At 34.5% G+C, this 60,948-nt stretch overlaps 2 protein-coding genes across 2 annotated transcripts; both read left to right on the top strand.

Annotated features, from left to right (window-relative positions):
- The first annotated feature begins 629 nt into the window (after window positions 1-629).
- Window positions 630-33,188, top strand: LOC131848796 (zinc finger protein 260-like). Its single transcript, XM_059198733.1, has 5 exons — window positions 630-1,101; window positions 1,825-2,730; window positions 3,595-3,798; window positions 4,096-4,231; window positions 33,050-33,188. The coding sequence occupies exons 1-5, from the start codon at window positions 630-632 to the stop codon at window positions 33,186-33,188; spliced, it is 1,857 nt and encodes a 618-aa protein (XP_059054716.1).
- A 4,333-nt stretch (window positions 33,189-37,521) lies between these two features.
- On the top strand, window positions 37,522-38,365 carry LOC131848780 (calexcitin-1-like). The gene has a single exon (XM_059198716.1). The coding sequence runs from the start codon at window positions 37,570-37,572 to the stop codon at window positions 38,119-38,121; it is 552 nt and encodes a 183-aa protein (XP_059054699.1). The 5' UTR covers window positions 37,522-37,569; the 3' UTR covers window positions 38,122-38,365.
- Window positions 38,366-60,948: the final 22,583 nt, after the last annotated feature.

The following is a 60,948-nucleotide window of genomic DNA, read 5'->3' as shown; positions in this document are numbered from 1 at the left end:
TCCAAACAAACTATGGAAAGCATACTAAACTTTAAGTAAACATGATTGTATTTATATAAAACTAATTATAATATTTCTGTGGTGAAATAGGTTGGTAACTCAAATGTATTTGTTTTTTATTATTATTTTCATTGTGTGGTGCCTCCTGGCACATGCATTTTTATGATTAAAGGGTCAACAACTATATAGAACTTAGTAATAATTGTGTTATCAATTTAAAGAATTTAGATTTTTTTAATTTGTATTCTTTTTAATTAGTTACAGATAGGCTAAGAGAACTCAATGTGGAGTTTGATGTATTGTAAATAAAAGTTAAGCTATAAATCCATGCTCAATGCAATATAAGTATAGTTGATCATCTAAAATAATTAAAATTGCTTTTAACATATTGTAAGTTTTTTTATTTTAACATATTAAACATTTTTCATCCTTGATGAGTAAAATTATTATAATAATTTTACATTATTTAATTTAATAATAACTATTTCGTCCCAATCTTAGATATATCTTTATCATACAATGAAATGTATGAAATACCTATATAATGTGCAGTATTATTGTATATTGTGATAGAAAATATTTTATTATAAATATTAATTTCTTTTCTAGAGAAATGAATATCATTGGAGATGAATTTTGAAACAGATGATCATAAAGTGACCATAAAACACAATGAATTTGACACACCTGACAAGCAGGAGTCTTTTGATTTACCATTATATATTGATCATAATAATAAACAAGGAAGTTTTGATGAAAATTCTATTAGTAAAGAACAGACAGTTTCGTTACATAAGAATTATATAGATTATAAAAGAGAAAGAAAAACCACAGACAAACAATTTAAGAAACAAGATATTGAACAGCAATCTGTAGACAGAGTTGGTGTGAAGAATGAGCATGTCAATATTTCCACAGATAAAACAAATATAACAAAAGAATCTATAAAGGAGGAAAATGATTCTTTTAAAAAGATATATGAGAATCATGAATGTAAGGAGGACTTGGTTGTAGGGCCCACAGACATACAAACAGACAGTGGAACCACTGAACACTTAGTACATAATAATACAAATGATTATAAAAAAGAGGAAACTGCAGGTGACTTGTTTATAGTGACATATGTCATTCTAACAAAATACTAATTTTATTTTGTAGAAATATATTATATGTATAGTATAGTACCAGAAATTTCATCATTATAAAAATAAAATAAATAAAAGCAGCCTAAAACTCCTTATAACATTAGCTATCTGCGAGTAAAAATCTCATCAATATTAGTCTAGCCGATTCAGAGATTAGCTAGAACAAACAGACAGACAGATTTATGTTTTTTTTTTATATTCCTTATATTATGTAACATTACTAAAAACCAATCAGGATGCAGGAATCGAACCCAGGGTCAAGTTAGGTAGGAGTTGGCCTTCAGCAGTTTCATTAGTTTTTCCGCAGGGTTCGAGTTCCCTTTGCACTCGACCCCATTACTAAACTCACAGCAATAAATACAAAAGTATGTATTGCAATATATAAAGTATGTATATGTTGACGACCTCGGTGGTCTAGCGGCCAAGCTCACCGTTTTACGACCGATGGTCGCGGGTTCGATTCCTCGCACGGCACAAACATTTGTATTCATGAGTATGATTGTTTGTATCGGTCTGGGTGTTTTCTATATATAATATGTATGTATTTACAAAAAAAAAATCTATGTATATGTATCAGTTATCTAGTACCCATAACACAAGCTCTAGCTAGCTTAACTTGGGTCTAGATGGCTCTGTGTGAATTGTCCTAAGATTATTATTATTATTATATTACTTTCAGATGCAGTTCACAAATGTACGCGCCAAATTAGAATAGTGATAACTGATAGAATACATATATGTGATGTATGCAAAGATGTATTTATGTCACTTGAGAAACTAGCGTCTCATATTATGACGGTACATACTAGCCGAAAACCACGTTCATATCATGTAAGTAAAAAAAAACGTGGAACAAATACACATCAGAAAGATGACGTGCATTTTGATAAGGGTAAAAGTTTATATATTTGTAATGTATGCAGAAGGTGTTACTCCACCCAAAGATGTTTGAATGTTCATAAAGTTATTCATACACATGAAAATATAAATAAGTGTGATGTATGTAAAAAATGTTTCAGTTCAATTTCGTATTTGAAATATCACATGCGTTTGCATACTGGTGAAAAGTTACACAGTTGTGACGTGTGTAAAAAATCTTTCCTTACACAGTCACATTTGAAAATTCACACGCAAATCCATTCTGGTACAAAGTCATACGAGTGTGATGTGTGCAATAAATGTTTTAGTGCAAAATCATTCTTAAATCAACACATCCGTAGTCATAGCGATGAGAAGCCATTTATTTGTGAAGTGTGTAAAAAATGTTTTAGCAAAAAAATATACTTGAAAAATCATATACACGTACACATGGAAAAAAAGCTGTATAGATGTCATTTGTGTAAAAAAAGATTCAGTAAGTATTCATATTTGAAAGGTCATATGCTTCTTCATGAAGCTAAAGATTTATATAAATGTGAAGTTTGCAATAAGTGTTATAGCTCAAGTGTATATTTGAAAACTCACATGCTCATTCATACCGGTGAAAAACCGTTTAGTTGTAAAATATGTGAAAAACGTTTTTATGTAACATCAGCTTTGAATAGGCACATGTATGTTCATACTCGGGCTCAGCCGTACAGTTGCGGTGTGTGTAAAAAAAGTTTTGATATTAAATATATGTTGAATACACACATGCGTGTTCATACTGGTGAAAAGATACACAGTTGTACTATTTGTAAAAAATATTTTTGTTCACAGTCATCTATGAAAAGACATATGTATATTCATGATAGTGAAAGGCCTATGTATATATGCGGCGTGTGTAATAAATATTACACTAGACGATCAGGTTTGAATTTGCATATGCGTATTCATACAGTAGATAAGCTATACAGTTGTGAGGTGTGTAAAAAAAGATTTACATCAGGACTACGTTTAAAACAACACATGTTTATACATACTAATGACCGGCCATATGTCTGTAATGTGTGTAAAAAGGCTTTTAATTTTAAAGCAAATTTGAAAATTCACATGTACATTCATAATGGGAATAAGCCGTATAATTGTGACCTGTGTACAAAATCCTTTAGCTCAAGTTATGGTTTAAAAAATCACAAGCTTACTCATACTAGTGAGAGACAGTATGGTTGCGATGTGTGTAAAAAAAGATTCTATACAACAAATGTTTTAAAAAAACACCTGCAATCACATACTGGTGTTAAGCCGTATGGTTGTGATGAGTGTAAAAAATATTATAGCACAAAAGCATTGTTGATAAGACACATACTGACTCATTCTGGTGTGAAGTACAGTTGTGATTTATGTAATAAATATTATTCTCGAAAAGAATGCTTGAAAATGCACATGCGTACTCATTCTGCTAACCCGTACAGTTGCGATGTGTGTAAAAAATGTTTCAATTCGCCTTCTTATTTGAAAATACATATGCGTATCCATACGGGTGAAAAACCATATAGCTGTGAAGTGTGCAAAAAGTTCTTTTTGACAGGACCAGCATTGAAGTTACACATGTCTAATCATAGCGATGATAAGCCGTACGCATGTGATCAGTGTAAAAGAAGGTTCGCTATAAAATCATTGTTAGAAAAACACATGCGTAGTCATACGGGCGAAAAGCCGTATAGTTGTGATGTGTGTAAAAAATATTTTTCGTGGCGATCAAGTTTAAGATTACACATGTTTGACCATACTGGTGAGAAGCCATTCGCTTGCGATGTGTGTAAAAAGCGCTTTACTATAAAACGATTGCTCATTACTCATATGCTAGGGCATACTAATGAAAAACCTTACTGTTGTGATGTGTGCAAAAAATGTTTTACATCAGGTAATACTTTGAGAATACACAAGCTAATTCATGCTGAAAACGGGTACAGTTGTGAGGTATGTAAAAAATCTTTCAGAACAAAAGCATATTGGAAATGCCACATGCGTGTACACACTGGCGAAAAGTTATACAGTTGTAATGTGTGTAACAAAGATTGTTTAACAGGTCAAGCTTTGAAACATCACTCGTTTGTTCATATCGATGACCAGAACAAGCCATATATTTGTGATATTTGTAAAAAGGGCTATGGTGAAAAATCTTTGTTGGAGACACACATGCGTATTCATACTGGTGAAAAGCCGTACGTTTGTGACGTGTGTAAAAAGTGTTATACGCTAAAATCCAGCTTGAGAACACATATGTCTAAACACAATGACTACAAGCCGTACGTTTGTCATATTTGCCAAAAATATTTTGGTGAAAAAAATGTATTTAATAAACATATACGCAATCACAGCCATAAGCCTTATTGTTGCGATGTGTGTAAAAAATGTTTTAGTTTAAAATCATCGTTGAACAAACATGCACGTTGCCATAAACGTAAAAAGTCGTATAGATGTGACGTGTGTAAAAAATATTTATCATCAGCAACTACATTGAAGACACATATGCTAATTCATACTGACCAGAACCGATACACGTGTGACGTGTGTAAAAAATGTTTCTGTGTAAAGTCGTATTTGAAAATTCACATGCGTCTTCATACTGGTCAAGAGCTGCATACATGTGAAGTGTGTCAGAAGAAATATTTGACCGAATATTCTATGAGACGGCACATCATGTTTAGTCATGCTGCTATATAATGTTTGTAAAACAGGTTTTGTATAAAAATAATTGTTGTATATTTTTTATTGTTATATACCTTTTCCTAAGTTGTTTGCGTGAACAGATTTGTCATATTACCTACCTTTACACTACACGTTCTGTTATGCAGCCCAGATGTCCGGTATCATTCAGCGATAATTAAAAATAATGAAAAAGTTACAAAAAAAATGGGTTTCTATTTTGCAGAGAATATAGAACTGTTGATTTTTAGTTTGTTATACTTTTTGGTTCAATTACGATTCTGTTGGTGTTCATTCAGAAAAGTTTAAAGGTACTTCTTGTAGTAGTTGTAAGAATTATTTCTATCATTAAGAGAATACGTAGTACCTAGGTTAATTTTATATTTATTGTTGTGTTTATTGATAAAAATATTAGTCAAGCTGCTTCTGGAATAAGTTTTTGTTTTTACAGCATTGTTAAATTTATTAGAATAATTGTATTTGGGTTAATTGAATTACATATATGAATGTTAGTTAAGGTTAATAAAAGTGCTGATGTTGCTTTTGCTGGACCAACTATAATAAGACTGAATAATAAAATAGTAGTATAGTTTATTACGAGGAATCTTTGTTGTAACTATTTTATTGTTAATATTTTTTTATGTTACTGATTTATATAAATGTTAATTAATGTTGTTAAAAATGTTGATGTATGGTAAACTATTGCTCACAAAAAAATCTCAAATCACAAAAAACATCCTGTTTTCTTTATTATGTGCAAATTTTGTTGTTAATATATTTCTAAGTTACGGAGTAATATATTTCTAAGTTACTATATGTATAAACGTTAATTAATACTATAGGTTGATTTATAGTTAACTATTGCTGGATTAGCAATAGTAAGCTGTTGTTTTGTATATATTATAAAAGTTTGTTATATTTTGTTAATTTTAATAAATTTATGAGTTACTGAGTTACCTAGATGTTGTTTAACTATTGATACTAGCGAATCGCGTGACTTTGACCTCACATAAGCGAACGAAAGCTCTCAAAAGGATATTTGGAAACTTTATTCGATTCCCAGCTTAACCGTACCTTTATGTCAGTATATAGATTGTATAATTTTCATCTATGGATCAATCATTAGCTATGCATATAAATTAAAATAATTTCTCAATTCGTTGTAGGTCCTGAGATTAGCCAGTTCAAACAAGCAAACACTCTTCAGTTTTATAATATTACTATCGGTGGGGGAATAGGATTATTTTTTTATTTTTTTTATTCTTTATTGCACTTTAAAAGAGTGTACAAGAGGCGAGCCTAATGCTATATGGCAATCTCTACCAGCTAACCTTTGGGTAGAATTGGTAGGATTGTTAATAATGTTATTGTTAACCTTATAGCTAATAACGTACCTTGTCAGGATGACCTCCAAACGGTTCTCCTTAAAAAACATTATCTATACATCTATACATATAAATAAAATTGGAGTGTCTGCTTGTAATATTGAAATAACCGTTTTTTACTACATGCATATGAATATAAATACGGTGCATATACCAAAATAACATTTCTGAAATCATCTGTCTGTCTATCTGTTTGTTCCGGCTAATCTCTGAAATGGATGGACTGATTTTGACGGGACTTCTTTTGGCAGGGAGCTGATGTAATAAGGAGTAACTTACGCTACTTTTACTTTCGAAAAATCCTCTAATTAACTTTTTTGTAAAATTCCACGCGGACGAAGTCGCGGGAACAGCTAGTGGGATATAAAATGCAAACTGGGATACAAAAGAAACGCTGTAATCAAGGTACATAAAGAAAGGTAGTGTAGGTATAAAAGTGATCGTTGAGAGTACGGATTGAGAGATTTAAGCATCATAATCGGAGTTTAAAACACGACAACGCACTTTAGTAATTATCAGAACGGCTTCCCGCCCGCTGAGTTCCACAGCCGTTATTATTACAGCCAGAAATGCACTATGACTGCATCTCGGAGCGGTAAACTGCATAAATATTATTGTCTTGTGCTGAAAAACAACGTTGCAGCGATACAGCAGCTGGAAATTCGTCCGCGTGGATATTTTTTCTAAAATAAAAGTAGCCTAAGTTACTACTTTTTACATCAGCTACCTGCCAAAAAAAGTCCCGTCAAAATCGGTCCCGCCATTTCAGAGATTAGCCGGAACGAACGGATAGACAGACAGACAATAATTGTATGAAATCTTATTTTGGTGTATGTACCGTATTTATATTCATATGCATGTAGTCAAAAACGGTTATTTCAATATTACAAACAGACAGTCCAATTTTATTTATAACACACTGTAAAACTATTGAATAAATTGGCCAGCGATTTAAAAGAAGAGCTTTATAAAAAAAAATTCAAAACAAAGCTTAAAAATATATTTATTATAAATTGCTTTTTTTCAATTTTTAATTACTGTAGCTCAATTCAGGATTTATGTGCATGTGCCAAATACTGTGTGTAATATTTTTATTTATTGATTTACTGTATTTTTAATGCATAAATTAAAAAAAATATATTGATATTCTGCAGTACACTTTATTTACTAGGTATTGTGCGAAATTTCATACTCTGGACAATTCACACATAGCACAATCTTATTAAAACAAGCTAGAGCTTGTGTTATGGGTACTAGACAACTGATGCAAATACCTAGATATTTTTTAAGTAATAATATGTCAGGAAAATTCACACCGCGCCAAGTCTCAAGCTAGTCAGAGCTTGTATTATGGGTACTAGACAGCTGATGCAAATACCTAGATATTTTTTAAGTAATAATATGTCAGGAAAATTCACACCGCGCCAAGTCTCAAGCTAGTCAGAGCTTGTGTTATGGGTACTAGACAGCTGATGCAAATACCTAGATATTTTTTAAGTAATAATATGTCAAGAAAATTCACACCGCGCCAAGTCTCAAGCTAGTCAGAGCTTGTGTTATGGGTACTAGACAACTGTGCAAATACCTAGATATTTTTTAAGTAATAATATGTCAGGAAAATTCACACCGCGCCAAGTCTCAAGCTAGTCAGAGCTTGTATTATGGGTACTAGACAGCTGATGCAAATACCTAGATATTTTTTAAGTAATAATATGTCAAGAAAATTCACACCGCGCCAAGTCTCAAGCTAGTCAGAGCTTGTGTTATGGGTACTAGACAGCTGATGCAAATACCTAGATATTTTTTAAGTAATAATATGTCAGGAAAATTCACACCGCGCCAAGTCTCAAGCTAGTCAGAGCTTGTATTATGGGTACTAGACAGCTGATGCAAATACCTGGATTTTTTTTTTAAGTAGTAATATCTCAGGAAAATTCACACCGAGCCAAGTCTCAAGCTAGTCAGAGCTTGTATTATGGGTACTAGACAGCTGATGCAAATACCTGGATTTTTTTTAAGTAGTAATATCTCAGGAAAATTCACACCGCGCCAAGTCTCAAGCTAGTCAGAGCTTGTATTATGGGTACTAGACAACTGATGCAAATACCTAGATATTTTTTAAGTAATAATATGTCAGGAAAATTCACACCGCGCCAAGTCTCAAGCTAGTCAGAGCTTGTGTTATGGGTACTAGACAGCTGATGCAAATACCTAGATATTTTTGTAAATAATAATATCTCAGAACAATTCACACAGCGCCATCTAGTCTCAAGGTAGCCAGAGCTTGTGTTATGTGTACTTGACAACTGTTTCAAATACCTGGATTTTTTTGTAAATAATAATCTCAGGACAATTCACACAGCGCCATCTAGTCTCAAGGTAGCCAGAGCTTGTGTTATGAGTACTTGACAACTGATATAAATACTTAGATATATTATGTAAATACATACAGCAATATCTCAGGACAATTCACACAGCGCCATCTAGTCTCAAGGTAGCCAGAGCTTGTGTTATGAGTACTAGACAACTGATGCAAATACCTAGATTTTTTTTAAGTAATAAATTCGCAGAACAATTCACACAGCGCCATCTAGTCTCAAGGTAGCCAGAGCTTGTGTTATGAGTACTAGACAACTGATGCAAATACCTAGATTTTTTTTAAGTAATAATATGTCAGGAAAATTCACACCGCGCCAAGTCTCAAGCTAGTCAGAGCTTGTGTTATGGGTACTAGACAACTGATGCAAATACCTGGATTTTTTTTAAAGTAATATCTCAGGAAAATTCACACCGCGCCATCTAGTCTCAAGGTAGCCAGAGCTTGTGTTATGGGTACTAGACAGCTGATGCAAATACCTAGATATTTTTGTAAATAATAATATCTCAGAACAATTCACACAGCGCCATCTAGTCTCAAGGTAGCCAGAGCTTGTGTTATGGGTACTAGACAGCTGATGCAAATACCTAGATATTTTTGTAAATAATAATATCTCAGGACAATTCACACAGCGCCATCTAGTCTCAAGGTAGCCAGAGCTTGTGTTATGGGTACTAGACACCTGATAGAATAATAACCATAGATCCAAAACTAATAAATAATAATATCTCAGGACAATTCACACAGCGCCATCTAGTCTCAAGGTAGCCAGAGCTTGTGTTATGGGTACTAGACAACTGATGCAAACACCTAGATTTTTTTTAAGTAATAAATTCGCAGAACAATTCACACAGCGCCATCTAGTCTCAAGGTAGCCAGAGCTTGTGTTATGAGTACTAGACAACTGATGCAAATACCTGGATTTTTTTGTAAATAATAATCTCAGGACAATTCACACAGCGCCATCTAGTCTCAAGGTAGCCAGAGCTTGTGTTATGGGTACTAGACAGCTGATGCAAATACCTAGATATTTTTTAAGTAATAATATGTCAGGAAAATTCACAACGCGCCAAGTCTCAAGCTAGTCAGAGCTTGTGTTATGGGTTAGACAACTGATGCAAATACCTGGATTTTTTTTAACTAGTAATATCTCAGGAAAATTCACACCGCGCCATCTAGTCTCAAGGTAGCCAGAGCTTGTGTTATGGGTACTAGACAGCTGATCCAAATACCTAGATATTTTTGTAAATAATAATCTCAGGACAATTCACACAGCGCCATCTAGTCTCAAGGTAGCCAGAGCTTGTGTTATGAGTACTAGACAACTGATGCAAATACCTGGATTTTTTTGTAAATAATAATCTCAGGACAATTCACACAGCGCCATCTAGTCTCAAGGTAGCCAGAGCTTGTGTTATGAGTACTTGACAACTGATGCAAATACCTGGATTTTTTTGTAAATAATAATCTCAGGACAATTCACACAGCGCCATCTAGTCTCAAGGTAGCCAGAGCTTGTGTTATGAGTACTAGACAACTGATGCAAATACCTGGATTTTTTTGTAAATAATAATCTCAGGACAATTCACACAGCATCTAGTCTCAAGGTAGCCAGAGCTTGTGTTATGGGTACTAGACAACTGATGCAAATACCTGGATTTTTTTGTAAATAATAATCTCAGGACAATTCACACAGCGCCATCTAGTCTCAAGGTAGCCAGAGCTTGTGTTATGGGTACTAGACAGCTGATGCAAATACCTAGATATTTTTTAAGTAATAATAGGTCAGGGAAATTCACACCACGCCATCTAGTCTCAAGGTAGCCAGAGCTTGTGTTATGAGTACTAACAGCTATCCAAATACAGATATTTTTGTAAATAATAATATCTCAGAACAATTCACACAGCGCCATCTAGTCTCAAGGTAGCCAGAGCTTGTGTTATGGGTACTAGACAGCTGATGCAAATACCTAGATATTTTTGTAAATAATAATCTCAGGACAATTCACACAGCGCCATCTAGTCTCAAGGTAGCCAGAGTGTTATGGGTACTAGACAGCTGATGCAAATACCTAGATATTTTTTAAGTAATAATATGTCAGGAAAATTCACACCGCGCCAAGTCTCAATAGTCAGAGCTTGTGTTATGGGTACTAGACAACTGATGCAAATACCTGGATTTTTTTTAAGTAGTAATATCTCAGGAAAATTCACACCGCGCCATCTAGTCTCAAGGTAGCCAGAGCTTGTGTTATGGGTACTAGACAGCTGATCCAAATACCTAGATATTTTTGTAAATACTAATATCTCAGGACAATTCACACAGCGCCATCTAGTCTCAAGGTAGCCATATATGTGTTATGGGTAAGACAACTGATCCAAATACCTAGATATTTTTGTAAATACTAATATCTCAGGACAATTCACACAGCGCCATCTAGTCTCAAGGTAGCCAGGGCTTGTGTTATGGGTACTAGACAACTGATGCAAAAAACTAGATATTTTTGTAAATGATAATATCTCAGTACAATACACAGCGCCATCTAGTCTCAAGGTAGCCAGGGCTTGTGTTATGGGTACTAGACAACTGATGCAAATACCTAGATATTTTTGTAAATGATAATATCTCAAGACAATTCACACAACGCCATCTAGACCCAAGCTAAGCTAGCTAAAGCTTGTGTTATGGGTACTAGACAACTGATCCAAATACCTAGATATTTTTGTAAATACTAATATCTCAGGACAATTCACACAGCGCCATCTAGTCTCAAGGTAGCCAGGGCTTGTGTTATGGGTACTAGACAACTGATGCAAAAAACTAGATATTTTTGTAAATGATAATATCTCAGTACAATACACAGCGCCATCTAGTCTCAAGGTAGCCAGGGCTTGTGTTATGGGTACTAGACAGCTGATGCAAATACCTAGATATTTTTGTAAATAATAATATCTCAGGACAATTCACACAGCGCCATCTAGTCTCAAGGTAGCCAGAGCTTGTGTTATGGGTACTAGACAACTGATGCAAATACCTGGATTTTTTTGTAAATAATAATCTCAGGACAATTCACACAGCGCCATCTAGTCTCAAGCTAGCCAGAGCTTGTGTTATGGGTAGTAGACAACTGATGCAAATACCTAGATATTTTTGTAAATAAATATCTCAGGACAATTCATACAGCGCCATCTAGTCCCAAGGTAGCCAGAGCTTGTGTTATGGGTTAGTACCCATAATCAAGGGCTACAAATACCTATTTTAAATAATAATTATCAAGACAATTTACACGGCGCCAATTTGTCCCAAGCTAAACACAACTTGTTTTGTATTACTAGACAACTGTACAAATACATAGATTTTTTTTTAAATACTTACATAATATACATAGGAAACACCCAGACCGATACAAACAATTACACTTTTTAATACAAATGTTTGAATCGTGGAATCGAATCCGGGACTATCAGAAGTAAGGCGGTGTGCTAAACTACTAAACCATCGAGACCGTAGTTTCTATTCATACGTTACCTATGATTATTTCGTACGCTTAAACGGAGTCTTATTTCGTGCAATTTGAATAATATCGCAGTTACAGAATATATAAGTCGCTGGGAGCACTCCTGAATACACAGCGTGGCATATTTCAATCTTTTGTTCGAACTTACACAATAGTATCAGAGTTAAGGCGAAGCGGGCGCACGAAAAACGTTTCCAAGTTCGAGTTTCGAGTCGAGAAATAATGAGGAATCGTTCAGTGCTCAATATAGAAGTTTTAGCTTCAATCGAGCTAAGGACTCTTTTGAATTTGTGTTTATTTTGTAGACAGACAGACAAATGGATTTTTACTGTATTTATCAATATCTGTTAGAATATATATAAAGGACATAAGACTTGTAATTGACGGACTCGGTGGTGTAACGGTTTAGCGCCTTACTTCCGATGCATGGTCTGGGATTCGATTCCTCGCCCAAACATTTCTATTCATGAATATGATTGTTTGTATCGATTTGGGCAATCTCTATGTACAATATGTGTGTATTTACGATAAATAAATGTAATTTATTTATTTGTATCAGTTATCTAGTACCCATAACACGCTTTAGCTAGCTTAACTTGGACCTAGATGGCGCTGTGGGAATTGTCCTGAGATTATAATTATAATTCCCCTGGTATTGCGGGTGCTAATGGGTGGCGATAATCACTTACCATCAGGCGAGCCGCAAGCTCGTTGTCCCAACAAACAAAGTTAGACGACATGTACAAAGAGAAGATTTAAGCACACCCAAATGATTTTTTAAAAATTCGTCAGTTACGAAGTCTACGTCGCAAAAAACTTTTAAACTACGCAACGGATTTTGATATGGTTTTCACCGTTGTGAAGGATGGAGACCAAGACGACGAGCAAATAAAACAGCACTGGTATAGTCGTAAAATATTTGTGTAATAATGACTTATCTTGTATATAAAATTCTCGTGTCACAGTTTTCGTTCCCATACTCCTCCGAAACGGCTTGACCGATTCTCATGAAATTTTGTGAGCGTATTGAGTAGGTCTGAGAATCGGCCAACATCTATTTTTCATTTCCCTAAATGTTAGGGGTAGTCCACCCCTAAATTTTTTTTTATTTTAAGGCAAAACAACGTTTGCCGGGACAGCTAGTCTTATATATAAAATTCTCGTGTCACAGTTTTCGTTCCCATACTCCTCCGAAACGACTTTTTGATAATAACTTCTATAAAAAGAAGGTGAAAATCGTATTATATAGTTATAATAATAATACCACTGGACAATTCACACAACGCCATCTAGTCCCAAGGTAAGTAGAGCTTGTATTATGGGTACTAGACTAGAGATATAAATACATAGAATTTAGTTTTTTAAATATATCATTTGTACAAAGTATAAAATAAAGTCGCTGTCGCTGTCTGTCTGTAGTATGTTTAAATCTTTAAAACTACGCAACCGAATTTGAAGCGGTTTTTTTTAAATAGATAAAGTGATTCTAGAGGAATGTTTATATGTATCATACATGTACACCCGGGCGAAGCCGGAGCGATTAGCTAGTACATATAGACGCCCAGACCGATACAAACGATCATACTATGAATATAAATGTTTTACCGTGCGAGGACTTGAACCCGCGACTATCGGACGTAAGCTATCAACTGTTGAAGTGGGAGTTTACATAAATATAATTACACATATTGAAGCGTATGTTTAGGGTGAACACCAATTATATTGAAATAACTAACTTTATTTTTCTAAATTAAATCATTTTTTTAAAATAAAAGTCGCCTAAGTTACTCCTTATTACATTAGCTACCTACCAAAAGAAAGTCTCGTCAAAATCGGTCCAGCCATTTCAAAGATTAGCCGGAACAAACAGACCGACCGACAGACAGACAAAAATTGTAAAAAATGTTATTTTGGTGTATAAATACGGTACGTATTTATATTCATATGCATGTAGTAAAAGACAGTTATTTCAATATTACAAACAGACACTCCAATTTTATTTATATGTATAGACAAAGATAGTTCACAGTGTTAATTATTACAATTACATATTGGACAATGACAATGGGCACGGAAAAAGAAAATTAATAACAATTATTGTCGATATCAAATCAATCAAAACACTGATTGAAATCTGAATTTCCAATATGTTTTTTACTTTTAATTACATACGTAGCATTATATATACATACATACGTAGTATACATTATATGGTATACCTTCACGGCTCTTATTCCAAATGGGTTTATCAAAGACATTGTTAAAGTATTAAGTGATGTGCTAAACGGCTAGACCGATATTGAGAATTATACTTCTCGTAAAAAAAATCCAAAATGATGGGTGATTTTCAACATGCTCTATTTCAATAAAAAATGAGACTCATTCATTGGCGTAGCTCAAAAAAAATTTTCCATGGCCATAGACTAAAAAACTAATTGTAAAAAAAAATATTAAAAAAATGTGCTTCTTCTCAGGATTGCATGAGAACTGGAGCTCTTAAAAATTTATATCCAAAAAATCTGAAAACTAGAATTTTCAAGCTTCAATAGTATTTTCTGTACGACCATTGTTCACTGAAATAGAGCGTGTTGAAAATCACCCATAATGTTCCCTTAATTGTTGCGGGAAGTTTATGTAATGCTATAATTACACATACATTGTACTTACACACGTGAGAAGCCGAAGTGGATCGCTTGTTTTGGTTTATACCAATATTTTATAATAACACTACACTTCGCCCCTTAACAGCATCGCTATTTGTGTGGTGTATGCCAGGTACGCGGGCCAATCGCGGAGTCGCGCGGTTTCTGTCGACTATAAAATGTTGTTGTACATTGTACTACGATAGTGAATAAATAAATAACTCACGGGAATACCTTTTACCATCGCACCGCTCGCCATCGACAGGGAATTCATCCCCACACGCTGGAACCTAAGTCTCGACAGTGAGGTTTCAGAGGAGCTTCCTCCCGCGTACATTTAGATTGTAGAATGAACTACCTGTCGAGGTTTTCTTGAGAGACTACAGCATGGGGTTTTTCAAGAAGGGTATATTAAGGTTTCTTAAGGGTCGGCAACGCGTATGTGACACCACGCGTGTTTCAGGCGTCCATAGGCTGCGGTAACCGTTTACCATCAAATGGGCCGTGTGCTTGTTTGCCACCTACGTGGTATAAAATAAAAAATCACACAGCGCCATCTAGTGGCAAACTATGCGTGCTTGTGAGACAAGAAGATATATATATCTGATTAGGTAACTCAGTGTCATATATTTCAACGACCTGCACGGCTGTCACGTGCCGTAGAGTTGCACTTACCATCAGGGGTAGGCCGTAAGCGTGTCATTCCATTTTCCTTATTGCCGGCCTATTACAGTACGCTTTAGACCTGTAGCCTTGCGACTTGTGAAGATCTAGGATTCTCGTCCTTTTTCAGAGTTCGCTATCTAGGCCAGTCAGGAACAAGTGTTAAAGGATGAAAGAGGATATTCTTAGGGGCGATGGTTTTTATGACAAGGTAGTGAGCTTTATCAATCCAGATATTAACAATTCCATTATTGCCGGATACAATCACCATGTTTTTTTGTTAAGATCTAGAGGTTCTCGTCCTTTTTCAGAGTTCGCTATCTGGCCAGTCATGATCATTGTTAATAATGAAAGATATTTTTAGGGGCGATGGTTTCATCATGATGTGCTTGCAAGAGATATTTCGATTCCATGAGTTTACAATCACCATGATGGGCTAACTGACCTGACCTCATTTTCATCTCATCACCCTCCACTGGTGCCCCACCAGCGTAAATCGTTAGCGCAGTCAAGTGCAAAAATCAATTATCATCCATTAAAAAAACATATTTCAAGATATAGGCCGTGTTAATGGAAACAAACCCATTTTCCGTCTCGGATTAGTGATATAAGTAGGTACAGGAGAGGTCGACTCTATAGTTATAACTACCGTCATTGTGTTTACAGATTAAAAATAATAGAAGCGTAGCACTGCTTACGACCGATACGACATATGTACTATATTATAATTATGCTATGATTTTTTTCTTCATATGTCTTCACCACTCGAAATTGTAATAATGTAGTCGGAGGCATAGAAATCTGCCTGACAGACTTGTAGGTTAGAGGTTTCGCCTTACTCCCGATAGTCGAGGGTTCGATTCCTCACGCGGTACAAAGACTTATATTCATTAGTATAACTGTTTGTATTGGTCTGGATGTTTCTATATATATATTATGTTATATTTATAAAAAAAATGTATCTACATATGTATTGATATCAGTTGTTTAGTACATATAAGACTAACTCTACTTAGTTTGGGGCTAGATGGCGCTGTGTGAATTGACCAGAGATATTATTATATAATAATAATCTCAGGACACAGCGCCATCTAGACCCAAGTTAAGTTAGCTAAAGCTTGTGTACCGTGGGTACTAGATAACTGATACAAGTATATAGACATATGTTGTTTCGTAAATACATACATATATACATAGAAAACACTCAGACCGATACAAACAATCTTGCTCATGAATACAAATGTTTGTGCCGTGCGAAGAATCGAATCCGCAACCATTAGATGTAAAACAGTGCGCTAAACCTCTAGACCACCGAGGCCGTCAGTAATTATTGTTGTTGTATAAGTAACCCTTGATATGCTGATATTTCGCTGAGCATATTTGAATTCAACATGTCGGAGGGAGAGCATGTCGCCATTTCTGGTAATTTCACCTCTTGTAATTCATTATATACTAATTAAATAATATCTGTATGACAGATAAGATAAAATTATAATGTATCTACATAATCATATCATGTTTAATATATATATGTTTAATATAACTAAATATGAGATGACGTAATATGTAGCTCTGTGTGTGCATATAGTGTTTGTACGGTACGTCACCGTACGACCATCAGCATTTTACACAGCTTATTAACATCAGAGTCCTTGTCAAGTGGTCTGTAATGTAAAACAAAAGAGATTACATGTGGCTAAAATATTTAATATAAAACAAACTCTAGAATATAAACACCTCTTTGGGCACTATGTTGATCACGCCACAACCCCAAAACTTGCTGATTCCACATTTTGCACTTTTTTTATGGCGTGATCAACAAAGTGCCCAAAGAGGTGTTTATATATATATAAACATATAACAATGTGTAAAGAATAATTAAAAGAAGATTATGAATAATAGTTCTTCTTTTGATTCTTTTTGTAATCCAATGAAGTGAAGTCAAAGCTTACTGCCACCTGTGGTATTTTCATGTTTTTAGATAACTATTGAATGCCCATCACTTTCTCTACGTCTGTATTTATTTGTTCAGCAAAAAGAAGTTTCATATGAGGCTTTTATAACTACTGCAGTTATATATTGGAGGACACTTCTGAATTTTTTTATAGCACAGAGGACAAATGAGCATGCGGCTCCTCTGATGGTAAGTGATTACCGCCGCCCATGAGCACCCGAATTGCAAGTGCGTTGGCGACCTTTTAAAAAGGTATAAGCTCTTGAAGGTTTCAATATCGTATCGGTTCGGTAATACCATTGCTGGAAGGTGATTCCACAATGTGGTTGTGCGTCACAATAATAATATAATAATAATATCTCAGGACAATTTACACAGCGCCATCTAGTCCCAAGCTAAGCAGAGCTTGTGTTATGGGTACTAGACAACTGATATAAATATATGGATACATTTTTTTTGTAAATAAATATATATTATATATAGAAAACACCCAGACCGATACAAACAATCATACTCATGAATACAAACGTTTGTGCCGTGCGAGGAATCGAACCCACGACCGTCGGATAGTAAAGCGGTGTGCTAAACCACTAGACCACCGAGGCTGTCACTGAACAAAAAGAAGACTTGAGACTTTTGTGTTATATATATACCAATAATAATGTTTTCTGCGGTTTGATATTAAAAATAATGAAAATTACAAGAGGATTATAGAACATATATAAAATAGCAGATATCTATATTCAAAATTAGCAAGCAAACGCTTTTAATTTAAACAAGACTCAGCAGTTTGAGTTTAGTTTTGTTCCCCATTGATCCTGGATTATGCATCATTAATTTTAATTAAATCCCTCGCAATACTGATACTCCGTGACGTCACGTCCTACGACGCACGACGTCGCGCGTCAATCAAATATAGATTAAGCCTGATTTCATACGGTCCTTCTTTGGAGCCCCATCTCACTAGTAACTTTGAGATGATAGCACAAAAGTTTTATATAAAATCGAGATATTTTGACGGACTCGATGGTTTAGACATCGTTTTTCGACTGTCGACTTCCGATGGTGCAAATATTTATCATGAATATGACTGTTTTTATCAGTCTGGGTGTTTTTATGTATATTACATATCATATAAAAAAAAATATAAGTAAAACTAAAGCCAATTTACTGCTCACCTGTATTACATTTATGTTTTATTCTGTATATATAGTATTTATTATAAAAAGTAGGCTTTAGTTAATCACATGCTTACTTTTGAGATAACCAAAATAATACAGAGTAGATTACTATAGTGTAGTATACACTTGATTACTCTATATTCGTTACACTATACATTATGTAATTACAAAAAAAAATGTATTTATATCAGCTGTCTAGTAACCATAACACAAGCTCTGCTTACCGTGGTACTAGATGGCGCTGTGTTAATTATCCAGGAAAAAAAAGAGACGCACTTGAGTTCTAAAATATTTAACTGGCCGCTAATAAATCGAGAATTCATTAAAAAAAAAGAATGAATTGTTGTAATAATAATAATAATACTTTATTTGCCAAATCTAGATAAACAATAAGGTGTTTACAATATGTTGTCGAGATCCGTACATTAACCTCATAAGAGGTGTGTAAAATTTCAATTTAGAGGTACAATTTATGTTTAATAAAATAAAATATAATAATGTTAATAACGTTAAAAAATATCATAAGAATTAGACAATGTACATCGCTTTTTCTGCATTAAATAATTATTTATACTCACACGCGTCATAGAACATTTCTCGAAAATTACTCCTAGACAAAGATACCCTTCTTAGTACTGTCCCTGCGTGGTCAGTCCTGAAGTTTTGAAGTAATGACCTGCCTCTATTCCCTGTACTTTCATCTTCAAAACCTAAATACATTAGTAATTTATAAACTTCTTTAATATACATTATTTATATTAAACGGGTGGTATAATTAAACGGGTCTTCTTACATTGACATCGCTGTTACTCCACTTAGCTCATGACCACGGCTAGTGCAACCTAGTCGAAACTTCGAGAGAACCTTTATTTTCCATAAAATTATTCGTGTTAAGACCCGGTTAATAATATTAATAATCTAAATATATTATATCATAGTTGTACTCGCGACTTCGTCCGTGTGGAATTGAACAAAAAAGTTAATTAGAGAATTTTTCTAAAATAAAATTAGTCTAAGTTACTCCTTATTACATCAGCTACCTGCCAATAAAAGTTCCGTCAAAATCGGTTCAGCCATTTCAGAGATTAGCCGGAACAAACAGACAGACAGACAAAAATTGTACAAAATGTTATTTTGGTGTATGTATCATATTTATATTCATATGCATGTAGTAAAGAACGTTTATTTCAATATTACAAACAGACACTCCAATTTTATTTATATGTATGTATAGACTACTAAACAATAAAATAAAGCTACTGTTAGCGACTGTACGCCACCGTCTTACGAACAGGCGGCCCTTCTAGCTCCCTTCAAAGGAGTTTTCTAATAAATCCCCTAATGATGCAACTGGATTTAGTCGCAGATGGTCCATCTGTGCGGGGATGACTGCTCATACACTGACTACTGTCCTGTCATACGAGAGTATTATTTAATTTCTTATGTTTTTGTTGATGTAGTTGATGTTGGAGAAGGATGGAAAGAATTAGCTGGAAGGATAAAGTAAGAAACGAAGAAGGGTAAAAGAAAAAAGGCAGATATTGAACACAATAGAAAATAGACGAGGAAAAATGTTAGGACACTTGATACGGAACGATGATCTCATGAAAATTATTATCGAGGGAAAAATAGAATGAAAGAGAGGGAGGGGAAGACTAAGACACAGCTACATCAAACAAATTAAGGAGAAAATGGGAGTCGTGACATATCAAGAGTTAAAGAGCATGATGGCAGATCGCGGAAAGTGGCAAGAGCTCCACCGACAAGAGCGTAGCTCTTAAATTATGAATTAATGAATTTAATACACCCATCCATCATGAACATTTTAATTATATTTTAGTTTTTTTTTATTATCATGTATATATTATTAGTTTAATATGTTGTTTAGTGAAAAGGATACTTTATTACATTTAGATGGCATTGGTGGTCTAGCGATTATTGGATGCTCGCAGGTTCGATCCTCGCACGGTACAAACATTTGTATTCATAATTGTGATTGCTTCTGTCGGTCTGGGTGTTTTCTATGTATATTATGTATGTATTTACAATTATATCGAAGTATATCTATCATTTGTCTAGTACTCATAACACTAGCTCTGCTAGGCTTGGAACGAGATAGATCTGTGTGGATTCTTCAAGATTACTATTGTTATATTTATTTGCTTTCTTTTCAATCCAAGGAAGAACAGCCTCCGTTCTCCGTATGTTGCTTACATCTACTTTAGACCTAAGACTTTATCTGAAATATTAGTGTGGGGGTCGGGGGGGGGGGGGGTTCTTAGTAAAGTGAACTGATAACCCCTTTGCAAGCAATGTACCATGTGAGATTAACCTCCAAGCAGCTCCCTAGAAACCATCTTGATAAATTCCTGTTGAATTTCTCACAATGGGCTAACTGACCTGACCTCATGCATATCTTATCACTCTCCACTAAAGCCAGCGCTAACTGTTAGTACAGGCGGGTGCACCATTCCATTATCATCCAAACAAAACTGAAAAAAAAAACATTTCAATTCCCAAATTTACTTGCGCGCGGTCGTAAAAACTGTGGCGCGCCATTAAACGCTCCGAGGCCGTAACTCACTGTTAAGAAATAAGCAAAACCGCGGTTATTATGTCGTTAAACAGTAGCGGAACAGTTCATTACGTGTATACGGACTTGATTAATGTTGCGGACGTACAATACGGCCGCTGTAAATTATGAAGAAAACGAATTTGCTATGTAAGTGTTCGGATCTACGGGATGGAAGTGGCAAATGGTTATTTATTGTAGGCGAATTGTATATTTACTAACGGTTGTTGAGATCCTGATGAGATAACAACCATAATAACTAAGAATATTCCATAAGGGAACAATCTAACGAGATCTCCGCAGGTCGCAGTGCTACTGGTCTAAGCATAGAGTTGTAGTCTAAACCCTATAGAGTTGTAGTTTATAAAAAATAAAAAACTACAAGGGAACAATATTCGTTAAATCTCCACAGGTCGTACTACAAGTCCAAGCACCGAGTAATAGCCCAACTCCTTACTAAAAAAAACACAAGTCCAGAAGGCTCGTTAGATCTCCGCTACTCTCAGTGCTATAGGTCCAAGTATAGAGTTATAGTTTAAACCCTTAATAAAAAAACCACAAGGCTACAAGCCTCTTTAGATTCCCGCAGATCGCAGTGCTACAGGTCTAAGCTCCGAGTAATAGCCCAAACACCTTATTAAAAAAAAACATGAGGGAACAATGGTCGTAAGATCTCCGCAGGTCGCATTTCTAATACAGGTCTACGAGCACAGAGTAATCGTTCAAACCCCTTAATAAAAAGAACAACAAGGCCACAAGGCTTGTTAAATCTCCGCAGATCACAGCACTGAGTAATAGCCCAAACACCCTCAATAAAAAAGAAACCACTAGTCCCCAAAGATCATATTAAAAAAGTTTATAAAACAATAGTCAACTTGCGTATACCAATAAATACAATGTTTAATGGTTTTTTGTACGCATCGAGATAAGTTCCATGATTCATGGCGTACATCCACCATGTTTGCGATCGGTGCGCTATCGCTAAATCAAAGCTTGTACACACCAGTTAACTTTTTGCCCCCATACAGCCGTCGAGTTAAATCTGCTGTGCAAATCCTTTGAAAAATTGCTATGTTCAGTCAATATACCTCTTCTGGCGGTATTATGATGCTTGTTTATTATTACAGTAATCGATTGAGTTTGAATTATTTATGGATCTGGAATGAACCACTTGATGGAAAGTGTTTACCACTATGTCACTATTGTAAAGCAAACATTTTCTACCTTTTTTTACCAAAATTTGCGCGGACGGAGTTTGCAATTTCACACTTATCTAAATATATATAACTCAAAGGTGACTGATATAGTGATCTATCAACGCTCAGCCCAAACCACTGGACGGATCGGGCGGAAATTTGGCATGCACGTAGATGTTATGACGTAGGCATCCCCTAAGAAAGGATTTTGATTAATTCCACCCCTAAGGGGCTAAATTACCGCGACCGAAAGCTGGTATATATATATATATATATATCAGTTGTCTAGTATCCATAGTTACAAACTCTGCACATTTATTTTTGTACCAAATTTGAATGTCATATATTTTATTCTCTTTTTTACATTATTGCTGTTCGTATTACATTACAAGTATTTCCCATTCTTTGTATTTATCACGTTCTCCGATTACTCTCACACATACATTCGTCCTATCCATAACACATGCTTTGCTTAGACGTTGTGTGAATTGTCCTGAGTCATACAAATTATTCTCCAAAACAAAAGCTTTATTTTTTACAACAAAACAAAAATAACGATCTAAAATTAAAGCCGGTGTAATGTTAGACACGAAAAGAAGAAACAATTTCCTTCTTGCCCGGGGCCTTTTAAGCCGTAAGACAAACACTGGTATGTGTATCTCTTTGTTTCTGGGAGTCCGCGTGATGTATTGCTACATGAGATGAGAGGACGGGTTGGATAAACGCATAGGTGCAGCTACCAACCATATTTACGTATACACTGCGGTTTTGCCTTCCCGCATCGTTTATTTTGATTAATTCTCTTTATCATACTGGGTTTCTTGTGAAGGTTAAAAATACCAGCTTACGTAACAATAACTAACGGATTTTATCTAAATCTCGTTTAACTAAAGTTAGTATGTACAGTGAAAGTCAGATACTGTCGAGAGTGAAGCTTCATGATATAATGACATGAAGACAATAGTTTGTACCGTGCTAGAAATCGAAGAAATCTACATACATGTGAATATAAATACGGTACATACACAAAAATAACATTTTTTACAATTTTTGTCTATCTATATGTGTGTTCCAGCTAATCTCGGAAATGGCTGTGCCGATTTTGACGGGACTTTTTTGGACAGGTAGCTGATGTAGTACGGAGTAACTAAGGTTACTTTTATTTTAGGAAAATAAAGTTAAATTCCACGCGGACAACGTCGCGGGTGCAGCTAGTAAAAATATATAATTAGAATGTAATTAATAACTTCGGTGTTTTATAATTTTTTTTAACGATTACATGTACGCACCTCCTTGAGATTAACGCATATGCAAAGCAATGACTTACTATCACTGCTTGGTTATAGAGCAATGTACGAGTAACTTTGCGATTACCCAATCTTGATAACAGCACTACGCTATTAAAAGAATTTGAGTCTGTACAAGTATCACTAACATTTCTGTTATCTCAGTCACCAGACGTAAAATAACACTATATTACGATATAAGTGCGTTATGTTGGTTATAACACACGAGGCGTAATAAAGCCGAGTATGTTAAATACGCACGTATATCGTACGACATTTTTCAACAACTTGTGAGGAAACAGAATAAAAATCATTTTTAATTATTGAAACAGTGAAAGGTGAAAGTTTTATAATTATTAATTTAATTGATGATCCGCATTTCTATAACTATCAGCCATTTTACTTTTTTAAATCAGCACGCTGCCTACTGGTCGAGCGCAGTGGTGTCGAGCTGGTCTGCTCTAATCACTATGATCGAAACTTTAAAAAAAAATAAAGCAAATATTGCAGTTACGGTACATAATTTCACTATTTGCGTTTATAACACGTAATAGCTAATTCTATATTTGTATATATATGTATATCTATAAATATATATATTTAACGATCCATTACTAAATCAAGGTAGAAATATAGTACAATTTTAAATAGCTGTAATTCAAAATTTCTAAAAGCAGAAAGAGAAACATTAGGTGTATATTTGCAATACATTTATTTGGGTTTTTGTAAATATATATATGGAGAAATAATCACATAAATAATAACACTTAAAATGTACTTAACTTCTCTTAATTCTTCAGACTTTCAATATATCAACAGCAGTAACAATAAAGTATATCTAGTGATCACGTGGTCCGCAGTCCTTATTATATATATATATTTATATATGAGTTTGCAGAGAGCTCTGCTCTAGTTGATAGTTAGATTAATAGTAAACCCCTCCACCAAATATCACTCTTTATATACCCTACACAGCCGATAACTAACAAACGAGTCGGCAAGATCACGTTTTATTACAGTTTTCTTACTTATTATTAATAATTACGATTACAATAACCTATTATGACATTAATACATTACATTTTTAGGTATTATATAATGTACTTATTAATATAATTATATACCTTACAATATTTACTGATTTTAGTATAAATTAGAATTAAGAAACACATTTTGACTCAACACATTTATAAAGAAAACTAGTACAATTTCATAATTATCTATCACACGCGTATTTTTGAGATGCTTTATATATCTAAAGCCGAGGAAATTATATCACACGTATATCGTACGACATTTTTCAACACACTTCTGAGAAAACGGAATAAAAAATCATGATGTTATATTTTGTTTATTTTTAATTATTGAAACAGTCAAAGTAATATTATTAAAGTGATACGCATTTCCCGCCATTTTACTTTTTTAAATCAGCGCACTGCGCGGTTGTTCGTAATTTGAAAAAAAAAACATTATAAATTTAACCTGTTTGCGTTTATATTACACACATGTTTTATGATATTGAAAATTCATATTCTACTATATATCGTAAACCGGTAAAAATATATCCAATTTACAAACGAGTGTGTTAGAAAGAAGTTAAGTCTGTATAAGTATCAGTTATCTGTTATCTCAATCACCAGACGTACAATAAACGTAATTATCACACATTCATCGTCGCTGGCGGCCATAAAACGCATTATTCACTGCACACGAGTGTGATACAAAAAATTCTATAATCCCGGTCAATTTGGCAAATGAGTGACGTCCCGTCCTTATGTCCCAGGGCGACCCTCCCCAGGGCTGGCAGCTGGCTCGCTTTAATTCAATTTATTGTCTCGAATTACGGAAAACTGACATTTTGCGTATACACTGTCGTTATTTGTTTTACCTGGACGAAGATTGATATGAAATTACATGAATATACAGGTTTTTTAAAAAGGATTTCTATTTATATAATGATATGAATTGAATTTGCTTGACATGTTAACAATACAGGGTGACCTTCACACAGTTTCCCATGGTAATATATTCCTGGAGAATCCGTCATTATGGGCTGACTGATTTGACCTCATGCTCATCCTGTCATTCCCCACTGGTGCCCCGCCAGCGTATAATGTTAGCGCAGTTGGGTGCATTCCATTAACATCCATTATAAAAACTGCTATATCGGAGGAAAAAAATACAAAATATATATAAAAACAATTTACAACATAACAAGTCAATAATAAAATAGTATTATAGCTTTCATGCCTCGCTATTCCTGAGGACTCCGTCATGCCTCCACATAGTAATCTGACCTGGTTTCATAAATTAATTTTCTGCTGTCAAGACTGATCACCTTATGTTATTTTACTTGGAGTCATCACTTACGAAATTCTGAATTGACATTTGTGTAAATGACATCAGATCAAATCAAATGGAAAAAACTTTATTTCTGTAGGACATTTAAGCCACTTTTCGTAATTTTTTTAAGTTTTTAAATTATTATTTTTTTACCCTACCGTATGCGATCTTTTCTTAGTACCACTTTTTTTATGATCTCCGTTCAATACAGCAGTTGTTCTCTCGGTATACGTTCACTAGTATTAGGAGTGAAACACGTTTTATTAATTTTATTACATGTTTGGTAATTTAACTCTCGTGCTATGGGCCTGTAGTGAGTAGGAATGATGATTATATCTTAAGGAAGGTGTTACATATGAATGTGGATGGTTATAAGGGCAGAGGAAACGGAAAAGAGATGGATGAGTTGTGTGAAAGATAATATGGTAAGAAAGGAAGTAAATAACTGTGAACACTGTGATGACTGTGAACAGGGATGAATAGAAGAGAAAAATTACGCCGACCACAAATAAATGGGTTAAGGAAGTAGTAGATGATGTTAGTCTATAAGGTATTTATAATATGGGCCATGTAGCCTGAATTAAATAAATAAATAATTATTATTGTTATTTAACAATAATAATAATCTCACGACAATTCACAGAGCGTCATCTAGACCCAAGTAAAGCTAGCTAAAGCTTGTGTTATGGGTAAGAGAAACATATTACGCCGATCCCAAATAAATGGGATAAGGAAGAAGCAGATGATGATGATGATGATGATGTTTGCTCATTTAACTGAAGCCGACGGCTAGCAATTCAATTATACTTTGTTTGTATAACAGTACTACCAACCACCGGCTATCAGTCATTCAAAGTTGGTTTATGGCTTAGTACCACTATAAGTCTAAATCGTATCCGTCAGGCAGGAGCTGGCCTTCAGCCGCTCCATAAGTCCTTCCACGGGTTTGGAGTACCATCTGCACTCGCCCCCTAACGTCCGCTGAAGCTGTAAAGGCCAGCAGCGGCCAACAGCATTAGAGTAGTCCAAAAAAAATATAAGTCAAAATATAATTAATATACATAAGTTGCTATTTTAATCTGAATTTTATCCAAGTTATTGATATTCCTCTTCTTCTTAATAGTGCCCTCACTGCTGAGGATCGCGACTCTACATTATCTTGACGACCAGCTGTCGCCATCGGTTGCGCTATACGCCTGACAGTAATGGTTAGCTGACGATACCTGGTCTGACCATCGAGTGGAACTTCGGCCTCGAAGTCTTGCCTGTTACTATTAGTCTCTCCTAGAGATGTGTCAACTTGAGTTAACTCGAGTTGCGCTGAATTCGAGTTAACTCGAGTTAAATTCTGTCAAATCGAGTTGGAAGAATTCAACTGGTAAATGTACGGATCAAGTGAAAGATCGCTCTTTCACTGAGGGTATGACTCTGTCATCAAACCGACAATGACATAAAATTTTCCGATCATTTCATATTTCACTCTTCACAAATATTTCAATATTGATTTGAAGTTGTTATCTTTTTTTTCGCATATTCGTCCGGTTATGTGATCATTAAAATGATTATGAGTTCCATAAGTCCTTCAGCGACTTTAAAGTGCCATTTCTACTCGCCCCCTATAGTTGGTGAAGCTTTCAAGGCTAGCTGCGCCCAAAAACATTAAAATTGTTCGAAAAATAAAAAAAAAACTGTTTATTCCAGGTAACTCGAGTCAACTCGAATTAACTCGAGTTATGTTTATTACGAGTTAGCACATCGTCTCTCCATATTGTCCACAACATGTACGCAACATGTCCGAAGTATTAGATATTAGTAAATTAACAAAATGGGCATGTGTAGCAGCCCTGTCGTGGATGGCGCGTCCCCCAGCTATTAGATGTGTCTTTATCGCATTAGTCGACGCATCGGATGTACGAAAGAGGAGAGAGAAGGATCTCTAAATACTGGGATTAAAAATGATTTTCATTTGACTTTATATTTCTCTATTCATTGTAACTATGCGCGTGTGTATCAAATATATGGTGGTGCGTGTAATGTTTTTTAATTGATTTAATATAGTTTTAAGCATAATTAAAAGACTATGTATATTTATTATATCCTTTACTATATAAACTATAAATGCGACAATTCATACTGCCCTGTCAGCGTAATTTTCGTAAAAAGGGGTACAAAGTTTTTTGCTTCCTGTATTAATAAAGATAAAGATGTAAAAATAATTTTTAGAAACATACAAAATCTTACAATTTTGTGTCTCGTAGACTGCTCAATTTTCCGAATTACAAAACTATAAGATTTATATTGTGTACTAAGGGTAATATTGTGTTTACTCACATTTTGCTATTTAAAATTGATGTAGAAAGTACAGTATTTACAAAGCGTCATTATCATTACATAGTATAAAACAAAGTCGCTGTCGCTGTCTGTCCCTATATATGCTTAAATCTTTAAAACTACGCAACGTATTTGAAGGGGTATTTTTAATAGATAGAGTGATTCAAGAGGAAGATTTATATATACATATAAATACATCTACACCCGGGCGAAGATGCGGCGGGTAGCTAGTACAAAATATAAAGAAACTATACTAACAACTATTATAAAAACAACAACTATAAAGAACTGGTGTTATGAGAATAATATTAGTTGGTAATATTTTTTCGAGGAGAAAACTGCTGTTATTCGATATTATTGGTATGATGGTATCTAAATTAAATAATCCTGAAACATAATGAACACTAAAAATTATCGCGTAGTAGTTGAAAATAAAAACAATGCTGAAAACATTGTTTTATTATATATTAAATTTTTGTCATGTATTTAGTATTACAAGAATATTAACCTTAGATTCTACTGTTTTCATTGCCATAAGCCTCGCTCAACAATAAATTATAATTATAATATCAACTTATTTAGATAGTGATTTTTTATCATTTATTTATATAGAACTAGCTTTTGCCCGCGGCTTCGCTCGCGTTAATTTATCCACTTAGGGTGGAATTTATCAAAATCCATTCTTAAGGGATGCCTATGTCATAGTAGCTTTATACATGCAAAGTCTCAGCCCGATTGTTTTAAAATTGACAAAGTTTCATATAAACTTTCATCCCTTATTGTATCCCTTTTGGGGTAGAATTAATCAAAATCCTTTCTTAGCGGATGCCTACGTCATAACATCTACCTGCATGTCAAATTTCAGCCCGATCCGTCCAGTGGTTTGGGCTGTGCGTTGATAGATCACTATGTCAGTCACCTTTGAGTTATATATATTTAGATTTAATTTATTTCATCAGAATGTGCATGAAGATATAAAAAGCATACGCCTATTACCGTTTATATGGAAATTTAGGATAAGTTTTTTATTTGCAATATCAGAGATATTTGCTTGCTTGTATTCGAGGGAGAGCAAACAGCATCCTAACAACTATTGCAAATATCTGATTGTCCGCTCCAGAGGCACTGGATATGCATTGCATTGCGGACCCAGTGCTTCCGGACGTGGGCACAGATATATAAACTTAGTGTATATATCTCTGTATCTGTATATTATAAGTTACTAACATAGTTTTATATGTTTGCTAACAAAATATGGATGTAATCCTCATTAAAAAAATAAATATTTTTTTAAAATTTTATTCGTTTTATAGAGTTGCCGATATTTCGACACCGTTTCAAGCGCCACTATCACGGTTAGCTGATGTTCAGCTTAATTATGGAAGCTGAGTAAGAATGACCTTCTTTCTTCATCCTCGCCTCTTCCCGTTACTCGGGGTCGGCTTTTCTAATCCTGGGGCGCCATACATTTCGCTGGTAAGCATCGTCATTTGACAGGCCCAACTCCTTCATGTCCCTATGGACATTTGTCAACCAGGTAGTTGGTGGCCTGCCTCGTCCTCTTTTTGTTGTAGCCATGGAAAGGCACTTTCTCACAATGTGGTTTTCAGGTTTACGCAGAAAGAATGACCTGAGAAAGAATGACCGAGTCAAATATAAGAACATCTTATTTTTATTATATATATTTTTATCTATACATATAATTAAAATTGGAGTGTCTGTTTGTAATATCGAAATAACCGTACATTCATACGAATATAAATACTGTACATACACCAAAACAATATTTTTTACAAGTTTCAAGTCTGTTTGTTCCGTTTAATCTCAGAAATCGCTGGACCGATTTTGACGGGACTTTTTCTGGCAGATAGCTGATGTAATAAAGAGTAACTTAGGCTGCTTTTATTTTAGAAAACTAAAGTTAAATTCTACGCGGACGAAGTCGCGGGAACAGCTAGTATTTTTTTTTCTTTCCATGTTCTTATTATGTTAATCTTTTACATTTCTGTTTAACTTAAATTGATTTATTTTGGTCAGGCCCCATATAACAATTTTATGGATGTCAATATAATATAAAAATAAAAGAATAATAAAAATTTACCAAAGTTAAATAGAAATATGTCAAGTCAGAATTGAATAACTAGAATAGCTAGTATACAATATTTTTTTACGGCTCGGTGGTCTAGCGATTTAGCGCACCGCTTTACTTCCGATGCTCACGGGTTCAAATCGTAAGGTGCAAACATTTGTATTCATGAGTATAATTGTATCTGTCGGTCTGGATGTTTTCTATGTATGTATTTACAAGAGAAAATATTAGATAATATATAATATTAATAAATAAATAACGTATAATGTAGTTTATTATTAGTTAAAGTATTATGTGTTGTATTTTTTTTTTTTTATAATTATTTACTATTCTTATGTGTTATTTGAATTTTATATATATATCTTTGTTATCGGGATACGAATAAAGATTTTTATCTATCTATCTATCTAATACATGTACACCAATGGATTTTGAAGCCGTTTTAAATAAAACATATATCTTATATATAAAATTCTCGTGTCACAGTTTTCGTTCCCATACTCCTCCGAAACGGCTTGACCGATTCTCATGAAATTTTGTGAGCGTATTGAGTAGGTCTGAGAATTTGCCAACATCTATTTTTTTTTATCCCCCAAATGTAGTGGGTTCCACCCTTAATTTTTTTATTCTAAGGCAAAACAACGTTTGCCGGAACAGCTAGTATATATATATAAAATACACTCAGACCGATACAAACATAATAAGTATATCAGTTGTCTAGTACCCATAATACAAACTGTGTTTTTCTTGGGACTAGATGACGTTGAATAAATTGTACTTTATTATTATGATTATTATTTATTTTAACTAAAGATATAAACAATGCGCTCTATATTATTAGGGGTGTCCAGAAATAAGATTTTTTTTTTTTTTAAGAAGTAAAAATAATCGTATATATTTCCGTGAGTTAAGGTGTGCTTATATATAAAATTAGTCGTGTCATCATTTTATCGTTAAATGAAACACTATTATGATAATCATAGAAATTTTGTGAGTTATTGAGCACTCACAGAATCATTAAAAAATTTTTTTGTTTATTATATAGGCAAAACAACGTTTGCTGCATATTTAGATATTGTATATATATATAAAATACACTCAGACCGATACAAACATAATAAGTATATCAGAGAGAGAGAGAGAGAGAGAGAGAGAGAGAGAGAGAGAGAGAGAGAGAGAATAAATTGTACTTTATTATTATGATTATTATTTATTTTAACTAAAGATATAAACAATGCGCTCTATATTATTAGGTATTGTCCAGAGATAAGAATGTATAGTATTTTTTAATTATAGAAGTAAAAATAATCGCTATATATTTCTTGTGAGTTAAGGTGTGCGAGATTAGTCAGTTAATACGCTAATCAGTCGAGATATCATTTTATGAGTGTAAATGAAACACTATTATGATAATCATAGACCAATTACCAAGTTATTGACGCACTCACAATATCATTAAAAAAATTACAATGTCAACTTATATAGGTACAGTTGGCTGCATATTTAGATATTGTTATACTTACTTGTAGTCGCCACTAAAGTGCAAGAAAGAAAGAAAGAAAGAAAGAAAGGAAGAAAGAAAGAAAGAAAGAAAGAAAGAAAGAAAGAAAGAAAGAAAGAAAAAAAAATTATTATTCAGCAAATAATAGTATTCTATCAACGGTTCGGTTGTCTAGCAGTTTAGCATACCGCCTTACTTCCGATGATCGCCGGTTCGATTCCTCGCATGACATTCATGATTGTTTGTATTGGTCTGGGTGTTTTCTATATATAATATGTAATATATAATATTTACGAAATTAAATTTCTATGTATTTATCAGTTATCTAGTACACATAACACAAGCTATAGGTAGCCTAACTTAGTACTAGAGGGGGGAAAGGAGATTGTTAGTAATGTGGACTGATGATCTTATTGCTAACAATGATCATGTCAGGTTGATCTCCACGCGGTTCCCCCTGGAAACCATCGTGATAAATTCTTGGTGAATATGTCACGATGGGCTAACTGACCTGACCTCATGCTCATCTTATCATCCTCCACTGATGCCCCGCCAGCGTAAACCGTTAGCGCAGGCGGGTGCACAATTCCATTATCATCCATAAAAAAAACTTGGTACTAGATGGCGCTATGTAAATATTTAGATGTTTGGTTGACACTTTTGAATGTTCTAGATAAAACAATGCTCCAAACAAAGAAAAGCAATAAAACATATCACTTAAGGGTCAAAATATTTTTAAAATGAATTTCTAGAAGTTTTTTTTTATAAATAGGACTAGCTATCTACCGCGTTGTTGTCCGCATGGGCACGACTAGCAAGAATAGAACAGAATAGAATACATATTTATTGCTAACTGTGTGGGTACATTTTTTTTTGTAGGTGGTATAACAATATATATAAGGGAATAGCTTATGTAAGCTCATATTGATGATGCTTGCTTTTTCAGCTATTGAAAGCATATACAACAAAAGTCATATTTAAATTTATATTATTACAGTTGGTTTTATATTTATACTTGCTTGCATCTTTCCATAGACTACAGTAACCGCATGCCTCTTACTTGTTATACTGTAATTATATGTATATATATATAAAAAACATCTATTAAAAAGAGCAACACACAAGTTTCTTGCTCATTCTTCTTGTAATGAATCTGCGTTCCGAATGAGTGGTAGAATCAAAATATGACTATTCAAAAGTGCTTGTAATGAGTTTATTTGAATAAAGATTATTTCTATTTCTATTTCTATTTCTATTTCTGCTTTTATTTCTGTTTCTATTTCTGTTTCTATGTAGTTCTGCGTCTGCGTCTGCGTCTGCGTCTGCGTCTGCGTCTGCGTCTGCGTCTGCGTCTGCGTCTGCGTCTGCGTCTGCGTCTGCGTCTGCGTCTGCGTCTGCGTCTGCGTCTGCAATGATGAGACAGCATTCCGAATGAGCGGTAGATTAAAAAAAAAATGTTATGACTATTCAAAAGTGCTTCAATGTAAGTTTATTTGAATAAATGATTTTCTAAATATATATATATATAACCTCTCCTACTTCTAAAGCTTTTAATGTAGTTATAAGTCGAATCAATCAATACTCTTAATTGTAATTAGAATCTAAATATATATATATATATAACTCAAAGGTGACTGACGTAGTGATCTATCAACGCACTATTTTCTATTTCTAACTTCCAAAGACAAAACTCTACCACAATGTCACATCCAAAGCTTTATGAGACGGGGATTTGGTGATCGTAGGACGCGTGTGGAAGACCGTGACATATGCGTGCTATCTGTCAGCCGGCATGGCTCGTAAGGGGCGGAGTAAGGACACTAGTGTTGCCAACGATTTCTGAGGAAATCCACATGCTTGACCTTTTAAACCCATCAAAAACCCACTAAAGTTTTAACGTACATTAAATAATACCAATTATAATAATCTCAGAACAATTCACACAGCGCCATCTAGACCCAAGTTAAGCTAGCTAAAGCTTCTCAGTTATCTAGTACCCAAAACACAAGTTTTGGGTACTAGATAACTGATATATATACATAGATATATTTTTTTTGTAAATACATACATATTATATATAGACAACACCCAGACTGATACAAACAATCGTACTCATGAAAACAAATGATTGTGCCGTGCGAGGAATCGAACCCGCGATCAACGGTGGTAAAGCGGTGTACTAGACCGCTAGACCACCGAGGTCGTCAAAATAATAAATAATATGTAAGTGTAATTTATCAATCAATTTTCTAATATGTTGTTTAATATGATATTTAGTACTAGTCACTTGAGACAAATTTTGCTAAAGGAAGTCAAATCCACCAGTTCTAGTGGTAATAACATCGAGGTGGCAACACTGTGGGGACCTCTAAGTTGGCAGTAAGCACAACTACTTAGTAGATAGTGGTCTCCACTAGATAACTCAACTCACATTATTCAACTGAATATAGCTGTAGGTATATGAACAATTCCTTAGTTGTTCTGTCAAATTATAGAGTACTAGCTTTTGCTCGCAGCTTCGCTCGTGTTAATTTATCCCTTTAGGGGTGAAATTTGTCAAAATCCTTTCTTAGCTTTATGCAAGCCAAGTCTCAGCCGGATCGGTTTAAAATTGACGAAGTTTCATACAAACTTTCATCCCCTATTTTATCCCCTTGGGGGTAGAATTGATCAAAATCCTTCCTTAGCGGATGCCTACATCATAATAGCTACCTGCATGCCAAATTTCAGCCCGATCCGTCCCGTGGATTGGGCTGTGCCTGACTGACTGACATAGATCACTATGTCAGTCAGTCAGTCACCTGTGAGTTATATATATTTAGACTATGTACATAAAGATAGTAAATATTTGTATTATTCTATACTTGCTGCGAATAACCTATTCCCGGGCACATATATATATGGTCTAGCGGTCCAGTCTACCGCTTTACGACCGATGGTCGCGGGTTCGATTGCTCGCACGGCACAAACATTTGTATTCATGAGTATGATTGTTTGTATCGGTCTGGGTATTTTCTATGTATAATATGTATGTATTTACGAAAAAAAAAATATCTATGTATTTGTATCAGTTGTCTAGGACCCATAACACAAGCTTTAGCTAGCTTAACTTGGGCACATATATATATTATTATTATAGTTTACATTATTCCTGACAGATTTCACTATGAGAGACGCTATCCTAAATGTAACCGTTTTAGAAATATATGAATTTAATTATTTTTTACAAAAAATTCCCGATTTTCGGCTGTAGCTTAGATATTTTAAAATGTGTAAGTCTTGTTTGATTTTTACATGTAATGAAATGCAATATGCATAATAAATTGTATATGATTAAATCTGAAAAGAAAAAAATAATAGGTTAATTTTTTTAAATAGATATCAGGGAAAAAATGTTTACATTTACATTTTTTTGTAACTGGTGCAATAAAGTGTATAAATAAAGAAATAAAAAAAATTGGTCCTGTGTCATAATATATATAATTTGAACTGAAGAAATAATGGACCAACATTCCGCTGAGTGTACCTAAAAATTTCAATTCACTGTAACAGTGATAACGGGCTGCAATGCGTCGCATTGTAGTACATAGATTATATCATTTATTTACCGAGTACACTCCGCTGTCTATTTATAGATAATATTAGTCAAATACTGAAATGCCGTGATACAAGTATTGTAGATTATAATCAATTATGACGCCAGATTACTTATGAGATAAGCAGTGAGAAATTAGTGCCGTTGAAGACTTTTTTTATCTGCATGGTATGGTAAATAAACGAACGGATGGTAAGTGGTAACTCATAGTGGTAACTAATCAAGTACCTCTGTTACACCTATTTCAATCGCCAAACAGGTAGCTCTACTTTTATTTCCAAAAAACAGCAATATTCATAATATTAATACTAGATTTAAAGACAAACTTGCTGTCCCCAAGTATCGTTTAGAAAAAGTTAATGGATCTTTTATGGGAATAGGTATAAAAATTTACAATAACACCAAAGAATATATTGGAATTACCCTTAAATCAATTCAAAACATCTGTTAAATCAAATTTACTGAGCAAAGCCTGCTCACTTAACGATTACTTGAATGACGAGCGTGTATGGCAATAGTTTTCATGTTATGATATAGACACCTATATAAATATACATTGTAAATAAACAATTGGATCTATATAATTCAACTGCACACCGTCCAGTTCGGTATATAGAATAAAAAATAATATATATAAAAAAATTCTAATGTAAAAACTTGACGTTCATAAGCGGCTAAAATGTCCTACATGAATAAACTATTTTTGAATTTGAATTTGAATTTGACATATGTCCATAATTTTCTATTCTAATAAATTAACTTATGTAAATACACGTATCTTATAGGATGGTTAGCAATGTGGACTCATGACCCAATTACTAGCAATGTACTATGTCAGGTTGACCTCCACGCGGTTCCCCCTGGAAACCAACGAGATAAATTTGTCACGATGGACTAACTGACCTGACCTCATGTTCATCTTATCATCCTCCACTGGTGCCCCGCCAGCGTAAACCGTTAGCACCCGCCTGCGCTCTATTCTATTATCATCCATAAAAAAAACTGTGATTGTTATAACCTATGCTGTAAATATTATAAATTCCGTAGCGCAGTAATTTGAAACAGTGATGCTCGCTATAAAGTTCAAACTTGTAGCGGAGTGGTGGGCCGGGTCAATGTGCTTCCTCTAATATAGTTGAGTGCAAGGATGGCTGGCTCATCCGTCATACTCGTGACCTGATGCTGCTTGAGGAGACTGGTCTGTTCTGGCTACAGCTACTGATTACAATATTTCCTTTTGACAAAATCGCAATAGCATATGCTCGTGGTTACTTTATTCTCCCTAATTTTGAATTTAAAACTGAATCTGCATTTTTGTTAACATGGACAAGCACATTTTAAAATAATAAGAACAGAGTTTCTTGTCTCTTACTCTTAGCCCGTATTCTCTTCTAATTGACGATAGTTTTTGACATAAGAGTCTGTAATAGACTTACACATGAATAAAGATATTTTAATTTTGATGACGTATTATGTATAGTGCTGCAAGTAAATAGTAATAATAATAATAATAAGCGGAAGGGGATTGTTAGTGATATGGACCAATAACCCCATTGCAAACAATGTATCTTGTCAGGTTTGCCTCCACACGGTTCCCCCTGGAACCCATGCGAAAACATCTTGTGAAATAACCAGACCTCATTCTCATCTTATCATCCTCCACTGGTGCCTCGTCACTAAACCCGCTCAGGCGGATGTACCATTCCATTATAATAAATTTAAAAAAATAAAATATGAATCCTGAAATATTCATGTAGCGCCATCTAGTCTCAAGCTAAGCAGAACTTCGAGTGTTATGGTCACTAGACTACTAATAGAATACTTAGAATTTTTTTTTTGTAAATACATACATGATGTACCTAATTTTGGGCCCGAAAACTCCGAGACTGATGCAAACAATCATACTCATGAACACAAATGTTTGCATCATGCGAGGAATCGAATCCGCGACGATCGGAGGTAAGCGAACTAAACCGCTAGACCACCGAGTTCGTGGCAACGGTAGCCATTCACCTTCAGGTGAGACGTCAGCTTGTTTGCAATTACAAGTAAAATACCAACAAATCTGCAATGCGTGTATAATTATTACGTCAAATGATAACATTCAAGTACTGTGTACACACAATCTAAGTCTATATAAACTACCAGCAAGTCACTCAACAGTCACATTAGTTTGTATTGTAACGATTGTGAATACAAGCACTTGCGTACATTCAACAAAATGGTGTCCGATTTCCGAAAGAAGAAACTCCTGCATGTATTCACAGTTTTCTTCGATACAAATCGAAGTGGAAACATTGATAGTAAAGACTTCGAGTTAGCAATTGCAAATATTACAAAATCAAGAGGATGGAACGCTGGAGACGCGCAATACAATGAAGTTAGAGACACCTTGCTGAGGGTTTGGGATGGACTGCAAGGTAGGGCAGATGCCAATAAAGATGGAGAAGTCTCCTTTGATGAATGGGTCTCAACCTGGGAGGAGTATACGAAGAATCCTTCAGCAGCGCCGCAATGGCTGACAGATTATTCTAAATTCATATTCCAACTAGAAGATGCTAGTAATGACGGATCAATTGATAGTGAAGAGTTCTCTTCTGTTTACGCTTCGTTTGGACTCAACAAGGCAGAAGCAGCGACGGCCTTCCAAAAGATGTCTCAAGGAAAGAGCAGCGTGTCCTGGGCTGAGTTCCAGGAACTTTGGAAGGAGTATTTCACATCTGAAGATGCGAACGCTCCCGGTAATTTTATCTTTGGTAAAACAGATTTTTAATTAAAAATTGTTTGTTACATTCTAACCCCAAATAAATGGGATAAGGAAGAAGCAGATGATGATGATGTTAGATTCTGTGAAAGTGATTCAAAATTGTGATAATTTTATTTTAGTGAAATTTTTGATTGTATTATCTTCTTAAATGATTATTGTGTATTCTTCTTCTTACTTTACTTACTTCTTAAGTGGGTATTATGTTATAAAAAATATAGTTAACAAATTATAATAAATTGATTTAAAATAATATTTTTGTTGTTTTGTTCATACAATAACAAATAGTACGTATTTATCTAACTTGCCACCCGGGCTGCCTCCCCATCAAAGATGGGGAGCGATCTAATAATAATATTATAATTTATACTATAAAAGCAAACTCGATAAGCAACATTGCAAACTCTACCTGTGGAATATTACATTTAACTACAACTGTATTTTAAAAAGTTGACTAATAATAATCAAAACTATTGGTCGCCCGATGCTCGATATTTGACCATAATGAATTGAAATTATAAATTCAATTATTACATTCAGAAGAATCAGTATGACTAGAGAAATAATATTAATGTTTTCCATTTGACCAGAAACTTTAACAATGAACAAAAGAGTATAGATGCGTATGTATGTGAAGTATATAATAGTGTATGGAATGTTTTTTAGCATAAGTTAAAAAAATATTAGCATTCTGCACTCCCTCTAAATATATATATATATATATATTATATATACACGTTGTTAGGTACTACGTTGTACGTAGTACCTATATATAAGTACATAGTTCTTGATTTACTTATTGTGAAGGATGGAGACCAAGACGACGAGCAAAGAAATCGGTACAGGTATAGTCATAAAAAATTGTGTAATTGACTTGTGTCATATAAAAACAATTATTATAAAAAACATAAATAATAAAAAAAGTTATAAAAAATAGTCCGCAACACCTATTAATATAATAATAATGGTAAATGCAGGTAACGTTTCCATATTGTGCTGGATATATTAGAGTCTGGTAGCTTGCAGCCGTCAATGCTATAATTTGATTTGTTATTGGTGAAATATAAACTGGTACTAACTAAAATAATATAGTATCATATAGATATAGTATAGCCACAAGAATCCTTAAAATGTACAATTGGAAAACAGAGTACTCTACTTTGACAAGAGCATTAGTGTAATAGAGATTCGAATACAGGACTTTGCTTACGCTGAACAGTTTGCTAACATATTTTTTATTATTTTACTGCAATATTAAAAAAGCAGTTCATCTGATGGTAAGTGGTAACCGTCGCCTATATAAATCAACAGCACGTCAATCGCCGTCGTGTGACGGCACTGGTATCCCTCAAGCGTTAATTCAGAGGATTATTATATCTTTGCAATTTCACTGCCATATCTCAACCAAATAGCTGAAATAGGCGGGACTATAGAACGGAAACGATTTTGTACAAAGACTACCTCGGTTTGGCCGTAGATTCCTGTGAAGGTTGTTAAATTCTACTTTTTTTTGGTCGTACAATTTTGACAGAGTGGTCGTGGCTTGGTTCTTCGTTGTCCTCTTTGACTGCAGTGGCTTTAATGATGGTATCTCTTCGTTCTCCTGGTGACAGAGATCCGCGCATTTGCCTGCGACCTACTCTCCATCGGGTGATCGCATCACTTACGTGACGTGGCGGCGTTGAGCCGGCTCGGCGAGCGACATTATGAATGCCGTCACACGATGCCCACAGTCCGCTGCTGAAAAGTAGCCGGCTTCGAGCCTGCCAGCAGGCCCGCCGGTAAACGAGCGACGTTGGAGTGGTTCACCCCAGCAGAATGCCCGGGCAAGGAGCGTACGCTTGAGCCCCGTACCCAGCGGTCCACAACGGACCAGCGGACGACTCGGTAAGTAAGTAAGCAATTTGCCTTCATCTGGTACGGTTCTTAGCTGTACGAGCTCATTGTACAATTAACTGCCGTGTAGCTGTTCTCGTAAAGTCGAGTTTTCATCGGCTCGTTAATTTATGATAAGCTAATAAGACTAAGATCACTAACATAAGGGTTAAAATGTAAAAATCCGCAAAACAAAGGAGCGGGCGAGAGAGATCGTTGTTAAGATTAAACGGCGGGGTTATAAATAAAAAATAATTTAGGAGAGCACAAAATAAAAGCGGACATTTTTGTTGGAATACGACGAGTGCTAATTACGGGTTGAATTATCGTTGAGCCAGGAATGGGTAGGTGACAGATGGTCTAAGTCATAAGAGGTTTTATACAAAGGACCAACAAGGTGTTGCACGCACAAATTTGTATAAAAAGTATTCTACACTAAAAAATTTTGTGTGTTTGACGTTTTACGGCTCTGGATACAAGTCCTTTTTAATCTAACTTAAAATTTTACAATATAAATTACAAAAATTAAAGTCAATGTCCAATGTCAAATAATAATAAATGTCACATGTTGTTTCTCTGTTCTAACGAACCTATTAAAAAAAAGAAAACTTAAAAACAATCACGATTTCTTCACAGTGTTGGAAATAAATTTATATGAAGTCTTGAATAGTATAGGCCTTGCTAAGATCACTTCAAGAGACTTCGGTACTTCATTACTATACTCTCTAATATGTGCTGGAGTAGTGCCCGCGCAAATTCAGATAAAAAAGTATCCTAAGTTTTTTTTAAATTTATTTGTACATATTCACATTTCAAATCATCCTCAACAAATTAAATAAATGTAGATAAAATGAATAAATAACTCAACGCTTGTGTCCCAGGAATCAGATATCTTTAAGTACAGAAACTAGCTTAATACAGGCACCAGTTAAACTGTGTACAATGATAATTATAATACATTTAGAGTTTCATCTTTTTGTGTACAACATTTCATTTCCGTCCAATAGTTTCTGTAGAAAGAGTAGCAAATATGATACTATGATAATATACACTTTAGGGAAGGACTATTCCTTCCCTAAAGTGTATATTATCATAGTATTCGTTTTACATATAATATAGTATTAGTATTTATTATTTTTCTTTCACTGGCAACACCAACGACAGTTGTCATTTTCAGATGGCCGTAATAATAAATATATTTTATTAGTTTATCACAAAAATATTATATTTTCGATTCGTGGTTAGTGATGTAATAGTGCAATAAGTGTCGATTATTGTTTTGTGTACAATATAGTGGTGTATTATTTGCAAAAATTGATGTAAAAATAATGTACCGGCCATCTGTCAAACTTCTTTCGTTGGTGAGCATGTAAGTTAATATATGAAATTATTTTGAAACTGTTGGAAGTATTCAAAGAAACTTCATAATTAATGCAATATTTGTACGAAATATTCATTGAATTCATTATCAAATATTCATATATCAAGTTAAATTGATATAAATAATAGACAAGTTCAGTTGTTGCTAACTTTGTTACGCGACCTCGTTTAATTTTTTTTGGTATTTAGGTAAACATTTGTATTCATAAGTATGATTGTTTGTATCGGTCTGGGTGTTTTCTATGTATAATATGTATGTATTTACAAAAAAATATATCTATGTATATGTATCAGTTATCTAGTACCCATAGCACAAGCTTTAGCTAGCTTAACTTGGGTCTAGACGGCGCAGTGCGAATGTCCTGAGATTATTATTATTTATAAGAGACAAAATAGCCTTCATACAGTTTTCTAAGTCTAATCGTTTAAATTACCGCATCCATTTTGCTTTCGTTGGTGAGCATGTAAGTTAATATCTGAAATTATTTTGTAACTGTTGGAATTATTCAAATAAACTTCATAATTAATACAATTTTTGTACGAAATATTAGTCGAATTCATTCAAATATTCAAATATCATTCATTCAAATATTCATATATCAAGTTAAATTGATATAAATAATAGTCAAGTTCAGTTGTTGCTAACTTTGATCCGCGACCTCGTTTATTTTTTTTAGGTATTTAGATAAAAGATAGCATACGCACGTCTTCATAGTACTAAATAAATTCAAGAGACATTTTCGCATAGATATTAATATCTTTTACCCGAGACTTTGTGTGCTGTTTTGTATATACAAGATATATACTATTAAATAATCTGGGTAAGTGCGCTACATCCTTGGTCCTGCCATCATTTACCATCAGATGAGGTAAGCGCTATCCCATTATTAATAAAAAAAAATGTTTGCCCTTGTAATATCTCTATCTATTTTTAGTCATGAAAGATAACAAATAGATATATGTACTTTCGGTTTTATATCACTTAGTATAGTAGTTATTTTTCTACCAATTCTTCCATATACAGACAGCAACAAGTCTTACTTTTTAATTATGTTTATAGATGACATAATTGTACGTTTCGATCGCTATAAGCTCATGACTTGATCCCCGCCTATTCGAGTGGCTACCTGGAGTGGCTTCGCGATATTTATTACGGCGTTATTACGCGTAATCGCTGTTCAAATCTCCTCGCTTTATTATATGATCTCGGAACAATTTTTTGTATAAAGGAAAACTCGCTCTGCTCTCATTCGTGTTTTAGAGGTATCTTATCCTTTGGTTAGTTGTAAAGTGTATTATACTTGTGAACATTATTAAGATTTTATTGTCAACTAGCTATCCACTCCGGCTTCGCATGGGTGTACATTCATAGTTTGTGTACATAAAATACTTTTTATTAAAAATAAACATGTGAGCGAAGCCGCAGTAAAAACTAGTAATATTATAAAAGCGAAAGTTTGTAAGTATGGATATTTGTTACTCTTGCACGCAAAAACTACTGAACTGATTTTGATGATACTTTACAGTAATACAGCTTATGTATCAGAATAACACATAGACTATATTTTTTTACGAAATTTAACGTTAAACCGCGGGCACAGCTAGTAGTTTATAAAGAGAAGAAATGCCCAATGATATTTTTTTATTATTCACTATCTACTCGCCCCGGTTTCGCACGGGTGTACATGTATAATATATATATATATATATATAAACCTTCCTCTTGAATCACTCTATTTATTAAAAAACCGCTACAAATCCGTCGCGTACTTTTAAAGATTTAAGCATACATAGTGACGGACAGACTGCGACAGCGACTTTGTTTTATACTATGTAATGATTAAGGATTAAGATAAATGTCCAAAATTTCTTGCTCCTCCTTCTTTTGGTGGATAGAAACGGATGGAAGTATGATTTGCAAAAATTAATGCATACACTAATTTATGTCGACCAGATTCGACCTCACTATCCTTGTAATGTACAGCCAGTTTCGTACTCCACTAAGCCGCGACGCAATCTTGTTAATATAATACATTATACTCTACTAGTAATATAGTTATTTTAGTTTAGTACTTGATATAATACGTTCACGTCACGGGCACACGCGCCGCACCCGATTGTACCTGGCTACAGAACTGCATTGGTGCTACGATCTCAGAAACTAAATATGAAGGTTGGATGCGGCACTTACAATTACAATTTAGACGGCCGTTGGCCGAGCGGTTCGGTATATCACTTTACTTTCGATGGGGTGGTATTCCTCCTGGCTACAGAATTGCTTTGGTGCTACGATCTCAGAAACTAAATATGAGGGTTGGATACGGCACTTATAATTACAATATAGACGGCCGGTTGGCCGAGCGGTTCGGTATATCACTTTACTTTCGATGGGGTTTGATTCCTCGCACGGTACAAACATTTGTATTCATGAGTATGATTGTATTTTTCTGGGTCTGGGTCTCAATTCATTACTTACATTCTGTTCAAGTTCTGATTTCGCCTTCTAACACACGTTTCTTGCTCATTCTTCGTGTGATGATTCTGCGGTCCGAAGGAGTGCTAGAATTAAAAATATGATTATTATGTGCTTGTATTGAGTTTATTTGAATAAAGATTATTTACTATTTTTTAACGATTATGACGACCTCGGTGGTCTAGCGGTCTAGCACACCGCTTTACGACCGATGGTAGCCGGTTTGATTCCTCGCGGATTCGAATTTCTCGGCACAAACATTTGTATTCAAGAGTATGATTGTTTGTATCGGTCTGGGTGTTTTCTATGTATAATTTAGTATTTACAAAAAAAATATCTATGTATATGTATCAGTTATCTAGTACCCATAGCACAAGCTTTAGCTAGCTTAACTTGGGTCCAGATAGCGCTGTGCGAATGTCCTGAGATTAGTATTATTTTTAAGAGACAAAATAGCTTCCTACCTCCTCGCTTCATACGATTAATTCTCTAAGTCTAATCGTTTGAGTTACCGCATCCATTTTGCAATAACGCTCAGCACATAGTACATGAATGGCACTGCGGGTGATTTTCAGCAGGACCGACTTCAGTTCTACAGTGGTTACACGAACAATTCGTATTGTGGAGATGTTTAGAAGACTAATGGAATGGGATGAACTGTGGGAATCAGTTGTGGCACTGACCGATTTATATACTGCGGCAAATGCTATCAAGGTGCAGTTAGAGAGAGCGCATCGTGAATCTATATAGATAGATAGATAATAGTTTTGATTTGTATCTTAGTACACACATATAGGCTTAATTATAACATCCAATAACAAGTACCTACAATATAACAATTCAATAAGGGTAAACCTGCACGTGAGTGCTACAGCAATACAAAATTGGTACATAGCTCAGTGTGGAGAATCACTCAAGGAGCAAAACACTGATTTTCAGCTACGTCCTCGAGGGTGAATAATGTACTTTGTATATATTTTTTTCAATAAACTAAAATGAACTGAACGAAATAATGTGAAATAAATAAGTAATAAAAGAACTTGGAAAGTAGGAATTACTGTTAGAGTACCAGAACTTTATGAATACCGAGATACCATAATTTAATTTAATATATATGAATACTTAAAAAAAAAAATTCAAAATATCTTTATTCTTGTAGGTCTATTACAGACTCTTATGATATGTCAAATCTACCGTCAGTTCAGAATGATTTCGAGATGAGAAGAACTGACAAGAAACTCAGCTCGTATTTTTTTTTAATGTTGTACATATTTACAATAATACTATTTCATTTAAATTCAAATTTGGGAGAATAGAGTGACCACCAGCATATGCTATATAAAAAAAAAATAAAAAAATCTAATCAGTGTTCGCAACCTGAACAGACCAGTCCCCACAAGCAGCACGTTCACGAGTATGACGGATGAGCCAGCCATCATTGCACTCAACCATATTAGAGGGAGCACATCGACCCGACCCACCACGCCGCCACAAGTTTGAACTTTATAGCGAGCATGACTGTTTCAAGTTACTCCACTACGTCATTCATATTATTTACAGCATAAACTGTACCAATCACAGTTTTCACCCATTACAATATTTAATTTACATTATTTAAATTACAATATGTCATTACTGGATCGCTGGAAGGCATTGGATGCGAGCAGCGCAGGACCGATCGTCGTGGAGACCTTTGGGGGAGGCCTATGTCCAGCAGTGGACGTCTTCCGGGCTGCGATGATGATGATGATGATGATGTCATTACTAAATTTGGAATAAGTTTCTTTAGTGTTTATTACATTATCTATGTCAATGAGAAAGTTATATACCTCATAACTATGAATAGTAATATAATAAATGTGTAAAAAAATTAAATAATAATAATTATAGCCATGAAGGAGTGAAAAATGTCTTAATGGAAATTTATTTATAAATTAGAATGTTACTGCGCTCTGTCACCAGAACAACTTAGTTTTTGTTGCTGTAATAGGTGTGTTTTTATATGTTTCTTAAATGTATATTGAGATATAAGCATTCGTATTCTTCAATAAGACGTGATTGTGTCAGAGGAAGACGGGAGATTAACATTATAGCGGAGTGTAGACAACTATATAGCTTATCTTATTTATATAATTCTCGTGTCACAGTTTTCGTTCCCATACTCCTCCGAAACGGCTTGACCGATTCTCATGAAATTTTGTGAGCTTATTGAGTAGGTCTGAGAATCGGCCAACATCTATTTTTCATCCCCCTAAATGTTGGGGGTAGTCCACCCCTAAATTTGGTATTTTTATTTTAGGGCAAAACAACGTTTGATTGAACAGCTAGTCTTATATATAAAATTCTCGTGTCACAGTTTTCGTTCCCTTACTCCTCCGAAACGGCTTGACCGATTCTCATTAAATTTTGTGAGCGTATTGAGTAGGTCTGAGAATCGGCCAACATCTATTTTTCATCCCCCTAAATGTTAGGAGTAGCCCACCCCTAATTTTTTTTTTATTTATGCTAAAACAACGTTTGCCGGGACAGTTAGATATATATATATATATATATATATTATATATAACATAGCTTTAGCGATCTGTAGTGACCATAGATTATATTTGTTATTAGCTGTACCCGCGACTTCATCCGCGTGGAATTTAACTTTATTTTTCTAAAATAAAAGTAGCCTAAGTTACTCCATATTACATTAGCTTCCTGCCAAAACTGTCCCGTCAAAATCGGTGCAGTCATTTCATAGATTAGCCGAAACAAACCGACAGACAGACAAAAATTGTATAAAATGTTATTTACTATATGCATGTAATAAAAAACGGTTATTTCTATATTACAAACAGATACTCCAGTTTTATTTATATGTATAGATATAATCGCAAGTTGCCGACTAAGTGATTAGTAGCGCATTATACAAAATGAAGTAATTATACAAGTTAACTTGGGTCTAGATGGCGCTGTGTAGACTGTGCTAGCTAAAGCTTGTATTACAGGTACACATATATGTTTTCGTAAATACATATATATTATTATCGTTCTTTACTATATGCATATGAATATAATACGGTATATACACCAAAATAACATGTTTTACCATTTTTGTCTGTCTGTCTGTTTGTTCCGGCTAATCTCTGATATGGCTGGACCGATTTTAACGGGAAATTTTTTTGGCAGGTAGCTGATCTAATAAGGACTAACTTAGGCTACTTTTATTTTAGAAAAATAAAGTTAAATTCCACACGGACGAAGTCGCGAGTACAGCTAGTTGTTTATAAAATATTCATTCTCTCAGGTTATATATTATGAATATTGCTTGTCTCGCCGGGGACTTTCCAATTACTGTCAATTTTCTGTCAATTCTTAACAAATAAACTGACAATTGAAATGTCATGTAAAAAATGTAATTTACATCTCAAGTTTTTTATTTTACATCTCTTGAACTGAGCCGAAGAATTTTATTTCAGATCTCCTAAACTGAGAATTCAAAAATCAAAAATTATTTATTCATGTAGGACATTTTGGCCGCTCATGAACGTCCAGTTTTTACATTATATTTTTTGCCCCACTGTCCAGTTCGGTATATAGATCCAATTGAGAAGAACTGGCAAGAAACTCAATTGAATTACTTTTTTTTTAAATCCAGTTTATTTACAATGTATATTTATTTATATAGCGAGATAAAACAGTTTTACTATATTAATTTAGATAAGGGTAGTCCTAGATATTTTTTGTATGTAGGATACATTTTTGAGGATTCTCTTTATTAATTGTTTTATTTTTCTACTGGCTTTTCCCTCGGTTTTACTCGCATGAAATTTGTAGCATAACATGTATATGCTAGGTAAGCTTTCTTTACTGGGGTGTCCAGGGTTAAGATTTAATAATCTCACCCAAAAACGTCATAAAAAACGTTTTAGTGTCCTAGATACAAACTAACATCCCCTATTTTAATTTACCCCTTTAAAGGTAAACTGGTGTATCTAGGCGGTTTATTATCACCACTGTAGCGTTATATATGCTGTGATGTGATAAGGTGTCGCTACTTAATATATTATTTATTGTAGTAGTGAGTAAACCGGTAAATATTTATTAAATCTAGTATTTATTGGTATTGGTAATGTGCTATAATATTTGTTCAAAATCTACCCTGTACCATCGTAAGCACAGATTATTATATTAGAGCCCGTTAGTTTCTGTTCCCGCGCTTTGCCTTCCCCTCCCTTACCCAGTACTGAACTGACCGTACAGCGGCCTTGACGCGCGCGCGCCTTTGTTGTGAATTAAAATAAATTAGAACTGTGTTAAACCTACTGTGAAACTGGAAAGCTAGCGAAGATATCTTCGAGACCCTGAAGCCCAAGAAATCCGCAGAACCATACAGGTACGTGACAGACGCTTCCACACATAATTTTCACTATGTATATACATAGTAAATTCCCTAACATTTTGGTAGCAGAGAGTATTTTCCCTAACAATATTTATTAGAGACGCGAGTACTCAACGCGGAGTCGTAATGCAGACTGTTTTACACTTAACTTAAATCTATGTTTGTATAGACGTAAACTATTGGAAGGGTCTCAAGTGTTGACCGAAATATTACAAGTATAGGCACATCATTACCCTCCTTTTTAAAAAAAAATTAAAATATTACATAGAAAAGGTTATATACTAATATAAAAATTGTATACTGGTAAGCAATGAATGTACGGCTATCTAGTTGAAAGGTAAAATTGAAGTACGTATATTTAATGACAAAGCGAAGTTGCGAAGTTGGTTTTAGCTTTGTAGAAGAGTTTCCTGTACAGGCAGTGTCCGCTTGAACGCTGCATTTGGTAATGGATGGATTAAGCGGTTAAAGTAGAGTTACCAGCCGTCCTGTTTTCCCAGGACCTGTCCTAGTTTATGAAGTCCTGGGAAGTCCTGAATAATTATTTGTGAGGGTTTGGTAATGGATGGATTAAGCGGTTAAAGTAGAGTTACCATCCTGTTTTCCCAGGACCTGTCCTAGTTTATGAAGTCCTGGGAAGTCCTGAATAATTATTTGTGAGGGTTTGGTAATGGATGGATTAAGCGGTTAAAGTAGAGTTACCAACCGTCCTGTTCTCCCAGGACATGTCCTAGTTTATGAAGTCCTGGGAAGTCCTGAATAATTATTTGTGAGCGTTTGGTAATGGATGGATTAAGCGGTTAAAGTAGAGTTACCAACCGTCCTGTTTTCCCAGGACATGTCCTAGTTTATGAAGTCCTGGGAAGTCCTGAATAATTATTTGTGAGCGTCCTAGGTTTTTAAAATATGCGCGCCTCTTAATTACTTATTTTAATATTAACAGTATAATTATATTGTTAAAACAGTAGTAGCAAATCTGCTGTGAGTAGTATAATGCTCAAAGTCACAGGCGCCATCCTCAACCACCACTGGTCGACGTCAAACCTAGCGTCGATGACGGCATCAGTCAATCGACCAGTGAGAAGCACCGCTCATCACGCGACACATATGAGCACCAATAAAAAGGGTGGAACACCCTTATGTAATTTAAAAAACGTTAAGTTGTTGCAATAAACGCTTCATGAGAAGAGGTCACAGTTTCATTTAAAAACACTCTTCCTTACCAAAAAACAAATTAACAATATAAAATACTTTTTTTAAGCCTAGGGGGAGGCCTATGTCCAGCAGTGGACGTCTTCCGGGCTACGATGGTGATGATGATGATGATGACTTTTTTTAAAAACCTGTTTATATTAATTACTTGAATTTTACTACATATTAATATAATTATTGCAACACAATCAAATCCTCGGAACGGTGAGGTCGCTCCGTGAAGCCTGCGAAGACGCCAAGAGACTTCTGCGCTTCTGGTAGGAGCCTGGCTCTACACGCACAACGGCCCGAATGAGAGGCCAATTGCGGAAAATGGAGTCCAACCTACACTACACACAATTATTGCAACACTCTTGCGTTCTGTTTTTAAACTGGAAACTTTTTTGAACTGTCAATCCTGGTTTTTTGAAATTGGGCTTGGCAACCCTAGGTTAACGCGATGGCTGAGCGAGATGTCTGCATTCACATCGAATGAACGGACCAGAGATTCTAATGGATACTTGTAATTTTGTTGATTGCTTAATACTAAATGAAATATGTTTGTAATGTTGTATTTCTTGGTAGTTCTCAAGTGGAACTGTTAGTTGAACTGAATAGATTAAAAAATACACAAATTAAGTTATACTATTGTTTATTCATTCCATTATACGCCATCCACCACCTTCTGTCTATTCTCCTCTACCCAAAGGTTGTCTGGAAAAGATAGGTTAGGCATTATATTTATGTTATGTATTTTTTTAAAGGTTCAGAGATGTAAATAATAAAATCTAAATATATATAACTCAAAGGTGACTGACTGACTGATAGTGATCTATCAACGCACAGCCCAAACCACTGGACGGATCGGGCTGAAATTTGGCATGCAGGTAGATGTTATGACGTAAGCATCCGCCAAGAAAGAATTTTTATTAATTCTACACCCAAGGGGATAAAATAGGGTTGAAAGTTTGTATGAAACTTTGTCAATTTTAAACCGATCGGGCTGAGACTTTGCATGCATAAAGCTACTATGACGTAGGCATCCTCTAAGAAAGGATTTTGATAAATGCCACCGCTAATGGGATAAATTAATGCGAGCGAAGCCGCGGGCAAAAGCTAGTATATAATATTCTTAGACAATTCAGACAGCTCCATCTAGTCCCAAGCTAAGATGAACTTGTGTTATGGGTACTAGACAACTAATAGATATACATAGATATATATATATTTTGTAAATATAACATACTTCAATAATATACATACAAAACATCCAAATCAATACAAACTTGCTTCTCAATACATTTATGAAAATATCATGTATGCCAGGAAGAATATAGACAGTTTCAAAAGAGTTAGTGATTGCACTAATAAAAGCTTACGTAACAATAACAAACTGATTTTACCTAAATGTCGTTTGGTTAAAGTTAGTAATTCGTTTTATGGCAATTGCGTAAGGTTTTACAATAAAATACCAGAGTCTGTTATAAATCTGCCAGAAAAAAGATTTAAATGTCAAATCTTTTTTCTGGCAGAAAAAAACAGTTCCTTTGTGAAATAGCTTATTATAAAATTGAAGAATTCGTTAACGATAATAATTTATAGAAAAACTTTAAATCCATAGCACTGACAATATTATCTGATTACACTAATAATGAGTGCGTAGCGATTTCTATGTTGAGTATCGTATGCCTCTTACTTGTTATACTGTAATTATTTATATAAAAAAACATCTATTAAAAAGAGCAACACACAAGTTTCTTGCTCATTTTTCTTGTAATGAATCTGCATTCCTAATGAGTGGTAGAATCAAAATATGACTATTCAAAAGTGCTTGTAATGAGTTTATTTGAATAAAGATTATTTCTATTTCTATTTCAAATGATCATATTATTGAAAATAAATATTTGTACGGTGTAAGTGCAAACAAATGTTCCGCCACCATCGGATGTAAAGCGTTGTGCTAAACCGGTAGGACACAGAGGCCATTCATATCCATTTGAATATCTGTCATACAATACTTTCTTACAAGACTCCTTTAAACTCATCTCTGTCCCCTCTCGCTTATGTCGAGTTAACCAAACGACAGAATGCGGTGAATACAAATGTGACTGTCGCACCCCTGTCAAAGGAAGCGTGATGTTTAAAAATGCAGTGGCAAATCGGGTGCATAATTATATATAAATTCTTATTATGGAAGCAACAGAATTGTCGTTCAGTTTATTCTGTCTCAAATTGTTTATTATTAAGAGTAATTTCCTTATACTAAAAGTAGCTACTCGCCCTGGCTTCGCACGGGTGTACATGTATTATATATATAAACTGCCTCACCTAAAAGAGCAACACACAAGTTTCTTGCTTATTCTTCGTGTGATGAGACAGCTTTCCGAATGAGCGGTAGATTTAAAAAAATGTTGACTATTCAAAAGTGCTTAAATTAAGTTTATTTGAATAAATGATTTTCTATTCTATTCTATTCTATTATACAGGATATGGAGGTATGATCTTTAATCCCGTCTGATATAAGCAGTGGTATAAGCATACCACTTACCATCGAGTGGGTCATCTTGTTCGTCAATTAATTCTGTTTCAATACCATAAAAACAAATTAGTAATGGTGCGACATTCATATTTATATAAAAACTAGCTACTCGCCCCGGCTTCGCACGGTGTATATGTATTATACATATAAACCGTCCTCTTGAATCACTCTATCTATTATAAAAATCCGCTTCAAAATCCGTTGCGTAGTTTTAAAGATTTAAGCATACATAGGGACGGCCGACGGACAGACAGTTACTTTGTTTTATACTATGTAATGATTACATTATAATAGCTAAACTAGTGACTTTTCTGTATAACTCTTTCGTTTGTAAATCAATTAGGAATAAAAATAATCATTATTCAAATAAACTTAATATAAGCACTTTTGAATAGTCATATTCTTTATTCTTCCACTGATTCAGAACGCAGATTCATCACAAGAAGAATGAGCAAGAAACTTGTGTGTAACTCTTTTAAATAACAGTTGTTCTAAGTAGATACACGTTAACAAAGATTATGCATGTGATAATCAACATAGAAACCGCTACGCATGCAGACTCTTCACAAGAAAAATGAGAACGAAAATTGCGAGTTGCTCTAAAAAATAATTGTTGTTCAGAATTACATTTTTAAGAATTTAGTGTAAATATAAACTACCAAATAGCGTAGTTGATATAAATAATAAAAATAAAAGAAAGGGAAAAAATTTAAGAAAAAAAAACATAAGATGAACTGCGGCAAGCTACAATGCACATTATTCGCGGAGCAATAAAAGCGAGGAACAAAGTGAAATAAAGGGCATGGACCTTCAGTCTATGGAAATAAGGGCGTAACTATAAAAAAAGTAAATAACACAATATATTACTGAAAACTGTGGCCAAATCACTTAAACAGTTTTTGAGATTAGCGCCTAGAAATGTACAGACTAACAGACACAAAATCTAGGGTTTATCATTACAGACAAGTGCCTGGATCACGTGAAACTTTTCGCAGCATAACCAAGATAGTTATTCGGCGTAATCAGGCGTCGTCTTTGATCTCTCCGGTGCGGGGCGGCACGGCGGCATCAAAGGAGACGCTCCACCAATTACTGACTCGATCGTTATGTACTTAGTGTACAGAAATGCTGATTAAAATGTTACTAATCTTGTGTAATGCTGTATTTCCGGCTGAAGTGAGTTGGTAAACTATGCAGCGTCGCTAGTCTTTTTTATAGATGACTAGCTACTCGCCCCGACTTCGCACGGGTGTACATGTATTATACATTATAAACTTTCCTCTTCAATCACTCTATCAGTTTAATAAAAAGATTTAAGTTCAAATTCAAAAATCCGTTGAACGTAAGTTTAAAGATTTAAATTCAAATTCAAAAATCACTTTTTTTTGTAAGACATTTTAGAACGTAAAATTTTTTCACGCAAGCATACATATTGGCAATTATTTTCAATAACACAAATTTCTCTTTTTTTACTTAGCTCAGCACTTTCAAAATCTAATATATGTCAGTAAAAAAATGCGAATTTAATTATTACAACAACTGATACTTTAATATTTTTTTGTAAATATATACATACTATATCTACATAGGACAAACCCGGACCAATACAAATAATCATACTTATGTATAAAAATAATTGTATTGTGCGAGGTATCAAATCCGTGACCATCAGAAGTAAGGCGGTCTGCTAAACCGTTAAACCATTGAGGTCTTAAAATAATTGCATAAATGTCATCTGTCGGTGGCGGTAGTATCCAGAACTCGTTTCGACGGATATTGGATACAAGTCCAACAGATCCGATAGATTTTTGTATAAAAATATCGGTGTAGTTTTTACAAGGTACAAATTATAAACTTCAACTTGGAACGAAGTTTTGGAAGTAGATTTTTTACTATTTATTATAGCCTGTAGTCGAAGCAGAGATGAAAGATGATACGGTTTGCTAATGTGGCGATGTAAGATGGGAAGCTGGCTGTATACGGCGGGGCCGACCTGGGCAATGCGCTGCAAGCCGAACAAGATGGAAAATTATGCATGAGGCATACGTCCAGCAGTGGACTAATAATGCTGAAGAAGAACAAAAAGTGGTCACAAATAAGAGAGCTGCAAAGAATTATTTCGGAGAATTCTGGAATCACAGTAATATTAGAAGTACATGAATTATAAAATAGTTTATTTTGTTGCATCCCACATGTGAATAGATGCGTATACCGAAATATAGTCGTAAAGTTATTTGGAAGAGATTGCTTAAGAGATAACTCCATCTTTTCTACCTTCATACTCTATAAATTTTGTCCGTATACAATTTTAAGGTCACGAGGTTGTATGGATGTATCTTCCTCTATACATATAAATAGAATTGGAGTGTCTGTTTGTAATATTGAAATAACCGTTTTTTACTACCTGTTACGTGCAATAAAGACACATAAACAATTATTATTTTATCAGTGTTTAAAATTATAATAATCGTCTTCAAAATTTTGTAAGTATTGTTTTTTTTTTTATAACACAGGGGACAAACGAGCATGCGGCTTACCTGATGGTAAGTGATTACCGCCGCCCATGAGCACCCGCAACACCAGGGGAATTGCAAGTACGTTGTCGGCCTTTTAAAAAGGAATAAGCTCTTTTCTTGAAGGTTTCAATATCGTATCGGTTCGGAAATACCATTGCTGGAAGGTGATTCCACAATGTGGTTGTGCGAGGCAAAAAGTTTCTGGAAAACCGCACTGTGGAAGACCGCCATTCATCCAGATGATCAGGATGGTATTTCAGTTTCTGACGGGTGGTACGGTGGTGAAACTCAGCAGCTGGTATTAATCCGAACAATTCCTCAGAACACTCCCCGTGATATATGCGGTAGAAAATGCACAGAGATGCAATATCACGCCGCAAAGCCAATGGGTCGAGTTGTTAAGGATAAATTAAAATTACCGCTCAAAATTTATAAGATTTTTTTTGAAATTTTTATGCACAGACACATTCATTTCATCACCCTATACACTTTTACCTCAAAACAACATTTATTAGATTTATTACATAATACAGTAAGTTCTCGGAGAGCCTGGAGATCTGTAGTACAGGTTTCGACTAGTTCAGACTCCAGACTCTTACAAGGAATAGCTTGTAAGATTAAATACATATTATTTGTTACTTTGTTTAATATTGTAAGTTTGCTTGTGAGCAGTAAATAAAGATTATTATTATTATTTACACGAGAACTATAGATTTCAAATATAAAATGGTTGGAAAAATCTACACAATTTCTAATGTAACTTTATAATAATATAGCCCAACATCAGAATAACACATAGACTATAAATTCCACACGGTGCATTCTAGTGAATATATGTGGAAATGGAACTATGTGGCCAATAGAAGAGAATAGAATAGAATAGAAAATCGTTTATTCAAATAAACTTAATTTAAGCACTTTTTAATAATCAACATTTTTTTCAAATCTACCGCTTATTCGGAAAGCTGTCTCATCACAAGAAGAATAAGCAAGAAACTTGTGTGTTGCTCGTTTAAACAATCCTTGTAAGTTCACATTTTACAAGTCGAAACGTGTGAATATAAACTGCCAACCAGTACTAATTTATTTAGGCTCAAATATAAAAACACAATAAGATTAAATCAGTCGTAGTGATAAGAGCAGACCAGTCCCAATATGTCAGTCATTAACGTAAATTGAAAGTATTATTTGTTTAAATACACCTAATTTAAACGTTAATAATTAGGGATTGCAACGCGTTATTTAGAATGAAGATTCGACAAAGGAGGATGGGTAAGAAACTCGGCCGGTAATTTTGAACAAGTTAAAACTTTACACTTTGTTAGTTCATAACTTGTTCCAAACCTAACATCCAACCGACATATTTATTGAATCCGTCAAACTGTTAGCGACGAATATACGCTTTGATGTGACGAAAAAGGATTGTCTTATTCACTCCGATGCTTCCCAATAGTTCGGTCGCGTTTTTTTTAAATAATATCAGGATGGAAACTTGTTTACGAATTTTGTGTATCAATACATAGTATAAAACAAAGTCGCTGTCGCTGTGTGTCCCGTCCCTATGTATGCTGAAATCTTTAAAACTACGCAACGGATTTTGAGTGTTTTTTTAATAGATGGAGTGATTTAAGAGGAAGGGGTATATATATAATACATGTACAACTGTGCGAAGCCGGGGCGAGTAGCTAGTCATTTGATAAAATAAGAAGTGGAATTCACATCGATGGAAGCATTATGTTAAATGAGATCTTTGTGGGATTGTGGTGTTATTGGTTTACTACCACTACTCTAAAGGTCGCATGTTCGAATCTGGCAGACACAAAAAACAGTTAGTTTAGTCAGTTTTATATATCAGCTGACGGAAAGATTTGTCCCCTTGTCATATATACATATATTTATATATTAATATTATAATTTATGCCATTATTATGTATAAGAGTATATTAAGGTTTCTTAAGGGTCGGCAACGCGCATGTGACAGCCCTAGTGTTTCAGGCGTCCATAGGCTACGGTAACCATTTACCATCAGATGGGCCGTATACTTGTTTGCCACCTACGTGGTATAAAAAAAATCCGCAGCAATACAACAAGGTCGTAAGCTCAGTGTCGAAGATTGTTCTGGGAAAAAAACTACTGACTGTGAATTATTATATTTAATACTAGCTTTTGCCCGCGGCTTCGCTCGCGTTAATTTATCCCCTTAGGGGTGGAATTTATCAAAATCCTTTCCTATGCCTACGTCATAGTAGCTTTATGCATGCAAAGTCTCAGCCCGATCGGTTTAAAATTGACAAAGTTTCATCCCCTATTTTATCCCCTTGGGGGTAGAATTAATCAAAATCCTTAGCGGATGAAGCTTTCGGATGCCTACGTTATAACATCTACCTGCATGCCAAATTTCAGCCCGATCCGTCCAGTGGTTTGGGCTGTGCGTTGATAGATCACTATGTCAGTCACCTTTGAGTTATATACTATATATTTAGACTAGGAGACAAGGAATTTTAATTGTCTAATTAATAAGATAAGCGTGCGATGACGTCGTAAGCGCAAGGCAAAGTGAAAGGTGACCCGGCCTAGCGGCTGTCAATGGCTCATGTTCGATAGCGCTCGAATCGCATCGCATCCTCCTCGGGTTGAAGTATTCAAGAAACAGGAAGAGGGTAGAGGTTGTTGAAAACCCTCAAAATTGTTCCCTTCTTGGTCTTCAGTTCGGCTACGTGTGCGGCCAGGGAAAACTTTAGTGATGTGACACAGGAGCCACATGTGTTTGTCACACATGTGACATACATTTAGATGACGTCATCTAAATGCTTGCAACATACCAGCTGATAAATGGAAGAGTCTTGCACAGCACCGATCTAAGTGGCGCTCAACTGTTTCTGAAGAGAAACGTCTGAAGAGCTTGGACGTGAAACCCGCAAGACTCGTGTTAGCCGCTCCTACACCTTTACTTACAATGATTCTGGCCAATATTACTGTACGCAATGCGACCGAGTCTTCATAAATAAACTTGGTTTCGCTGGTCACATTTGACGACCTCGATGGTCTAGCGATCTAGCACACCGCTTTACGTCCGATGGTCGCGGGTTCGATTCCTCGCACGGCACAAACATTTGTATTCATGAGTATGATTGTTTGTATCGGTCTGGATGTTTTATATGTATAATGTGTATGTATTTATAAAAAAAATATTTACGTATATGTATCAGTTCTCTAGTACCTATAATACAGGCTTTAGCTAGCTTAACTTGAGTCTAGATGGCGCTGTGTGAATTGTCCTGAGATTATTATTATTGGTACATAAGAGCGCATGCAAGGCAACATTTGTGAGTCGCTGTTGATGGATTTGCGACAAAGACATCATCATATATCATATTATTGTAAAATTGCCTTAAAAAATCACTTAAGTTTCTTACCAGTTCTTCTCAATTGAATCTGTCTGTGTCCGGAACCGGTAGAAAAAAATATACTATAAAAAAAATTATCTTCATAAGTGGCTAAAATGTCCTATATGAATTTGAACAGTTGTAGTCGAAATTCGGATATTTTGTCAAAGTTATAAGGTTTATTTTTGATCGTATTATATAATTATTTAATAAAAACAATGGTTTTATGGCTAGGCCAATAAACCCTGGTAGGTTTACCCTTAAGGAATAAATTAACAAACGTAGAAAATTATTCGAGTGTCTGTGGTTATAATGGATTGGTCGGAATAGAGTCGTGACAATAACTTCTTAATTGTAAACCTATTTGTGGTCAAATTCTAGTTAGAATTGTGGTTTTGCATTGACTCGTCGCAACTGAATCGGAATAGGTCTAAATATCTACTTGTTTATATATATATATATATATGTATATATATCTTAATCATCAGTACATAGTACGAAACAAAGTCGCTGTCGCTGTCCGTCCCTATGTATGTATGCTTAAATCATTAAAACTACGCAACGGATTTTAAACCAGTTTTTTAAATAGATGGAGTGATTCAAGAGAAAGATATATATGTATAATACATGTACACCCGTGCGAAGCCGGGGCGAGTAGCTAGTAATATTATAAACGCGAAAGCTTTAAGTATGGATGTTTGTTACTCTTTCACGCAAAAACGATTGAACGCATTTTGATCAACCTTTACAGTACAGCTTATGCATCAAATTAACATATAACATATATATTTTTTTATTGAAATTTAAGGGGGTCTTCCTATGTGATGGGTTGAAAAAATCGATTTTTTTTTTTTTCATAAAATGCTCCCTTAACATGTCTAGAATACGGTAGTAAAGCGATTTTAGAAAATTCGAAGTTATTTTAAAGATACAGCAGGTAAAAGAAAGAGCGGTTCGGAGCGGTGAGTTGGCAGTTAGAGACCGGGCCTATTGTGTACCGTCGGCTTTATACCTGGCCTCCTTTTATTAATATATTTGTTTATACAAGTTTAGACACGTTTCTACAGACTTAAACAGAAATTTCTATTGTTATAATATTTTACCGAAGTTATTTTAGTCTTGGTTGAACTTCGAAGAGAGCAACAGCTACAAATTATTTTTTTTCATAATGAGTGGACGGAAAGGAAGTACGAGTGGAAATGTTCATCCTGGTCGTAGTAAAAAAAGAAAGTTTAGTGGAAACCGTTTTACCCACCAAAAATGGCGTAAGGCTGAAGCTAATAATGAACTGGACCAATTTCATCACGATAAACCACCTCTAATTCCGCAAGTCCAAGAAGCTATCAAACCGGTTTTCGAAGATTTATCGAAAGACGAATTATTAATTCGTTGTTTAGGAGCAGAGACACAAAACAATAACGAATCTTTGAATTCTTTGATTTGGACTTTCGCTCCTAAACATCTTCATTCTGGTCCCAAAGTTGTTGAAATTGCTAGCTACTTAGCAGTTATTATCTTTAATGAAGGTTTTCAAGGTATTTTAAAAGTTATGTCGATTATGGGATGCCCTGTTGGTCGTGAAGCCCAAGCGTATGTTGAGAAACGGGATGAAAAGCGAATCTTACGCTCTGAGCGGCGCGTAAGTGATGTCGTTAAACAAGCCAGGATTGACTCAAGAGCTGAACAATCTGCTTTAAAAGAGTTTCACGAGGAAGAGGAAGGAATACTCTATGGACCAGGCATCGCCGATTGAGAGTAAGTTGATATTTTAATAGTTTTTAACGGACTTGAAACTTTAAACGCGTTTTTCTCAAAACTGTGTTTTTCAAACTTTCATCCATTGTATCTCAGAAACGGCTGGACCGAATTTTTTTTCAGATAAGCCGATCAGCCGGAATCGTGGAGGAAGTGGGAGCTCTTTTTTTCGAGGCGGGGGTGTTCAGAGCGCTGTAACTCTAGTTTGACTGAATATTTTTAGCTGAAATTTTATATTTATACTGTCCAAATATGTGTTAATAAATGATAAAAAACTTGAAGCTCTAAATATTTACTGGTCGTAGAAAAAAAATCCTAAAATATCCCTAAAAAACAGGCCGTCACATAGGAAGACCCCCTTAAAGCGAGTGAAACCTCACAGTATATTTATATAATTATGAGGTAGTTATTATATTATATTTCTTAAGTATCGTTTAGAAAAAGTCAATAGGTCTTTTATGGGAATAGGTATAAAATTTTACAATAAGATACCAAAGGATATATTAGAATTACCCTTAAATAAATTCAAAACATCTGTTAAATCATATTTAATGAGCAAGGCCTATTACTCACTAAACGATTACTTGAATGACGAGCGTGCATGGCAATAGTTTTCATGTTCGGGATTTTCATTTAATGTTAGACATAGACATCTATATAAATACATTACCTATATAAATGCATTGTAAATAAACTGGATTTTAAAAAAAAGTAATTCAATGGAGTTTCTTGCCAGTTCTTCTCAATAAAAAAAATGTCCTAAAATGTGTTAAAATGTCCTACATGAATAAATGATTTTTGAATTTAATAATAATAATAATAATAATATAATAATAATTTATTTATTTGCTTGCTACATGGTAGTTTCGGATCTTATTAACTAATAAAAGTACAAGACATGCAGCACCCCTTAGAGGTATGCAAATATTCAAATTAAATCATATTCAATTTAATATAAAATTATGTCATTACATTACGAATACCCACAAATATATTTAAATATCTATATTAATTAATTACTGTCAATATTTATAGTTATTAATAAAAATTATATAATGTCATCTATTTTGCATGTAAAATAATCTTTCACTGAGTAAAAACACTTATTTATCAGCCATTTCATTAATTTGTCTTTGAACCATTTTAAACAAAGATTTGTAATTGTAGTTGGTAATTTATTATATATATTTATGCAACAGGTATAACTATTACTGTGATACAAACGTGTTCTCATTTTTGGTAACACAAGTTTTCCAGGATCTCTCACAGAAAATTTATAGAAGTCACCCTTTTTATAAATAGATATGAATGCATTTTAACAAAAAGGCAGCATTCAA

Source organism: Achroia grisella, unplaced genomic scaffold, assembly GCF_030625045.1.
Source record: "Achroia grisella isolate CSIRO2021 unplaced genomic scaffold, CSIRO_AGI_Agris_v1 utg592, whole genome shotgun sequence".
In the NCBI taxonomy this organism is placed as follows: Eukaryota; Metazoa; Arthropoda; class Insecta; order Lepidoptera; family Pyralidae; genus Achroia; species Achroia grisella.
The sequence above is the reverse complement of the archived record's forward strand: the minus strand, read 5'-3'. Positions and strand labels throughout refer to the sequence as shown.

Excerpts from the sequence above, each read along its gene's own strand:
- LOC131848796 (XM_059198733.1), top strand. The coding sequence starts at position 630 with ATGAATTTTGAAACAGATGATCATAAAGTGACCATAAAACACAATGAA. Across the intron at positions 2,731-3,594 it reads GGCTCAGCCGTACAGTTGCG|GACCAGCATTGAAGTTACAC; the intron begins GTGTGTGTAAAA and ends TCTTTTTGACAG. Across the intron at positions 4,232-33,049 it reads ATTCATACTGGTGAAAAGCC|TTCTGCGTCTGCGTCTGCGT; the intron begins GTACGTTTGTGA and ends GTTTCTATGTAG.
- LOC131848780 (XM_059198716.1), top strand. The coding sequence starts at position 37,570 with ATGGTGTCCGATTTCCGAAAGAAGAAACTCCTGCATGTATTCACAGTT.